This window comes from Salmo salar, chromosome 07 (genome assembly GCF_965601325.2).
Source record: "Salmo salar chromosome 07, fSalSal1, whole genome shotgun sequence".
In the NCBI taxonomy this organism is placed as follows: domain Eukaryota; kingdom Metazoa; phylum Chordata; class Actinopteri; order Salmoniformes; family Salmonidae; genus Salmo; species Salmo salar.
Window position 1 is genome coordinate 49998266 of NC_138297.1, and position 53780 is coordinate 50052045.

General features: G+C 42.1%; 4 protein-coding genes across 6 annotated transcripts; 3 read left to right on the top strand and 1 right to left on the bottom strand.

Annotated features, from left to right (window-relative positions):
• The first annotated feature begins 1420 nt into the window (after nucleotides 1-1420).
• Nucleotides 1421-7192, top strand: LOC106609458 (ubl carboxyl-terminal hydrolase 18). 3 transcript variants are annotated; one of them, XM_014208316.3, is made up of 13 exons: nucleotides 1421-1479; nucleotides 1868-1939; nucleotides 3217-3304; nucleotides 4009-4152; nucleotides 4626-4722; nucleotides 4854-4984; nucleotides 5098-5177; nucleotides 5302-5436; nucleotides 5602-5697; nucleotides 5792-5956; nucleotides 6134-6262; nucleotides 6371-6414; nucleotides 6534-7192. In XM_014208316.3, the coding sequence occupies exons 4-13, from the start codon at nucleotides 4086-4088 to the stop codon at nucleotides 6604-6606; spliced, it is 1017 nt and encodes a 338-aa protein (XP_014063791.1). In that variant the 5' UTR covers nucleotides 1421-1479; nucleotides 1868-1939; nucleotides 3217-3304; nucleotides 4009-4085; the 3' UTR covers nucleotides 6607-7192. The 3 variants fall into 3 exon arrangements, with proteins under 3 accessions (XP_014063791.1, XP_014063790.1, XP_014063794.1); XM_014208315.3 differs by lacking the exons at nucleotides 1421-1479; nucleotides 1868-1939 and adding an exon at nucleotides 2832-2946; XM_014208319.3 differs by lacking the exons at nucleotides 1421-1479; nucleotides 1868-1939; nucleotides 3217-3304 and adding an exon at nucleotides 3742-3840.
• Nucleotides 7193-26053: 18861 nt separating this feature from the next.
• Nucleotides 26054-37590, top strand: ccnd2 (G1/S-specific cyclin-D2). Its single transcript, NM_001140515.1, is given in 5 exon segments — nucleotides 26054-26505; nucleotides 27516-27731; nucleotides 29676-29835; nucleotides 31656-31804; nucleotides 34192-37590. Coding segments are annotated over 5 exon segments (891 nt in total). The 5' UTR covers nucleotides 26054-26313; the 3' UTR covers nucleotides 34366-37590.
• A 1515-nt stretch (nucleotides 37591-39105) lies between these two features.
• Nucleotides 39106-42865, top strand: LOC106609462 (fructose-2,6-bisphosphatase TIGAR B). The gene is made up of 6 exons (XM_014208326.3): nucleotides 39106-39232; nucleotides 39700-39737; nucleotides 39952-40073; nucleotides 40647-40724; nucleotides 40867-40977; nucleotides 41206-42865. The coding sequence occupies exons 1-6, from the start codon at nucleotides 39201-39203 to the stop codon at nucleotides 41638-41640; spliced, it is 816 nt and encodes a 271-aa protein (XP_014063801.1). The 5' UTR covers nucleotides 39106-39200; the 3' UTR covers nucleotides 41641-42865.
• Nucleotides 42866-44339: 1474 nt separating this feature from the next.
• On the bottom strand, nucleotides 44340-46101 carry LOC106609463 (fibroblast growth factor 23). Its single transcript, XM_014208327.3, has 3 exons — nucleotides 45659-46101; nucleotides 45452-45555; nucleotides 44340-45207 (listed from the first exon to the last, which is right to left on the bottom strand). The coding sequence occupies exons 1-3, from the start codon at nucleotides 45891-45893 to the stop codon at nucleotides 44767-44769; spliced, it is 780 nt and encodes a 259-aa protein (XP_014063802.1). The 5' UTR covers nucleotides 45894-46101; the 3' UTR covers nucleotides 44340-44766.
• Between the last annotated feature and the right edge of the window lie 7679 nt (nucleotides 46102-53780).

The following is a 53780-nucleotide window of genomic DNA, read 5'->3' on the forward strand; positions in this document are numbered from 1 at the left end:
TGGCTTATGCCCTATTGGGGCGCAGAACCGTGACAGATTATATGGAAATGAGAAGACTGTGAATAATTTTGGTTACATGTGTTGTCAACAACAATGATATTTGAATAAGACATGTGGTCACCCATATTCTCCAGTAGAAAATTGTGTGGTAGAATTATTGTAATCAAAAGGAGAGGCTTAGATTTCTTCAAAACAATCAAACTTTATTATGTAATCAGTGCAGTAATGGAGCTCGTTGGTAATCACCCCTGGAGGTGATCACTAAGAACTGAACAAGCTGGTTTCAGTCACAGCATTTTATAGCAAAGTCCATCCTCCTTCAGTCTACATGGCAAACAACAGATGTATGGAATGGGTCACAAGGTAAATATTTGTATGAAAGATACTTATAATTCACAGCAGACAGTATCTGCTGTAAAAACTGTCCTCATTGTGTAGAGACCAGGGTCTGGCCCCCCCAGCTCCATACTGGAGCCATCTCCCCCTGGTACTCCAGTACAGAAACATTAACTCATACTCTGGAATGCGGTGTCACCCAAAGACATCATAAATCTCCTGTCAGTGTTAAATCCCCCAGGCCCACTTTCAGTTCACACAGACACAGTAGAGTTATAAGAACCCTCTATTCTGTTGCATAAAACAACCATTTGATGCAATTACAGCATTATAACATAACCTTGCAATTTTGCTCTCACAATTGTCAGAAGCTTCAGTATTGTTTCTAATACAAGGTATCAGGTCCAGTGACCAAATTATTAGGTACAGATACCGAAACTACTCTCCGGGAAGTGGGATAACTACATAAAAATATATATACAGTACCAGTCAAAAGTTTGGACACACCTACTCATTCCAGGGATTTTATTTATTTTTTACTATTTTGTACATTGTAGAATAATAGTGAAGACATCAAAACTATGAAATAACACATGGAATCATATAGTAACCCAAAAAGTGTTAAACAAATCAAAATAATATTTGAGATTCTTCAAAGTAGCCAGCATTTGCCTTGATGATAGCTTTGCACACTTTATATAATGGCAAATTGCGAACCTCACACCATGAAGTAGTTGTGTACATTATAAGCTTTATACATTTATAGTACAGTACAGTACATTTACAGTATCTGCTGATGTGCATTAGTTGTATGTTTGTACGATTAGGGATTTCCTTCATTTTATGAATATAATCCATCTGTTTTCTTTGCATTAATCACAATTTTATAAACATTTTGTGAAGTATAATTTTGCTCATTAAAGTAGCGCTTTATTCATTCTCATGAACACACCAGAATGTAAGTGTAAAGTTATGCATCAAGAATGAAATGAAACCAAGTGATTGTAATTGTAATGATGGGTTGGCTGACAACGCCACATAAATAATGCACGAGCATTGATGTGGCCGGAAGCTGTACTTTGTTATGATTCTGAACGGTCAGATAGCTGGTAACAATGACAAGAAGCTGCCGTGTGGGGAATTGTAGGTGGCTCGTTTCAGCTAGTTTTATCTTGTGCTTGATACCATGTCTTGTTTAGAATTTTTTTGACTGATTTTATGTCAGTGCTAATGTAACAGGGTTGGTTATGTTTCCACTTGCCTCTAAAGAAAGGTGTATTTAATGTTCAAGCATTCTTATTGGTTGGTTCAACTCTGATGACAATAAGGCGTGTTGTGATTGACCCCGCTTGCAGATAGGGGGTACATTACTGATTTATACATGTGTGGGTATATGGTACCTGTTAGGGATTGAGGGGCTTTCTGGGATGTGCTTTGGCATATGATTGCTGTAAATAAGTGTGTTAGCTAGCATACACCGATGTAATGGTCACATAAGCCCACTGCTAACACAGTTGTCTTCATGCTACAGATTTTGCCATCGACAGCCATCAATATCGTTAAGCCCTGCACAACTAACGTGCAGTTTCCTATTTAACAACAGGTATTTACACATGTTATATTTTGTATTGTATTTTGTATTTTGTTCCCCAGTATGAAAATGTGATGCAAGGGATTTTGCCATCGACAGCCATCAATATCGTTAAGCCCTGCACAACTAACGTGCTGTTTCGTATTTAACAACAGCAACAGAAATAAATGATGCTCAACTGGGACCACTGGCTGAGGTGATTTATTAGGACAAAACACAACGCAAGGAGAGTACGATTTTCATCTGTAACACTAATATGGCAAAAATTCACTAGCTAGCTAATCAACAACTGTAACGATGTATTTGAGAGATAACAAGTGCTCATTATGCAAATGAATTTATGTTTTCAATAAATATTTGGAGACATAATAGAGTTAACATGTTGTCAACAATCTAAGATAACCCCACCAGTTTTGCCCCATAGTTGCGCACAAGTCGATTTTGTTGCTAAACATCCAACCCGTCTATGAGGACTGCTCCTTCTGAGGAGTACCAATATGGCGGACGGTGGCTTCAAAACCTCTCATTGGGCAATACAAATATCAGCAATTTAGGGTTTATATACATTATTGGTAAAAAAACAAGTGACTGGGTCCAAAAATCGGACGTGTCCTTGTATCCATTCGGGTCTGCTTTCTTTTTTTATTTTAAATGACCAGGTCTGTTCGGATCCGGGTCTGATTGTCCTCGTTCGGGTCTGGGACTAATGTTTTGGACCTGTGAAGTAGGGCGTCATTTGGGTATGGCAGAGTATGGCAGTCACCATATCCTACCTAGCTCACCACCAACAATTTAAAATTGGCAACTAAAATCATTCCAATCCCAATTAAAAGGCAAATCCAGTTTAGCGGTATTAGAGGGCTGGCTTTAGGAACATGCGGAGGGCTCAGAGCAGGGCGGGAAGGCTGTTTGCCCGGTTAGCTAGCTTTAGGACTATGGTTAGCTGGCTTTAGGACGATGGACAGAGAGAGCATTGACACAGTTCTCCAGAGAACAGTGCAGATCTGGAAGATAGCTAGGTAACTGTTTGACTTGACGTGTAACTAAACTAGACTGTTTGACCCCTGTGCTGAGCTAGTGCGTAGTAGCTAATTGCAGTATGACATATTTGTAGAAGGTTAAGTCCCCTATTGACTGAGGTGAATGAAGCTACTGCAGCCAAGGTGATAATGGCTGGAGTGCATTTAGGTTGTTTTTGCTGTTCTCCTAAATGCATTTGAGAGTTTTTGAATTGTGTAGAAATGCAGTAAATGAGCTTCAACCCGTCCTCCAACTTTGCCATACCCTAGGTTTAGGAAATGACGCCCCTGCCATGAAGACCTCAACCCCTGGGAGCTTCATCCTCATTCTCCGCTGAAGAAATGACAGTTTGATCAGGTTTGTCACTAGGGGATGCCATCCAACCAACTATGTGGGTTTCATACTGTACCGCTCTGAAGGAGGCCCCCATCAATAGTTCTATATCTTGTCCCATAATACGTCCCATATCTTCTCTTGCTGCGAAAGGTTGCCTCCATGCTGATTTAAAATTGTTGCGTACACAGCTGTCTAGCACTATGTGGGCAACCTTTTACATAACAGAAGTCCATTTTGTGTTAACTGTCGCTGTCAACTACTTTATAGTCTTGACATGGAATTTTACAGGAAAATGACACTCAATGCTGTTTTAAAATACTGTATATGGCGACCTCAACAAAGCCCAACAATAAGATAAGATAGAAATCGGTAGAAATGAATGGCACTTAGCCCAAAGTCCGGCAGATGGCGATATAATGGACTCAGTTTCGTTAGTTTCGTTTTTACCTAAAGTTTGACAGAAATAGAAAGTGAAAGTGATGCCGCACTAGTGTCAAGTCGCGTTTTTTCCATATATTTTTTTCGCAAGGCTGTGGGTAGTCAATGAGATCGATAAAGTAAGTGAAATAGTTGCTGAAAATAAATACATATTATGCTATATGCAGTGTTTTGGATTCACAAAAAATGCACCCCTAATGTTAGACGAGTTTCTCAAAGTTGAGTAAACTCAGCTATGTAAAAATGTATGATGACGATCCAGTTATTCATTTGTATTTCACTCACAGCGAGGTGCCCGGACCCCTTGGACTAATTAACTCAACAACAGTAGTCCAACAATAGACCAACTAAAACGATAGCCCTGATGGCACGAAGAATGTTCTCAAAGTGCTGCTGTAGTTGGAGTCTACCTATCGGGAGTAGGTCAGAAGGTACGGGCTTGGACTGAATGCATATGGTGGAAAGTAGATTCTGAAACAAGCTGATGGGCTGGTTATTTTTCCCTGATCAGGGACCTGTTTTACACATTTCCCTATAACTGAACCCTACTAAGCCGCTATAGGGTCCTGAGTTTTGCCTGTTCAGATCACATGGTCAGGAAGAAATTCTGACCATAATCAGCAGTAGCATCACTGCAATTTACACCACACACTTTGCATTGATCAATATGGACACAAGCACAGGAAGCTGTTGAGTGAATGGAATGGCATCAAACACATGGAAAACATATGTTTGATGTATTTGATACCATTCCACTGATTCTGCTCCAGCCATTACCATAAGCCGGTCCACCCCAAATTAAGGTGCCACTAACCTCCTGTGAGACATAACACATTATTATTACTTAGCTGTCTGGATAGAATTGAGGAATGCAGATATGTTATGATCATATTGATACCCGTAGGCCTAAGAGGTCTGATGAACTATGGCCTGTCATGCTGTGTGAACGCTCTGCTGCAGTCCTTCTCTGCCACCTGGGAACTGGTAGATCTGCTAAAAGGGTAAGCCAGGTGGCAGGTTAAAATGTGTCGCTATTAAGAATCAACATGTAACAAAGATATTAGTTAGCTTACTGCTAGTTATCAGGCTGCTTGTGGGAAAGCATTGAGTGCTGGGAATGCTATGTTCTTAGGTGGAACCCAGTTGACAAGGAGAGTGTCCCTCTGTATCTGAGGAAGGTGCTACTAGCCATGCAGAGTGACCAATCCCAGCCTGCTCCTCATCAAGACTTCCTGCGCTGCCTGGACAGAAATTACATCTGCTGTATGAGTAGTCTACGTGTCATTACTTGGAGAAAAAAGCAAAGACATTTATGAATTATAAAGAATATAATTTTCTGTCTGCAACTTTAACATTGACAAGAATGTTTTTCTCAGTCCATGTTCAACAGGATGCAGATGAGGTATTCCTCTCCATTCTAAACCTTATCCAACAACAGATGAGTGACAAGGCCTTGGTATGTACTACTTAAATTGACATAATATTAGATCATCTAAAAAATAACAACAGGGACACCCAACAAAAAGCATGTTGGAGATGATACGATAGGAAGTTTCTCTGTCTGTGTTCTCCATCCCCAGGCTCAGGAGATTCACTCTCTGTATAAGGTTACCGTGGAGACATACCTTCAGTGTCTAGAATGTACATACATCGAAACTGGGACCAGCTTTCTACTCAGCCTCCCCATGCACATAAGTGAGAGCCATGACTCCCTGGTGAGGGTTCCCTCAAACTTGGCTCGAGTTTTCTCTTATATTGGGATTCTATTCAAAGTCCTTAGCTCTGAATGTTACATTGCCCTTTTTGATAGCTGTCAAAGGGAGGATGTGGTTTGTTTAAAAATTTAGTCTCTGTGTCTTTCCTATTCTGTGGTCTTCCAGGAGGACTGTGTACGGTTCTTCTTCAAGCTTCAGGAGCTAAGGGATGGAGATAAGTGCTACTGTGAAAAGTGTGGAGAGAAGAAGCCATTCAAACAGGTCAGCTCTTTAGAACTGAAAGGATGTTCCATTGTAGAGACTGTTGTGATTTGCCTGTTCACTGAATTACTCCATCTTGTTCTTTCTTATGTAGGGCTTCAAACTCATCTCCCTGCCCCCTGTCTTGTGTCTTCACCTGAAGAGATTCCGTAATTCCCATGGTTACACCAGGAAACTACACTACAAAGTCACCTTCCCAGAAACCCTGAACATTTCTGAGATCTTGACAGCAGAGGCACTGTCAGAACGTTATGTACAGGTAGATAGGCATATGTTTACCATATTTGTTTGAGGTATGCTAATATACAACATTATGCTCATAAAAAAATTACACATGGGCCTACATAAACACATTTACATTTTATCACAACATAATTGGAGGGAAATTATACAGCTTTACTGACATATATCAAATTGTATTTGTTCATTTTTTCAGAGTGACAGCCAGTACAGTTTGTGTGCAGTCATAGTGCACTCCGGCGATGCCATGTTTGGACACTACACAGCATACGTTCGTCACAAGGACCAGAGCTGGTACTACGCTAATGATAGTTATGTACGGCAGGTAAGAGAAAATGAGTGGAAGAATGTTTACACCACTCAGCAAGTTTGTATTATGCATATACCTTTCTTTGGTATCATTAAAAGTAACATAACTTTTGCACAAACACAGGTTAGCTGGAAGGAAGTACAGAACACCTATGGAGGAAGTCAACGGTAAGGTTTTAACACACAATTACTTCTCTTTAGAATGGCGACATCTCTCAGTAATATACAGGATCAATTCTGTGGGGGAAATGGCATCAGTTGACAGGTGTCTTATCCTTTGTTAACAGAGAAGACACAGCGTATATGCTGCTCTACAGACGAACCCCAGAGGGAAAGCAACAGGAGTGGTCCTCAGGCTGACGGAGCTAAAGGGATAAAGAGTGGAGGCTGGAGACCAAACACAAGGTGCACTCACTGCAGGGTGAACTACCTATCGGAGGGGTTGTTGTCTTCATGTAGCATTGAGGATGTCATTTATCTTGATGATTTTCGCTTTAAAATGATGGGTAATGGGTCATTGTTTATGTGCAATTACATGGATTTGTTTAAGTATATTTGGTGGGGTGTGTATATGTTTTGAGGTTTTGTTTATGCTGGATACGTTGGACATTCATAGGGCATTACTGAGCTTAGCCAATAGGTGGAGGCAAACACCCTTCACCCTGTCATTAGTACAGTCATCTTGTAAGCTTCAGAGACCACACGTTCTGAAACCACTATAAGACGGGTGGTTTGAAGAGTGTGCTGAGTTGAGGTATTCTGGGGGAAAACCTGAAGAAGGCCATTGACTCATTGGTGATAATATTTGCCTGACATGGAAAATATGTGACTCACCTTGTTTCAGAACAATTGGTTTATGCAGTAGTTACCGGTACTCTGTTCTGTTTCGATATCACTACTGTCAACAGAGAAATAAACTGTAATTTTTCCAGGTAGCACCTGAAAATGTATTGCGTCTTTTTCCAGTTACTGAAGTGAGCCCTGCAAGACCTAAAACACCCACTGTATGTGCCACAGGCTCTCTCAATACTCGTACTTAAATGTGGTTTGGAATGACATGCATTGAAATGTTATGTTCTTCTATAGTCTTCTCTATTCTGTTATTTTCTGTTCTTCTATTTTCTTCTTTTTCTTCTATTGGTCATTTGCCTATCATCTTTCTCTCAGAAAAGGAGAATGAGGGGCAGATAGAATATCTCCAATCCACCTATTCCTTCTCAACATACTTTACAGTACATACTTTACAGTACATACTTTACAGTACATACTTTACAGCACATGTACAACTTCGTATAGCCCGTCTGTCTGGGGAATCTCATACATAGTTAATAAAAACTGTTCCCACTACCTTAGCCAAGACACTGAGGACCAGTTGAAATGGTGCCCGTGTGCTCACAGCCTGCCTCGCACTGACAGAATGGAAGATGTCTACACAGTGCCACTGGTAGTAGCCTACGTGGGCATCTCCAACCCACAGTCAGCGGACAGTAGCAGAGTAATGCATTCAGTATGTACAGTGCTGATGTACAGTGCTTTCTGGCGTGTCACTGTTCCTTTTAGATGTTGCATTTCTAGAGTTGACGCTTGAGTCTACTCTCGACACTACACAAATGTGACAGTTTTGTAACTAAGTCTTAAACCTCACTCTTGATTGGCAGATATATTTTTGGGCTGCCCCCTATAAATGCTGCTCTGTTTTTAATAAAATCCAATAAAATGTCATTTGTCACATGCTTCGTGAACAACAGGTGTAGACAAGCAGTGAAATTCTTACTTACTTTCCAACAACGCCAATAGAAAAATAATAACACGAGGAATGAACAGAAAAATAGGATGCAGGTGTGTTTGCATCTGGAGGTATTTGACTTTGATAGTTCAAATAACAGTTTTGAATTTCAGTAATGACATAGAACAATGCGTCCAAAATAATTCTGAGCTTGGAGTAAGATGACAGACATCTTTCTCTATTTCTCTCTCTTTCTCTTCTATTATAGTTGTAAATTAATTATTGATGCCCAGTTACAATGAGGCCAACACTAACCAGGTGTTATTGCATGAATGTTCCCCTTATAATCACAAGATGGCTGGCGTGTGCCACAATTTTCACTCGGGGAGAACACCTGCCGTGACACACCCCTCCATACCCCATCTGTGGCTCCAGTGTACGCTTAACTTACCTTAACATAGGCGACACATTAGCACCTATTCATACGTGTGGCATACGCTACATGTCTGCACCACCATTGTTGAGCCTCCCAGTCTGTCGTCTGTACCTTTGTACTGTCATTACCCACCTGGACAGTGGACACCTTATGGGAGGCACCTTATGAACCGTTCTTTTATTTGGAAGGTTTTCAGTCGGTCTGGATTGGTTACTGTATTGTGTTTACATGATTTACTCTTCTAGATCTTGGCAAGGTGACTTATCTCTGCCCATAACAGTGACAGTTCTTGACACGCCAAGAGCGAGGGAAGAGACTAAACCTGCATGTGGGCCAGCTGAACTCATTGCCTGACCACAGTGTCATCTATTTCTATGGGCACAAGCACTGTTCATGACACACACTGTTCACAGCCCTCTTGTTGGCAGAGAGAACATTTTGCAGGTTTTAAAACGTATTTCCTGCAGTTCTACACATTTTGTCATGGGGTGCAGAGAACATTTTGCAGTTTTAAAGCAGATTTTCTTGCAGATCTATATATTTTGCCATGTCTAATGTGTATTGATGTGATATTTGAGTGACTCGAACATCACTACAAAATCTATGGGCTAAACAACCTAGCTAAAAAACGTTAGCTGACATGGACTACTTGATCTGGACATTTCTGACAAGTTATAAATAGCTCTCTAAGGTCTGCAATGACTGACATAACAAGAGGAAAACTGATAAGGTACTACCCAATTTCGAAATTGCACCCTCTGCATTCGTTCTACTATTGCAACTTTCAAGAGTAAGTTGAAAGCTGGACTGAATTCCCCCAAAAACTGATCTAGGTGATGACATTCTACAGGCTTTGCAGTGTGGCAGCGCTCAAGTGCTAGTGTTGTCTTTGGACATGGTTTCCTAATGCTTTGGGTTCTTTGTTTATGTGTGTGTACCAGTTACTAGGAGAGTGTGGATGGTTTATGGTGGATTTCAGGAACTCAGGTCAGTGGTTTGCTTGAGAATGTGAGTGAATATTTGTGACATATCCCTACCCATCCCAGTATTCCGTCTGTCTTGCCAAAGATGCCAGTTTCAGAATTCAACATGGCTTCCTTCTGGCATTTCTTACTGCTTTCATCGACTTAGTGGCTGTGAAAGAGGGGTGCTACATCACTGGTGTCATCCGTCCAGTCTTCCTTCCTTCCTCTTGAGCAATATTTACTGCACAGTATATGCTGTTAGGCAGCGGATTCCATTCACAAAAATGCCCGTTGATTTTGAGGGCTTAGTAGTCTCATGCAACATTTTCTAATTATTCAGAGGACAATGACTTTCGTAGGATTGAGAGACAAACCACCCCTTTTGTGTTGCCTTTGCAGTCACCATCTCTTATCTAGAATCAGGACATTGCCAATGGTGTTAGTTAGAATAGTTTGATTTAGTGCTGAATTTTCACCTACTTCACCATGAAGAAAAGCCTATGTTCCTCCATATGTCCAATGACCACTACTTTAATCTCTGACGTCCACCCTGTCATAACTAGACCTACTCTTCTACTTTAATCCAAGTCAACCTGTCATCATGAAATCTCTAGCTCATCTACCGGCTGTCATGAAACGGGTTTTCAAAGAGGAAATGATTCTGCTTCGCTCTCCGTGTTGAGTGTGCAGACCCTGGTGTCCATGGTGAAGTGAGGATGTAAATAATAACAAACAAGAACTGAATGGGAATGTCTTTTGCATGACTTTGATGTTTCCATTCGTATCAATGTAGAATAATATAATGGAATGTAGCACTGAAACACTATCCACTTGTTGTCTCTTGAAAAATAAAGGTGCATGATTCTGACCTGCCACAATAAGTTTATCAAAAATTCTAGCTGTACCGTCTAGTGGTAAATGTAGACCGACGCCTAATTCTTGTGAGATGGTCTTCCATCTGCTGAGCAGTGAGACATCCATCTGTCAGTTCATTGTGGAGGTATCCCTGTGATGTGCTTTGATTGGTGGCCTGTGGCACTTCACCTTTGCTTCTAGGGTCATGACCCTTGACTCATATTGATATCAGCACTGACTGACTGTGAATGCAGGCATGTGTTCCTACGATACACGGGCTAAATGGTACTCCTGGTACTCCTTCTTACCAGTAACCCTTGTCTAAGATTCACTCATAAATTAAACTGTCTGGAAACAGTGGAATCTTTTCTCTGGTCATATATAGGCTGCCGTGCTTCAGCTTTCCCCTTCTGAGTTCATAAAATATATCCTCTCCAGAGGGAGTCTGGACCTCATGAAGTTTACCTCTCCCGTCGGTCAGCTTTGCTGCCTATGAGTCTAGTTGGCGTGAGGGTCGTAAAACTAAAACCACACGTCTGCATTTTCTAAGAGGATGTTGGATCATATGTCTGACCACCATAACTGAAGATTCAAGACTGAGGGAGAAGTGTGGTTCGGATTTGGTTCGCTTTGTGTTTGTAGACAGTTGGCAGTGTCTGCTGCTCACCCAGGAAATGAACTCAGACAGTCTAATCTTCTTCAGCACGTTGGCTAACAGCTAACATGATATGATGTCCCAGTCTCTATTCATTCTACCTCTATTACTATCCCTCTGTTAGCACCTTATCTTCGTTAGTTGTCAGACTGGGATTCTAGGCCAGATCAGTGATCGGTCTCACTCCGTGAGATAGGCCTTCTCAGGTTACAGTCCTCTCTGTTGACTTCACACAGGGCCCTTATAGCTGGCTCTGCCTGTGCATGCCATCGCAAAGCCTCTGTATTCTCTTGCTCCAACATGTACAGTGGCATTCATTGGTTCCCACGCTTACAATGGCTTTTTATTTTGGCTGGTATTGGAAATGATTGCAAATGTTTAGATTCCTCTCAAGTGTACTTTGAGAATGTGGGTTTCTTGTCCAAGGAGTTACTCATGTCTCATGTAGCCTATCAAATTTAACAACATTCATATGCTATCAGAAGAGCAGCATGCTGCCATATCATGTCAGGAAATTGGTGCATCGGTTTAGGAATTACATCACAAATTGCTGTTCTGCAGAGAAATGACTGTATTTATTCAGCGAGAGTCCACTTTATGCAGGCTATGACATACGAATTTAAATGAATTTATGCACCGATTATAACCCTTCTCTTAGCAGTGCTGAAAGCCCAGACTATGCTTATTTAATCTAGCATCCTCAGGTCTCTCTCACTGTGCTGTACTGTCAGCATGCAGGAACGTATGGAATTAGAACTCCAGGCTAAACGACTGCCTCATCATTCCAAGCTCTGGGCTGAAATGATAAGTCCACAGCACAGTGTTGTATCTGCTCCTGACACATTTGGGCTGTGTCCCAAAGCACCCTATTCTCTATTCCCGAAGGGCTCTGGTCAAAAGTAGTGCACTATATTGAGAATCGGGTGCCATTTGGGACGCTGCCTTAGATAGTGATCGTGTCGAGTGTGCTATGCGTGCAATCAGTTCTCTCATCAGCAGAAAAGTTAATGATTTGTGCAGGGGGACGTGTGGGGGGAGGCTCTTGTGACCCGTGACTCAAACTCTTGTGACTCAAACTGCGCAAACATACTTTTTTGCCTCTCTGCTTGTGCCCCTTTGCCATGTTTAAACATTGATCCAGACCGCATGTACTGTTCATTTGCTAAGGATTGTGGGCTAGGCTCCTTCGAGCCGAGGTATCAACTGTCAAAGCTCTTTTTCTCTTCTTCAGCCGTTCCTATTTCCGGACAAAGGCCCTCTAATGCAGGTAGCTGGTGTTGGCATTCCGGCTGCATTCCTACCATGGGGAAGTTGGTGGGATCTGGAGGAAAAATGCATAATAACAAAGGCAGACTCTCATTCACAGGGTTTAGAGTTCTGTGGGAAAATGTGGGCAGGACAGGAGGTGGATGGCAGAGGAATGTGAACCATGGCATAGCTCACCAGTTACTATGACGGTAACACACACAGCCTTTCAGAGTGATAGGGTGGAGGTCCATAGAGCGAGAGAGAAGGGCAGCTATATAATAGGGTGTGATCTTAGTCAAGAGGACAGAGCAGAGTTATTCTTTTAACATTTAGGCCTAGACTGTCGTTTTCGTAGTCGTGTAGACATTCAACAAACCATCAGTCTATCATGAGCCATGATTGACAGAGATTGGGCGAGGGTGCTTCTGATTATGAGGTAATTTCCTCATAACCCCAGACTAGACTGTCCTATGGGTCTTCTCAATGGTGTTCTCCTCTTAAAGATGAGGAGGATTTTGAACATAGCGTAGCATATGAATGATCAGTCTTCTGTTGAGCTAAGTTACATTGTCTGAAGCCCTACATCGTTCTATGGTAGCCAGGCTAGTTCTACCACACACAATCACACTTTTTGAGGAGTGAGACAAAGAGAGTTCAAGGTTTATTAAGGTTTGTTAAGGTTCTAATCTCACCTTACTCCCAACTACTATGACCCTCCTCTGAGCTGTATCTGAGCTGTGGTCTTTGAAGATTAAGAGAGGGATTTCCATCAAAGTGCTCCGCTCTGCTCTCAGCAGAAGAGGAGCCCAGATGCTCTTGAAAAAGCATTTTCAACTTTAGGGGAAGTGAAATGAGTTGGAATGTTGTCATTTGGCCACTGTCACGTACCTTAGAATGTTTCGGCCCCCCAAAGAAACGTTCCCTCAGTGAAAGTTCTGTGTCTACCATGAGAAACCTCCTACTTCTGAGGATGAGAAACATTGGGCTTAACCTGATGTCATCCAGGAAGATTGATCAACATCCTGAATGTAATCTGTTGATAAACACCCCAGTCATTTTCGAATGTAATCTTGTTTAGCACTTTCTCTTGTCTTAACCTGCCATCTGTTCATCTTGTTTTATGTATGTGTTGGTTGGTTCTTCTTACACACAGATATAATTAAGTGCATTCTTGTCTTGCAGTTTCTGAGACCTTCAAGGCACTGCTATATTTAAAGGAAAACTCCACCCAAAAACGATATTTTGGTGTTTGTTTCATTAGTCCATTCTTGACATAGTTTGTTTGTCAGCAATCACATTTTGCGTCATATGAAGCTGTGTTTTGCATCATACGATGCAAAATGCATCATACGCGGATGATTTCTTTATTTTGAAAGTTCCATATCTTGAAAATGCGATTGCTGACAAGCAAAAACTATGGACAGATGAAACAAATACCAAAACATAGTTTGGGGGTTGAATTTTCCTTTTAAGGTGTACCACCTGATGATGCCACGGAGTTTCCCTGTCATATAAGACTACATAACAGTCATTGGATGTCACTGCACTAGCAGTCTTTTTAAACTATTTCCGTTACACGCCTAAATAGTCCAAAACAAATATTTATTTCTCAGAGCGGGGTTATAGAAAGAGCCTATACTCCTGGTGGGGAGTGTGTGTGGAGTGTGTGGTTGGAGAGTTCTGGATGAATTACATGGGGAAATGAAAGGAGGCCTGCTAGTAACCCACAGGTCCATTCTGGGAGAGGAGACAGCCTCTGATGTGGCTTTATAACATTTCCTAAAAAGCGCAAAGCCCTCTGGGATGATGCCAAAACCAGTCATCAATGAAGTGGTGTGTGTGTGTGCCTCATTGTGCTGTATTGTTCATCCTTCCTTTGATATCCGAGGACACAGTTGGCTATCTGTGGCTTTCCACACAAAAACATGTCCTCCAGAGGCCTAGGCCAGGGGAGCACACCCCATCAGTCAGTTGTTTTCTCTCCTGTACACCGTGTTGTGTCTTCAGGGGTGTGGTTCATTCAGGTGTGCTGTTCCTCTCTACAGAGGTCCTGCCTTGGAGGCGTTTTGTGCTGTCTAACAGCTATGACATCAGTCATTAACACCCATGTGGTCGGCCACACCCATCTGTAGCCCGGGTTGTTATCTGAGACTGCTGGTGCACTAACATCTACTGTCGGCGTGTTTCTAATTCAATTCTTACACAACCTTTGATTTTGCACCGCAAAGTGACGCAAGCACCTATTAATATTGAAGAAATATTAATTCTGTATTAGGAGTCTGTGTTTCTGCAGTTTGTACAGTCAGATCCTCCTTGTTTTAAGTCTTCAGCTCCTTTGCTGTGCCTGTGTGAGGCACATTCATTTGGCTTGAGACCCAGCCCTCTCTAGTCCAAAAACCCGCTCATCTGCAGTCTGTTATGGCGGACCGGGGGATGACATCATGCTCGTCTCGGAGAGAGCAGTTGCTGGTAATTGGCGCGCTCTACTCCACCAGCGATGCGGGCCAAACGGAACACACACGGCGGAGCCAGGCAATGCAAGTCAGATGCACTGCTGGGTTTTTCCAGAGTGGCTGACTTGACTGGGGCCACAGAGAGAGCCAGATACAAGAGGCCTCCGAGAGGGGGCTGCTCCAACTGTAAATGTCAGAAATGAATGAAGGGGCCTCAACCCAAAATTGAATCTGATATAATGCGCCCCAGGCTAGCCCAGACGTTTGATCTGATTCACAATGCAGCGCTGTCGTCGACGTCAAAGAGGATAGAGCTGTGCCTATTCTGGATGTTATGACATGGCAGAAAGTATTTTCATGTGTTCTTGGATGCTTTTGTAGAATCAGAGCTAGGCCTACGTCATTGAGTGCACGGCTACCCACACAGTTTTCCATTGAAGTTGCATTGGAGCTCTGTTCCTCTGTAGATCTCTCTGGTCAATAGTCCTATCCCCGTTTCAAAGCGGCTGCAAACGTCTTAACGACGTGCAGGGAGCATGTTTTTGTATCTTTGGTCTTTATAATGCAAAGGACCACGAGGCATTCATACACCGCTTATTCTGAAACCCTTAGCGCATGTTTGGTGATGGTAGGAAGATTACACGTCTGGAAATAAGATTAGGCATTTGTTCACGGTTTAGATGTGTGTCTTGGGGACGCAAATTACATCAGTGGGACAATAACATGCAAAAAACAGATAATCCCATTAGTTTTGTAACCAGCAATTTGTTGTGGCAACGTGAGGAGAGGCTATTTGGCTACAGTGAATATGTGAATAAAAGCATGCTTTTGCCCTCCCTTTGGTCAGCCATCCACCTCTGTCTTGCAAAGAATCCTATTTGTTTGTACAGAGAGCTGTGCAGTCATGCCACCATGTTTCCTGCTATGTGGTTGTCGAAGGCAACACCAGAGGCGAGGCATGTTGATTCTGTGATATTGTTGTTTGTAGAAATGTTGTATAAGCTTCCTCCTCATCTTTGTTGTTATCTGTAGATGTTGTGAGAACATGTTTGCTGCAGTTGGCATGTCTGGGAAAACCCATAGAGTATGACAAACAAGTGAGTGCAGAACTGAGCGTGTTGGCCCGTGCCCGTCTCACCCACCTTCTCATCCTCCTGTTTGAGAGCGCTGGTGCCCCATATATTTATAGGAGGCAGTCTGGGGGGTGAATGGAGGGCAGGGGAGAGGCTCAGCGTGCCTCGTAGGTGGTGAGAAGAGATCATCACAGTTCCTGTCAAGAACAAAGTGCAACTCGGCGTCTGTGGGTAAAGAGCAGAGCATGCAAAACTGTCAGAGGAAGATGCCTCACTTACTATCGAAAGGAGATGTGTACTGTAGAGTGGTTGTTGCAATAGCCAGGCCTTGAATTTGTTAATGCATCATATAAATGGGTATCTTAGGCAAGATAGTGATGGAATTTATCACACGTTTCTTTGTCTTTGCAGTCACCACCTATTTAATTAATTTCCATTAAAGTGAAGAAATATTTGAATCACACTTAATGTAAGATAAAAAATGTATTTTTTTATATAAGCTATTCCTAATTTATTCTCTGTGGACTGTGTTGGGAAATGCATGCTAGTTTTAGTTTGGCTGGTGTACGCCGTTACTGTGATGACCTAGCCTCCTGACTTCCTGTGACAAGTCATCTTGGGACACGAAGTGCAGCTTGTGAAGGGTGACCCAACTAGCTCCAGTCAAAGCCTATCTCATGACACTGCCTATTGGCTTGACTGTGAGAAAAGACGTTTCCAATACTGCTGAAGCGTCTTTCTTTTTCTTCTACAGTAACTCAATGCTGAGGCATATTTTCCAGCACATCCTCTCCCAACTGGTGAGCTAGCTGTCGAGGCAGCAGCAGTGCCCGAGAGAGGAAATGAGTGTAGCTTAAGGGAATGTGTTATCTCTCCTCTTTCTCCCAGTAGATCCCTCATGCTCCATACTGTACCCCACACATGGTAGAACCTTATCAGTTAGATGTGAAGAAATACATTTGGTGGCTCTGGCCGAATGACATGTTTTCTTTCTGTCCGACCTCTTGATGTGAATTGTTCCTGACGTGTAATGTCAGCCAATGTCTATTCTAAGGTCATGTATATTGAAATGTGTTTGCCAAATGTCATGTTGGTACTTGTGGTTAGCCGGCACACAGTGGAAAGTGCCTGTATCATGTTCCCCTTGCATGTACCACTCTCTTGAGGAAGCAGACACAGCTGGGTAGACATACCTCTGTTGTTCTTCTTCCCTTTTTTTAGTGAAGACATCAAAACTATGAAATAACACATATGGAATCATGTAGTAACCAAAAAAGTGCTAAACAATTCAAAATATATTTTATATTTGAGATTCTTCAAAGTAGCCATCCTTTGCCTTGCACCTGGAATGCATTTAAATTAACAGGTGTGCCTTGTTAAAAGGTAATTTGTGGAATTTCTTTCTTTCTTAATCCGTTTGAACCAATCAGTTGTGTTGTGACAAGGTAGGAGTGGTATACAGAAGATAGCTCTATTTGGTAAAAGACCAAGTCCATATTATGGCAAGAACAGCTCAAATAAGCAAAGAGAAACGACAGTCCATCATTACTTTAAGACAGGAAGGTCAGTCAATGCAGAAAATTTCAAGAAAGTTTCTTCAAGTGCAGTCACAAAAACCATCAAGCGCTATGATGAAACTGGTTCTCATGAGGACCGCCACAGGAAAGGAAGACCCAGAGTTACCTCTGCTGCAGAGAATCAGTTCATTAGTGTTACCAGCCTCAAAAATTGCAGCCCAAATAAATGCTTGACAGATTTCAAGTGACAGACACATCTCAACATCAAGTGTTCAGAGGAGACTGCGTGAATCAGGCCTTCATGGTCGAATTGCTGCAAAGAAACCACTACTAAAGGACACCAATAATAAGAAGAGACTTTCTTCAGCCAAGAAACATGAGAAATGGACATTAGATGAGTCCAAATTTGAGATTTTTGGTTCCAACTGCCGTGTCTTTGTGAGTCACAGAGTGGGTGAACGGATGATATCTGCATGTGTGGGTAATGTGGAGGAGGTGTGATGGTGTGGAGGTGCTTTGCTGGTGACACTGTGATTTATTTAGAATTCAAGGCACACTTAACCAGCATGGCTATCACAGCATTCTGCAGAGATACTCCATCCCATCTGGTTTGCGCTTAGTGGGACTATTATTTGTTTTTCAACAAGACAATGACACCTCCAGGCTGTGTAAGGGCTATTTGACCAAGAAGGAGTGTGATGGAATGCTGCATCAGATAACCTGGCCTCCACAATCACCCGACCTCAACCCAATTGAAATGGTTTGTGATGAAGGAAAAGCAACCAACAAGTGCTCAGCATATGTGGGAACTCCTTCAAGACTCGAATCTCAAATATATTTTGATTTGTTTAACACTTTTTTTGGTTACTACATGATTCCATATGTGTTATTTTATAGTTTTGATGTCTTCACTATTATTCTACAATGTAAAAAATAGAGAAAATAAGAAAAACCCTTGAATGAGTAGATGTGTCCAAACTTTTGACTGATACTGTATATTGAAATGCCTTTGTCAAATGTCATGTTGGTTATTGTGGTTACCCGGCACACAGTGGAAGGGCCTGTATGATGTTCCCCTTGCATTTCCTATGTAGTCATACCTCTGTTGTTCTTCTTCCCTTTTCAACAGATTTGCAAGCAGGTCACAGTGTAGACTAATAGCCTGTTTGTTTTGGGCAACTGGGAATCTCCACAGGACCCCCTATTCACACTAGTGTGTACTCACTGGGCACAGACATCATTTCAACATCTAGTTTTGATTGAGTTGTCAACTAACGTGAATTTAACTTGAAATCAACAAAAATGTTAGGTTAAATGTTGGGTGAAGAAAATCCTAAATTCCTTTTTGTTGATAACGTTTTTCAATTCCAAACAGTTTTCCATGTTGATTCAATGTCATCACATTGCAGTTGTTGTTTTCTTTATGATGTGGAAACAACGTTAATTCAACCAGTTTTTATCCCAGTGGGTATACCCTGGGCCTGCAAACACACACTCAGTTTACACTCCCAGGAGTAGTGATCTCAGAAGGAATGACTACCATGACAGCAAAGGACATGTAGAAAAGAGCCACACCTTCAATGCTCTGTCATGTCTGCAAACATCTCGGTTTGGATAGTCACTCCTCCCACAATGTGCATTGCAGAGATTCCTGAAAGATCTTTGGTCTCTTTACCAAGACAATTCGATTAGTTTGACCAGGGCTAACCATAAAGAGAGCCTCCCTTTGCCTTAATCTTCTCTGTGACAGTGGGAATCCTTACTAAGGGCCTGAGCCCCAGCACAGCCATCACTCCAACCATAACATATGCCTCACTACTTCCTGTTATGGATGCTGACATAAGGCTTGGAAACACAGACACCCAAGGTTGTTCAATTCCAAAAACAGCCAGGACACTTTCTCTGTATTTGGCATCAATGAGAGTTCCAATGGGGATATTGTTCTGTAACCCAACCTTGCTTTTTTCTTATCAAGACATTACCAGATTATATAATTACAGTATGTGCATCACTGTGTGTAAATTGATGACGGCAGGTGGATAAAGCAAGATTTTTGATTATGATTTGTTTACATGACTTTAGTCTGACATAGAATAGTGGAACAATGCAGCTTCCAGGAGAAGAAAGTTTGTTTTTTAAAGATTGGATATGTCACATTCATCATTCCTGGAAATGAAAAGGCTACAACAATCTGAGTGCACTGTATGTCTGATGGATTTGATAGATGGGCACCATACAACAGTGCACTATGTAGGTCAGTGTGATGGCCTGATGGGCCGTTTTCCCAGTCCGGAAGACCACGGAGGATCCAGAGCGATGGGGGCCAAAGCTGGATGAGTGATCCCCAGGGATGTGGCCTTGGTCCTGGGAAATGGTGGCCCAGGATGAGCCTGGAGCATCGCAGTGAAGACTCGGAAGCACTGTGAACTTCGCTCTCTCCTCTCACACGTTTAAGGGGAAAAAGCCTATATTCTTCTTCCCAGAATTTAGGTGGGAAGAATCGATGACTTCCTCTCGTTTGACCTCAGGGTGGAGGAAGGGATGTCTCTTCAGAGGGGTATCTGGTATTAAAATGCCCAATGGAGCGAACTGAACAGTCCTTGTGGGAATGTTTTAGTCTTGATTGTATATCACTTGTTTCTCAAAATGTTTAAATAAGGCTTGTGTGTGTGACATGTTGTGTGTATAATATACCTGCTACTCTCTGAGTGGTCCCTTCATAATAACTGTCATAACCCTGCTCTCTGATTGGCCCGGCCTTAATTATGACATTATGATATCATCATAACACTTCTTTCTGATTGATCCCTTCATAATGACGTCATAACACTGCTCTCTGATTGGTCCCTTATTATGACATCATCATAACTCTGCTCTCTGATTAGTCCATCATAAGAGCATTGTCATTACGAAAGGACAAATCAGAGAGCAGGGTTATGTCAATGTCATTATGATGCACTAATCAGAGCGCAGAGTTATGATGATGTAATAATGAGGGACCAATTTTACATTATACACATTGTCTTACCATGGCATTGTTGAATACTCATTTCTGATTGGCTTGAAGGGCATTTGAGAGCGTGCATTATTTCAATACATATTTCAATACAACTCACGGTATCAGCACGATAGAATTCAATGGCTATAGTTCATTCTTATATGTTTTATGTTTGTGCTGCTTTTGAAAGCAAAAGTCGAATTGAAAATATTATTGGCATTGTTGAAGCAAGCTAGGACTGATGGTTTGATTAGCTAAACTAGCAAGTTTTTTTGTTTGGTTACCAAGGAAACTACTGTAGCTATCTAGTAAACTTGCTAGCTACTTCAGTAGATGTTGAACACATTTCTACCTGCAAATGGACCCATTTCTAGCGGCAAATGTGTTAAAATATAGCCATGGTATAAAAGCGATAATCAACTTCAAACAATGAAACTCCGTGGAGGGTCAGTTCCACGTCGCGCTAGAACACACCATCCACTTCGTTCATTGTTTCCATAACATGCATAGCCTCTCGTTGATTAACCCTTACATAACCCTGCTCACTGATTGTTCGTTCATAATGACATCATCATAACCCTGCTCTCTGATTGGTCTCATCATAATGCCATCACCATCATCAGCCTGCTCTGATACACCTCCCATTTCTTGGGTGTCTCTAGCTTTGTATGTGACAACACCAGTATCAGGTCTTATTAGGTTATTAGGTTCTTCATCTCCAGGTTTGTATTTCAACTGGTTTTCAATGTGGAGAAAGAAAGTGCTTATTGCCCTCTTGCTAAATAAAGATCCAGCCTGTCGAACGGAATTTAGGCTCCCAGCTAAAAAAGGGCTGGCCCAAAGTAATGTGTCATGTGAAAAAATACATTGGAAAACAGTGACCATAATTCTGAACGGACAGGCAGGGAATTATGGGAGAACAATTAAACAGATTTTCAGTGTAATTTGGAGGAGGAGGAACAGGGAAGAAGAAGAAAAAGGACATGACTTATCACAACACCACATTATTGAGCAATCAACACTGGCTCCATACCATTCATGTTTGAGTCTCATATTTCTCCAATTGAGTTTTGAGATGAGATGATTTCAGTGTGCAGTTGGCAGTATGTGAAATTCTTTGGCTTGGTCCAAAGGAATGCCCTGGTGGGTACAGAGCTGATGGCACCACGCTCTGATCCCAGGCAGACCACTGCAACACTGGTCCCACCCTGGTCAGGTCAGCCTCCTCTGCCTCTCTGGTCCTCCACTCTATAAGAGAAATCACAGGATCAAAGCCAGGCCATGCCCTGGGGGACGGGGGGTAGCAGGGGGAATGGTCACTGCCGGTCACACCAACCTCACCACTCTAATTCATATCATGGCATTTCCTGCAGTTAAGGCGATAAGGCTGGTATGCCTGGTGCTTATCTCAGATCTTCTCTAGGCTGTTTGGAATGTAAGATTATGCAATCTTGTTGAGATTTTTTTTTAATTACCGTCGTAATGTGAGAGTGTTGGTTTGTTTGCTTTGTTAAACGCCGGTCTGTGCTGCTGGACTGGTTTGTGGTGAGCGGTTGGGACTGTAGATGGCCACAGCCATCTCTGGGCGATAGGCCCCCACCCTATGGTCCCTGAGTGTGCTAACCAAGCCTGTGCTGCAAGATTGTACTTGACCCAGCCATGATTCCTAGAATGGCTTTTCACTTTGAGAGAAATATGTTGAGAAATCAGTCAGAAAGACTTACTGTACATCACAGGCTTTTTTTCTCCTTGAATTGCTTGAAGCTCAGCAGTGTCCCCAGCCATTGCTGTGTTTGAGGATAACGCTCTGTGCTTGCTCCAGACCTGGGTTCAAATACTATATGACATTTTTCAAATTCGTTGAGCGTTTGCTTTAGCTTGGCTGGAGTGCCAGGTGAGCGGGGTTTGCACTTTTGGGGACTTTTCTATTGGTCCAGTAAACCAGGCAAGCTCAATCAAGCACAGATAAAGTTTTTGAAATATTCTAATTATTTCAACCCTGGTCTGGCTTGCACAACCCTTTTATCGGGATGGAATCCAAGTCCCACTTTGGGCTGCACAATGACTTCCATCGTCCTGTTGAATGGCTGAGTCTGGCGACAGGGAAGCTCTCTCATCCTGCGTCCTCCCTCAATCTAATCAAGCAATGAGACCAATAAGGTGAATTAAGATGTGAGCTGAGATTGCTATCCTCTCACAGAGGTCTCTTTGTGCCTGGTATAGGAATAAGAGGCCCATGGTTAGCATACATCACACACAGGAAAGGAGCAGGGCCCCCAGAGCAGACCCCGGAGTCTACCCTCCCCTGCTAGCGATTTATAGGGAGTCGGATCACCTTGCTATAGCAGTTTTCAAAGCACTTTCTTCAGCCATGTGAGCTAGGGCCCATTTCCTCCTTTCTCTCTGTAGGGAAATGTAAGTGTGCTGGGGAGGAAATGTTGCAAAGACGGAGGGAAGTCACAAAGACAAAGAAAGCAATGTTATTTGTAGACAAGTGGGGCCAGCGTCTTAAAATAAACTTATATGAAAATGTTTTACTGGAATCTGCTCGCTACTGATTAACACACCATATTTTCAACAGGCTACAGAAAAACAGCATTCATCAGTTTGTACAGAACTGTATGTATGACCAGCTAGTCGGTCTATCTGCCCCCTGGGCCTGTCTTCCTGTTGGACATCCTGTCCCTGATGAATCCGCCTTTAAAGAGGAAGCTGGTGGTCGCAAGGACACACCCCCTCAGCCCAGCACAACCAAATACAGCATCCTCCCCACTCAGAAAGCACCAGCCGACGCTGCTGCTGACAGGAGCTCCCTCACCGGAATCTTATTTGTTTGTGTTCTCCCTTCCCCTGATCTTTGACCGCACAGACCCGGTCCACTTGTGACAGGCAGCCCACTGCCTATTGGCTCCCACTCAGACCACTTCCCTTCTTCACCGCCTTGAGATGTCTGTGATGTGAGGAGAGGCAAACGGAGGGAGAGGAAGGGAACTGACTCAGTGAAGGCTGCTGAGGGGAGGACGGCTCATAATAATGACAGGAATGGAGCAAATGGAATGGCATCAAACACATGGAAACTGTGTTTGATGTAGCTGATACCGTTCCACTGATTGAGCTCCAGCCATTACCATAAGCCCGTCCTCCCCAATTAGGGTGCAACCAACCTCCTGTGAACTGACTGTAGAGCTGACAGACGGAGCAGCATGGGGGGCCTCAGCCTCAGCCTGGGTAGTTACATAACGCAGAGTCCCTCTACCAAGAATGGCGTTCACAGGAGCTACATCACTCGCTCATAGCCTACACACACATCACACTCATGTACGCATACTGTATACTGTACGTACAGGTTAACATACAGAGACACAGACCCCGTCTCAGGCTCATCACAGTGCGCTCCTCAGGCATCAGAGGATGAGTTTTGTTCTCTGTTCAGAGGAGAGGATGTGATCTCACCCAGTAAAAATCCGACCTATTTCGCTAGCTGCTCGTGACTTAATCCAAGCTCCCCCTTTGTGCTAGGCGCTCCCCCCCCTTTCCTCCCTTCCTCCTCTCCCCTCCTTCTCTTGCGCCCTCTCTCTTTGCCTCACTCCTGAGTGTATGGAAGGAACAGAGTAGGCCAATGTTCTCGGAGAGATGCTGGTTACGAGTGAGAGACACAAGCTGATGGACGTCAGAGACAGAGATAGAGGGAGAGAGATATAGAGGGAGAGAGAGATAAAGGGAGAGTTGTATATAGGAGGGGCTGAGAGAAGGGGGGACAGAACCATTGACTCAGGTCTGTGTTCAAGACCAAAGACTAAACCCAGAAGTGCTTACTGTCTCAACATTGTCTTCTCAAATGTTGCCATTGGGTTTTGAATAAGGGCTTTCAGTTTCCCTGAGAATCTCTCAATGCAGAATGTGGGAAACACCCCTCTTTTTCTTGTTCTGAATGTATAGTTTTATCCATTAATTTCTCTCTAGCTCGTCTGAGGGTAAATTTAACTGTTTATGCATGTCTGCATAGACTACATCTGTGTGTCTGTCTATGTTTTCTATGTACATATTTAATAATCTTCCCTCAGTCTTCAACAGGACTCAAATTGAAAGGAATGACTTGGGCTGCAGTCAGGCCAACCCACATGCCTTTTGCTCTCTATGGTTTTTATTCTGTGCCAGGTCAGCTTTTCCGCATTTCACTGGCTTCTTCATAGGTTCACTTTGCTCTGTAGAAGAACCATCGGAGTGATGCGAGTCTCTTATGTAAAATGCTTACTACCCTACACATACATAACTCTACCGAGTGTGTTAACCCCATTACCACACACAAACCTTGAAGCTGTGCATGTCATGTCCCTTACCCGATATCTGTAATGCAATTATCTCACCGCATTGGCTTCCAGTACCACTCCGCAGCTCTGAGAGAGTTTCTCACCACTGACTGTTCACACACAGGCATTCCAGCTTGGAATGCTCGTCTCTGCTGCAAATAAACCAAAATAGACATTGTGCCTCTTCATGTCCCATCGTGGTGCCCTGAGTTTTCCCTGACGGGTCAGACTGTCAGGAACAAAACTGGGGTCCCTGGCTATGTGGGCACGCTATAATCAGGTTTGGCAGTTAACTGACACTTCATTGCAGTATTTATTTACCTGTTTCGCGGTGCATTACTCACTCGATCACACATCATTCTTAACATAATGACGTTGACCTTCAGGCCAATTTCAGGGATCAGCTAATATCTTTCTCTCCCCCAGTGTGTGTGTCTGTGTGTGTCTGTGTCTCTTTCTTTGACCCTGGTGTCATCCTGTGATCTGCTCTGATCTGGGGGCCTGTATGTCTCGGAGCCCCTGCTCTAATGGGTTCAGTGGGCTGGTATGCAGCAGGAATCTTTGGATCAAGGTGATTTCACGCTCCTCCACATTTTCCCAGGGCTCTGCCCAGTCTCTGTTACCTCTGTGCGACTTGGACTGTGTGATAGTGGCTGACACGTGTTATCATTAGACACATGCACACACAGCAGCACTGACTAAAGGGAGCTTTATCTGTCTGACACCTCCGTTTCCCCCAAGGTTTGGATTATGGCTGCCTGGTATGAGCATGGCAGCCAGAGTCCCAGCTGAGACTCCTGCACACCATAGCTGAGTTTGTCAACTTGCCTATATTAATTGCATATCTGTCTGACCTGAAAGTGGAATGCAAATTGAATGCTTTCAGCCTGTCCCCTTTGAAGTAAAACTAATCTGACTAACCTTGACATTCCCATAGAGACAATTCCCACTCTCTTTCTAGGCATTCCGTTCTCACAAAAACTCAGCAGATGCTGCAGCAGTTTGTTTCTCTCAATGAAACTCCATATTTCATTGTTATTTTTGGTAATGATTGTGAAAGAGGACATTTGTGTAATCATCCCAGTAAGATGTTGCTTTCTCAGCTCAATGATGTTTAGTTTCTGTTTCAACAGTATAGGATATTGTTCTGTAAACATTGAAATAGTTGAACTAAAGAAAAGCTTGCAGTTTAGTTTGATAGATTCCAAGCTCTTGATAATTAACCAATTAAGTGCCAATTAAGAATAGCCTAGTTATAATCTTATAATAACACGGTTATTTCATATTCGTTAGCCGTAGTAGAAGCAGTAGCCTGGTGATATATGACAAACTAAGATGTAAGAGATACAGAAACCTCACAATGCTAGTGCGATCGATTAGGTTTTTGCCTGACATTTCTATAGCCTAATTTTCGATTTCACTGCATCAGCGCATGTGTGAGACAGGAGTTGGGGTGGGGAGAAGGACAAGTTAGACGAGTGAGGTGGCATTCATCCGGTTCCTGCTTCTAGCAGCACAGCAAGAGACAGAGAAAAAGCTTGTTGTACAATTTATCACTATAGCCTAGCCAACTGTTGTGCAGAATGAGATATGCTTGCATCATAGCCTATAGCATACCCTGTGTTTATTCAGACTTCAATAAGCGGCAAGTAGCCTAAAGCCCAGGGCTGAGAGGAAACAGAGGCTATCGAGTGGCAGGACTACGCTGGAATAAACGCTGCAGTCTCACCCATGCTTCCTCCCGAATAGCCTACTTATCCATCTGTTTTATACTGTCCCCACTACTGTTTTGACGTTATTATTTTTTTTCTGCAAAGGCAAGAACCGAACCATGGAACTTATTTGCTTCGAGGACAAAGTCGTGCTAGCCAAAATTGACCCCAACATTCTCTATGACGACAGAGTATTGCAAAGTCTGCTAACCATTGAAGACAGGTTTCTACCGCAATGTTCGTATTTTAAATGTGTCCAGAAGGACATTCAGCCACATATGAGGCGAATGGTTGCAGGATGGATGCACGAGGTTTGTGAGGGTTTTTAGCCTACATGTGCATTGGTCAGGTATATTGCTGTTTTGAAGGCATGTGTGCATTGGTCTGGTATATTGTTTGAAGGCATGTCATTTACTTCTCTCGTTCTAATAAGTGTGCTCTGTATAATACGATTTGATTTCTCTAATCCAAATCAACCTACAGGGGTGTGTGCATTTTTGTGTAAGAATTGTGCATGTTGCTCATAGGCGCATGTTCTAATAACTCACTAATAAGGTTGTGCATTTATTCAGATGGTTTATTACAGTTTCATAGCATGGTTGTTTTGAGAGCTGACATGCATGCATGGCATGTAGCCGAATTTTTACAATTTAATTCACGGAGAAATGACCCATGCAAGGCATGTGGTGCCTCGGAAGTTCCAGCAAGCTAGCTAAAGTCATCACCATGCATTTAAGTTCGCTGAATGTCAACAGCTTGGATTGTATTGGTCATGGAATCAGTCAAATGAAAGAAGACATTCTAAGCTTCATTTTCATGTTGAATTTATCCAATTTGTCCGTTCTGAATAATTATGACAATTTTTTGAAATATTATTTCCAGTTGCTGCCTCAAAACAACAAGCACGCAAAGGGTACTTTCGTTTTTGCCATTATGAACTTTAATCTAAGACAAATTACTCTCACAATTTTCGGGAATGGTTTAGGAATGGCTTATGAACATTACGCATACAATTTCCCTGCTGTAGCTAATTTATTTATATTTGTAATTCTTTTTGGAAAATATGACGGACATGGCGAAATGAGCAGCGTGGGTGTTTGGGGACGATTTCCGCTGCAGGCTATGATGACTGAGATCTTTGATATACTTTAATATTGAAGCTTTTAATGCGGATCCACTGACGGAATATAGATCACATTTGGTTTTCCCATCATGCACATTTTGAAATGGGATATTTTCTTGTTTCTGCAGACATTCATGTAAATATTGATAGAATAATTAAAAATAGTAGGTCTAATATAATAATATTCTCTCCCACCAGGTTTGTGAAGAGGAGAAGAGTGAGGAAGACGTTTTCCCCTTGGCTATTAATTATTTGGACAGATTTTTAGCGGTGGAGCCCACTAGAAAGTGTTATTTGCAACTTCTAGGAGCTGTATGCATGTTCCTTGCAACAAAGTTAAAGGAGAGTCGTCCATTAACTGCAGAAAAGCTGTGCATGTACACAGACAATTCCATCACACCAAGGGAGCTGCTGGTAAGAAACTATTGTTTTCTCTTAATGCATGGAAAAGTATGCAATTACTTAAAGCATCATACATTCAAATATAGCTCAATAATTGTACAATATTATAATTGTTTCTTCTGCCATATTTAGTTAAATATATCAGTGTACAGCTCTGGAGACTTGATTCATTCCTTGGCCATACAGTGGGCCTATGCATGCATGAGAGTGCCTGATCAGGTCTGAACTAAAGTGGCCTGTGTTGCCACCTAGTGGCAGTTATTCAGTTTGTCTCGTTTTATAATATCTAACTGTGTTTTCTTGACCACTCTCTGTTGTTAATTGAATGATTGATCTCTCTCAAGGGTCGGTTATTCACAGGTTATCCCACAGGGGACCCCCCCCCCCCCCCAGTTAAACAGCCCACCCTCTTAGCAACCATTTAAAGTCTGTCACTCCCTAGTATCAGATAAGACATTCCTCCCTACCATTACATCAATATTTCTGCAGTAAATGAGATGTCCCACCCATGTTGCTCAAGGGGCTAAATATGAATCACCATAGGAGAGCTATAGGACTGTGTCCTCTTCTCCTCTGCTGTCCAGCTACTGGGGTTGCATCATCACACAACCCTTGTGCTAGAGGTTTCCTTGGAAAAAGTGAATGGAAACTTATAGTTAGAGGCAGGTCCCAGATGTGTTTGTGCTCTTGCCAATTCCTAAGGTCACAGTAATGCCAACTCATGCTCGATGGCACAAACAGACCTGGGACCAGGCTAAGAAGAGACATGGTGAAATTGAGATTATTTGTCAATGAGCCACTGCTGGTGCATCAGCTGGGAGAGAGAGGGGAAATCAGGGGGTTTCTAGCAAGGGCAGCTGTCCAGGAAGTGAGCACAGCAGCAACAACAGACCTCCTCCGTGCACATCTTCAGTCAACATTCTCCACGGGCTTACAATAGGTTAATCGTTTGCATGTGTGGCACTGTGCTGGTAGGAAACACATATAGATGAATGAAGTCTTGCTGTATGGCTGGCACTTGTCCTGGACTGCCCCTATAATCTGAGAGAGCTGCTCAGAGAAGGGCCTGTCCCTGTCCTCGCTAACAGAGGGGTTTCAGTAAACATGGGCATTCCCTGCCACAGCCTCCGTCTTGGGTTGACACATCATCTCAAAAGATGAAACCAGTCGGGGGGGGGGATCAGCTGAATTTGTCACATCAGCTGTTTTGTTCCATTCCTTTTCCCCTTGGGGTGAGGTTGCTTTTAACACGAAAGCACCCCGCAGCGCACTAACCAACGCGGACGGTGCAGACCAAAGACGCTAGCTAAGGCGTGTGACAGGAAGGAAGCAACTGTGGCTGCGATGCTGCTGTCTCTTTAGTTGGAACCAGTGGCGAGGCTCGACACGTCACACAAAGAGCAGTGAGAGAACCATGCAGACAAATATTCAGAAAGAGAGACAGAGAGGGAAGCGAGAGAGAGATAGAGCAAAGAGAGAGTCAAGGAAAATGTTTCTCTGGTGTTGAATGATCTCTCCTCTGAATTGAGACAGACTTGTTGGTATGCATGGTATTTCATGGCAAACAGAAGAGTAACAGGATCAATAATCCTCAAACATCCCCTCAATACCCTATAGTGCAACAGAATAAAACCATGAATAAAAGTCCCATAATGGTAGACTGCCCATTACCGCTTATCACTTATTAACCATCATTTCACATTATTTTGTGTATATTACACTTGTTTTATTTGAGGACTATTATTTAATTCCATGTCATCATCTCATCTCTATAGAGTGCTGCCTTTGCTGTCTTGACAAAATCACTATTTTAGTAGTCCTTCAATGTAAATAAGGCATACTTTTATGACTGCTGAATACCAACAATCTATTTTCAGGTAGAGATTCCTCGCTAAGCAACAGCTGCTCTCCATTCTTCTCATGCTTTGTTTTCTTCCTTCCGTCTCTGTCCTCTAGGAGTGGGAGTTGGTGGTTCTAGGGAAGTTGAAGTGGAACATGGCGGCAGTAATCCCAAACGACTTTGTGGATCACATCCTACACAGACTGCCCCTGCCCAAAGAGAAGCTTTCTGTGGTCCGCAAGCACACACAGACATTCATCGCCCTGTGTGCCACAGGTAATAACAGGAAATTCCTGATAGGATAGTGTTGCTAATTCTCGTTTACAATCTATCTGACATCGTGACTCATTGATTGCACTCATATGACCCTATACTCAGCAGTCTAAGGGGAGGGACCACAAACACACATCCATCCAATGGCTGCTCTCCATGTTTCTCTTCCCATCACTGGAACACTGCTCGTACCCTAATTGGGTCATCTTTACATTAGAACGGCTGCTAAAAGCAGATGCAAGCTGTATCGAGAGCACTTTGAGCATATAAGGCATTAATAGTATAGTTAAAGGAGGCTGGGAGAATCCTCTCAGTGCGTGTAGTGTTTAGGTTAGCCTCCCCCTGTGATGACAGTGGGTGGATGAGTCTCCTCGCCTGCTGTTTGGCTCCCCTTCCACCTCCTCCTCTGTGGACTAGGATGACTCGGGTGCAGCAGCTGGGTTGCTCGCTCTCTCTCTCTCTCTCTCGCTCTCTCTTTCTGCGTATTGTTTGTTGACAGAGGGCCTTCCAGGTTTGATAAGTCAGAACTGGCAGCCGGCGGTCTTCCTCTTAGGGTGAAGCCCAATGGGTTTGTTTCCTTTCCTATATCCTACTGTATGCCCTACCTCCTATGTCCTTGTTCTGATTGAATGGACTGCATTGATAAGACAGTCACAAAAGCTGACCTCTCTTCTATATATTGCATCTTTCACGTCAGACAATTTTAGAGGGAGGAAATACAGCTTAGGAAAAAAGTCCATTTTGGTGTATTGAGATTTACTGCCATGTGTCTCTTTGATCCGATCTGGCCCATAAATCCTTGTTTACTACATTATGTTATTCAAGCCATAGGCTCATTCAATGAGGTTCATGGCCTGTGGCTGTTAAGTGCCATTTTAGTGTTGCATTTTTGGGGGGGGGCGTGTTTCAGTGGTCTCCCCACTATTCATAAGCAGCCCGTTTATATCACAAGCGCAAAACAGCCACAATAAAAAAAAAAAGTCAGCTGTGGTTTAGCAGTAATGTAAATGTTTGGGGTTTTATGTGCTGCACTGAATGTTGCTCTCATGACAGGGGAGCTCTCTGGCCTCTGCACAGCTGGCCTCTTGAGGAGGAGACGAGAGTGGTTGGACTACTCTCTGGGGTTGATCCAAAGCTATCAGTCACATCCTCTTTCTATAAAGAGCGAGAAGGCCACAGCACAGAGACCAGGGTCTGTGCTTGGCTGGACTGTGCTTGGGCTAGAGCTGGAGCTGAAGCTAAACCCAGTCCACGTTAGGGCCATTTCCTTTCCTCCAGGCCTGCTTCCTCCCTCCCCCGCCAGCCGGCAGGGCTATTGTCGCTGAGGGCTCTGGGCCTGGTTGATGGAGAACAAGAGGAAGAAGTTCCTGGAACTCATTGCTCACTGAGTAGGAGGATTCCTGCTCTGTTTTCCTAATCACAGCTGAGGCAGAGTGAGGGAAAACACACAGGCTCCACCACAGCCATGTTGGACATGTGTTAGACTGTAGGAAAGTTGGGTTAAGCTCTTTAAGAACTTATATTAAGAGATTATGAAGATGTTTGAACATCTTTAAATGCTCGGCTACTTCATTTGGACTACATCTTGACTTGATAGTGCATCTTGTGGGAATGTGTTAGTCTGTGGGAAAGTACAGTTCAACTCAGTTTGTAATTTAAATTGTAGATTTTTTTTCCCCCTCTTTTAAACGCTTCCTCACTTCCTTTGGACTACTCCTTGACGTGAATGTGCAACTCTGATTCTGGTTTGTCACCCCTTGACTGCTGTGAACTCACTGATGTCCGACAGGTGACTGACGGATCATGTTGTCTCTTGTCCTCAGATTTCAGCTTCGCCATGAACCCCCCCTCCATGATCGCTACGGGCAGCGTGGGGGCGGCCGTCTGCGGCCTGCAGCTGGACCAATCAGACCAGGCCCTGAGTCGAGACCGTCTGACTGACCTGCTGGCCAAGATCACCAACACAGAGGTGGTAAGTAGCGTTTATAGCCTGATCCCAGGTCTGTTTTTGCTGTTTGGCCAATTCCTTGTTATGTCAATGAATGACAAGGAGTTAGCGAGACAGCACAAACAGATCTGATATCAGGCTAGGTAAGTGCTACACGGCCAACATTTTAGGAGCATGGCGGGGAACGTTTGAAGAGGTGGTAATATCAGTGTTGGCGAGCGTATAGCGCAAAATACTTACTGTGTTCCAACATTGGGCACGGACACCCTCTTCGCCTGCCGGTTAGACTTAGCTATTCACCAACGTTTCTGGGCTTGGAGCACGGAGATCTTCCTGGTAAACAAGAGCGATGCTACAGTATTCCTGCAGTAGTCGCACATTGAAGCTATTTACTTTTCATGGAGTCAGAGCCTGTGGGTCTTGGCTCGGGACCTAGACTGTAGCTATAAAGAGCGGAGGCGAGGGAATGTCTTCTTAGAACACAGGGCCCACATTCTTGTGGTAGGACACAGGCAGGCAGTTCCTTTGCATGGCTCCCACTTTAGCTCTTCTCTTATGCCTAACAGGCTCCATCTTTCCAGGGGAAATGGCAGACGAGAAACAAACACAGATTTCCTAACACTGAGAGTTTTTAGGTGCCTTTTGGCAAACTCCAAGCGTGCTCTCATGTGCCTTTTACTGAGGAGTGGCTTCCGTCGGGCCACTCTACCATAAAGGCCTGATTGGTGGAGTGCTGCAGAGATGGTTGTCCTTCTGGAAGGTTCTCCCATCTCCACAGTGGAACTCTAGAGCTCTGTCAGAGTAACTCCTCCGATTGCTCAGTTTGGCCGGGCAGCCAGCTCTAGGAAGAGTCTTGGTGGTTCCAAACTTCTTCAATTTAAGAATGATGGAGGCCACTGTGTTCTTGGGGACTTTCAATGCTGCAAAATTGTTTTGGTAACCTTCCCCAGATCTGTGCCTCGACACAATCCTGTCTCGGAGCTCTACAGACAATTCCTTCGATCTCATGGCTTAGTTTTTGCTCTGACATGCACTGTTAACTGTGGGACCTTATATAGACAGCTGTGTGCCTTTCCAAATCATGTCCAATCAATTAAATCCACCACAGGTGGAATCCAATCAAGTTGTAGAAACATCTCAAGGATGATCAAATAGAAACAGGATGCACCTGAGCTCAATTTCGAGTCTCATAGCAAAGGGTCTGAATGAATACTTATGTAAATAAGGTATTTCAGGTTTTTATACATTTGCTAACATTTCTAAAAACCTGTTTTTTTTCTTCGTCATTATGGGGTATTGTGTGTAGAATGCTGAGGATTTTTATTTATTTCATCGATTTTAGAATAAGGCTGTAACGTAACAAAATGTGGAAAAAGTCAAAGGGTCTGAATACTTTCCGAAGGCACCGTATATGTATATATACTGTAGATGCAAAAATCTATAATTTTACATCACAGAATAAACCGCTGTTTGTAGTCTAAGATATTTCTTTATCACTGTAAGTCTGCTCCCTTGGCTTACACAATGGAACCTGAGTCCAGTTCAGCAGCGCACAGGGACTCAGGAACCACAGTCAGTCTAAGACTAGGAACAACCCAGCAGCTCTCGATAGACCTGTGGTTATTATGTGGCCATGGCAACACTGGCGCTCAGACTGCGGCCCATTAAGTTTTAATTATCCGTACATTTCAAAGGAATGTTGGCCTCTGCGAGCTGTGTACACTCTTTAAGGCCCGTGCTTTTGGCTCCGTAGAGTCAGACCTCCCACGAGAGGACATCAGAGAAATTACTTTTCAGATTCACCCACTGTCTCCTGAGTGATGAGAAAGGTTTCTTTGGTCTCAGGGCTGTTGTGATCCTCTCAACAACCCAATGGGCCTTGGTCAAAAATGTTGCACTATAAAGGGAATATGTAACCATTTGGAAGTCCAGCCCATTCTCCACTTTAGGACTATTAGGAATGTTCTACCCACACCTCACGTGTGTTTAGGAGGATTCAAAGGCCCAATAGTCGCCACTCTCTGCCTGGTGTCTGTGTGCGCTGGTACCCATTGTTCTAGTGACTGACTGGTCATGAAACAGGCACGACCACTTATCACAAGACTCATAATACCCTCCCGGTCTGGCCTGCCATGCATGTGACCAAAGCTGTTCCAATAACAGTCAGATGTCGAATGTGAAACTGCGTGACAGCGTTAAGTGTTCGTCCACAGGTGTCTGGGGTCAATCAAGAGTGTGTGTGTGTGTGTGTGTGTGTGTGTGTGTGTGTGTGTGTGTGTGTGTGTGTGTGTGTGTGTGTGTGTGTGTGTGTGTGTGTGTGTGTGTGTGTGTGTGTGTGTGTGTGTGTGTGTGTACAGCACCTAAAGTAGACGTGTTAGTGTATTGATGTCTCTTCTCTGTGTCTGTTGCAGGACTGTCTGAAGGCGTGTCAGGAGCAGATAGAGAGGGTGTTGGCCAGTAGCCTGCAGCAGAGGCAGGAGGCCCTAGGCAGGCCGGGCAGCAAGGCCATGGAGCAGCAAGACCAGTCCAGAACCCCAACAGACGTATCCAGCACCCCAACAGACGTACGCGACGTCAACCTATGAGCTTCCCACCACCACCACCATCTACAAGAGTGACGTCCACCAGCGAGCTCCCACCAATCACGTCACTCTGTCAATCTATGGGATCCAACAACATTCGCAATGTCAAGCAATGAGCTGCCAGCACATACGCCAAGTCAACCAGTGAACTCCCACCACTAAATGCCTCACCAACCTACGGTTTCCCACCCTTGTTAAGTCAACCTGTGAGGTACCACAAAGTTTGGGATGGCAATCTATGAGGTGTCAACGGCATCATGCTGGAATTATCAACTGATAAGAACTTTTACAAACAATATAGAGAATAGGTCCAAAAAAATGATTAGCTGGTCACATATTGACATATGTGCCATATTAAATTCAACAAGCTCTTTTAGACACAAAATGTATTTGGAAACTTTGAAAGAGCCTTAGGTTTGCAGAAAGGAAACCTGAATAGATTTGCATACTTGAATTATGAAATATAGAAATATTAGTTTTTTACTTGATAAAAATACCAAATATAGTTTTTCACTCGAAAAAAGCTAGCAAATACATTTAGTTATTATTCATATTATTGTATTATAATTAATGTTATTCTAAATATTGTTATCATTATTTCAATATAATTTAGTTTTATGATTATTTTAATAATAATTGTTAATCATTATTAAGCATTTATCAATTTCACAGTGAGTGGGTGTTTCCCTCAGTTTCAAATACAGGAAGCCCCTGTAGTACTGTGTGCATTACATTACATTAAGTGCTGGTTTGGTTCTGCACAGTGTTCATACACCTTTATTTAGGAGAAGCTAATGTACAGGACGAGGAGAGCCGCATCTCCTGCCTGCTAAACTGTGCATCTGTAGCACTGCTTCCTATTTATGCTCTTATATGCTGGCCAGGAGAGGGCTGGGCCCACTCACACAGAACACAGAGAGAGAGTGAGAGAGGGGGTAGAGAGACACGCGTGTGGAGTCCTGAGGGTGTGTATATACTGCCCCCTAAGGGTGAGAGTGAGGACAGAACAACTATCAGCTGTTAAGGTCTTGATTTCATTGCCAAGTTATTAATACCAAGCCAATATTTACTTTTAGAAATGAACAAGGCTATTTTTGTTGTTATATGTTATTGGATTGTGTGCTCTGAGAAACTCCTGCACGTTATTAGAAAATGATTGAGGATCATATATACCTTTTATACCAGGGACCACTGTTTTAAGTCTGTCAGTAAAGTTGGCATGAAAGCATGTTTTTGTTCTGGGTCAGCCAAAGCCAATACTAGGGAAAAGGAGACAGCATGTTGGAGGGATGGTCTTAGTCTGGAGATGAAAATGAAACTACAGTTGTTTGTTAGTGTCAGATGGATTGTTAAAAAAGTTTTGTAGAGTTGTAGTGTTTGGAACATTTAGAGCAGTGCAAGTTTGGCAAAGGTGGAGTAGCCTATTGGAGAGTGAGAGGAGATGGCAAAAAGGGAGGTTTTGAGAGTGGAACAAGAGATGGCACGATTGGTGCCATGAAATGAAGGACTGCAGACAGTTGAAATGAGGGGGAAATGGATGAAGACATGGTAGGAAGCTCCCGATTGGCACACCGGAACAAGCCTGTTCTTAATTGGAAGGGCTGCAGACGGTTGTCATTCTGATAGGTCAAGAGTTGATCACGAGGGAGCAGTTTGGTGTGCTGGAACCTTTCTTGTAAGGGCCTTACATTCAACTAGATACTTAAGTCATGGTCAACGACTTGGATCAACCTAAATAATGCACTTTTAAAAACATGTTCCTTAAAAGCTGAAGGGGATGGTTATCAAACGGGGTAGGTAGGTTTTCAATGTTTTCTTTTTTTATTATGATTTTTTTTTCCTTTAAGTTATTTGATATTCTCTGGGCTGGATTCCCACTTAGGGTTATGCACAAGGACTAGAAAGCATTTCCTGACCAGTGAGTAGGAGTAGGGTTTACCAACGTGGAACCAAATCATTTGCAATGCAAACCTAGGAAAGCTTTAAAAATCACATCTAGACTTGATTCTTTGATTACATCCATTTAACTTGAATTTTATTTTTGCCTGCTTCATATCCAAATCAACATAATGGTCCTAAGAAAGGGTAACACATCATAATGTTTTTTTTCTGGTTCATAGTTTTTTTGAATTTTGTTTTGCTCCACAGTTCAGCTTGTTTTTCAGAAAAAATAATAATAACATACGGTCTTTAAACCTATAGGCAGAAAACTTTGCTCTTTACTTTTGGCATCCACGTTCAACAATGCAGGAAGTACTTAAAACATATTTGCTTTTTCGCAATTAAACGCAATCTGCTAGAAACTGAGAAAAGATATGGGTAAGCATTTAAAGTTTTGTTGATGTTAATTACTTAAATTAATTTCCAAGTGATGAAAGCCAAAATGGATCTGTTTATCTTTGATATCTTTTTCTTGCTGCTATTAAGCTTTTTGTTTTTCAATCTTAGAATTGTGATATTCACTTGAGTGTGCTGCTAAATTATGAATTTTAAAGTATCTTATTGTTTCCTTGCCTTTTCCTTGTTGTATGTAAACTGGAGAGAGTGGTAAAGTGGGACATGTCTTCGACTGGAAGTCTGCAGTTTTCTCAAATAGCATGTTTACTCTTCTTTCCATTTATCTGGTTGTTTCCTTGCTGCATTCTACCATTGAAATGTTTTTGTACCTCAGGTTCATTGGACAATACCTCACAACTCAGTAGTTTTTCAGGGAGTTAGTGGAATCAAATCTGACTCTGATGCATTTTGATAGGTTATAGATTTTTTCCTGGTTGAGAGGCAGGAGATTCACGTGGCACCTACTCTCTTTACACAACAGAAATTCCTTATCTGTCAGATTACACTGATCTGTTGTTTGCCAAGTAGAGGACCATATACCAGATATTTCATATCATACCTGGTGCCAAATAAAAGACGGCTATATGAAATGTATTTGGAAGATTAAAAAAATATATATATTTGTATCTTATTTTTTCTACTTATGAATTACAACTTAATTGGCACATTTAGGATCAGTGTATTGGATTAAGTGGAATGCATTTTGTGAGGTACCCATTTAGTGAGTTTTTTTAATGATCAAAAAAGAATGTTTAGGTGTAATCTTTCAGTGTGGAAAACTGTGGGTTTCTAGTTCGTTTTGACCCCCACCACTGCCAACCACATGTACCTTAGAAGTGTCTGATCCACAACTTCTGTTAAATAAAATAAATAAATTTGACCCACAAAAAAGAGTGAAGCATCTTTACTGGCTAGTAATGTACCTGTCTCCTGTTCTGTGCTGGTTAAGGGAAGGTTGACCTCATCCCCAGGCTCAAATTGCTGGTGCATAGAGAGCCAGCTGGTGGATGAGATTAAGGGAAGGTGAAATGTGTAGAGTGATTGGGTTGGTGGTAAGTTATGAAGGTAAGTTAAAGCTTGAGGGTGCTAAATGGCTTCTCATTTCATTGATGATATGCTGCACCAAAAGGCTATTGTGTGTCTGCAGCTATATTCTTATCTGACACCTAGTGTCTGTGGGTTCAAACATTTTATGGGGTGAGATCCTTACGCCAGAACCACAGACTCCTTCAAACGTTCTTCTCTTTGTGATTTTGACATTGAGAGTTGCAAAAACGTATACCTCTTGGCTGTAAGTCAGTGCTATGACTAATAAACCACCAAGTCTGTACCCCTTTCCTGCAGACAAATTACCTAGTGGCCTCATGAGTGGAATCGTATTCATATTTTACATAATTTCAACTCTATCTGATAGAGATTTTTTTTTCTTTTTTTAAGGTCATAACCATGTGTGTGAGGTGTATACTTTTGTTTCAAAGTAGATTTGTTTAAGACTACCAAGAAACACTGCGTGACACTGATACTGCCCACTGCAGTGAAAGGTTAACACTTCTTCCTCTGTTTGTATGTTTGACATTAAGAGTTGCAGAAATCCACACTGAAGTGTAAGAGTAGAGGATTGAACCTTCAACTCTCAGGTGCAAGGTATGGTTTTAACCTCAGAGCCACAGACTTCTTCACACTTTTTATACTCTTTGTAATTTTGACATCGAGAGTTGCAGAAACGTACACGAACGCACACACAAGATGATATTTGAACCTACAAATTCTTGGCTGCATGGTATGGTTTAAATTGCAGAGTCACATACCTCTTCACACTTCTTACAATTCTCTTTGCATATTTGACATATAGAGTTTTGGAAATGAACACTAAAGCACCAGTTGTTTGGGTATTATATCTTCTCACTAACAATTACAGTACTGAATCATCAGGGGTGACATACTAGTAATGAGTAAGTACTATATAGCAGCTTTCATTTAGATTATAAAATATACAGAGTGGTAAACAACCTATGTTGTTGAAGAAAATATATACAACTCAAATTGAATGGTTTTGTACCTTTTCAGTTGCAAGCATCCTTAAACTCCCTCCCTTCAATTAATAGGCTACATTTATCAGGTACCATTACACACCAATGGCTGGTAGACAGGCAATCCAATTCGGATAATTTTACCATTAATTCAGGGTCCCCATACAAAACTGGTATCTTCACATCACGAAAGACATTTAGTGTTCATTTAATGATTATTCTAGACAACAATGTTCTAAGAACTGTTCAGTTGTTCAAATCATTGTGTTTGATCGGGGAACAATCTTAATAAGAGTAACATTTGTATTTCTTGTTAACGAGAACGTTTATTATTCATTTTTCACCTTCTGCAATGCCATTGGTCTGTTAGAGTAGACCTTGTCACGTCACGTCCACGTGTCATAGAACTAGGAAGAAACCCGTAAACATTGAGCAAGAAAGGTGGCAGAACGTCTTTTGGAATAGCCTAAAATGCTTACATTTAGCTTGACCGTTGTTAGACAGTAAGTAAATACCACCACCTTTCTGTTTTGTATGCTGTTTAGATGCTGTATGTATAATATATTTTATAAAATGTACGTAGGCTTCTGCATACGTGACAACCCTATTGAACCACTTCAAGCGAAGCTGTCCGTTGCCGACAATATTAGCTAGCAAGCGTGTTTCCTATTCAAATCAAATGTATCATCTAACATTATTATTCTGTGCCAAAGCGGCTGCCTAGCTAAGTCCATAGGTTTCTTATTCTGCCACCATATCGAAGCAGTGTCACCCTGAGTGTCCTCTCTCCATAGACCGCATATAAAGCCTCTCTCACATGCAGCCTCCTTGAAAGACATGCAAGCGATCAAAGCTACTAACGTTAACGTTTAAGATATTTGTGCACCTCTAGAATTTCCCTGACACTGTGTATCCTTAGAAAAATGCTGTGTATGTAATTTTCTAAATGATTATCTTCTCACTTTCACAGTGGGGAGACACAATACAACAAGGAGAAGTTGCTACAAGGTATGTTGTCATTTGTAAACATTCCAACCTTGACCAGTAATGACCTTCACTCGGGAATCCTGTGTGATTTAAAACCAAAGGCTGTAAGAACTAGCTATAAACCATGTTCACTTGAGGGGGAATGTTAAAAGAAAGATCACTCACACAAACACTGACTAATCCCTTATCCAACTGGTTTTCTAAGTGTGTATACCTGTTGGTCTTGTGCTGTCAGGTCAGGGGGTGGACACTTCCCTGTCAGAGCCAGGGCTCCAGCAGGCAGAGGCTGCGGGACTGTACCTCAGAGAGCTCAGGTTCTCCAATGTGTTTGTCAGTAACCTGCAGCGCGCCAGACAGGTGAGTTTTCCTGAGATGCCACTGGTGTCACATGTGATGTCGACTTAGGTTACGGTTAGGTGACCACTAATCTCATCCACCCAGCTGGCTCTATGTAGCAATTGAGCCTGGGAACAAGGTTAGGTGACCAACAGAAAGATTAACAATCCATAGCAGATGTAGGATGTAACCTCTGTTTAGTTTAGATTCCCAGTGTGCGACATTTAATTGTGGGCCCTGGCTACACTGTCACTGCCGTTCAATAGCAGAAAATGGCAGGAGATGTTGGCAACTGATGTCAAAGTAAAATGATTCCCTACTACAACACCTTTTCAGTGAGAAACACTCAGATAAGACAAAGTCACTTCAATAATTCCTGGAACAAAACTTCTCCATTGTATATGTTACTGTGAAGGAGGGAAGAGAGCAGAGGATATGTTAAACCACAGATATAGACTACAGGATATGAGAAATGTCAGCGGGTAGAACTAGAAGTAATGTTAGTTTCTCGTGATGGCCTAGTAGCTGATTTGGTTGTGAGTGCGGAGATTAAGACAATGCTGTCATTGTTCACACATCCTTATCCTTTGTCAGACTGCAGAAATCATTATGAGGAACAATGTTCACTCCTCGGGCGTTGAAATGGTCTTTGACCCCTTACTCAGAGAGAGGGTAAGTCTTTCATATGCCTCCTATTGCATGTATGTAGTATACAATTGATCCAGCCCAGTCTACCTCGACAGGGACCCTAGAGTTTGACATTCAAATAAAATGCATAGAAAATTATCATCAAAGTGGTTCATCAATCATACAGGGTTTTGGGATCGCAGAAGGACGGCCCAAGGAGGATCTGAAGAACATGGCTAACGCAGCCGGCCAGTCGTGTCGAGACTATACTCCTCCTGGAGGGGAGACCTTGGAACAGGTTAGTCTGTGATCTGAACATTTTATCAGCTTTCCCTTTGGTCCTGCTGTTGGCTAGCTGCCAACAGCTCAGAGCTGGATTCCATGGCCAACAGTGCTATGCAGGGGTTCAACTCGGAACTTCAAGGCAGAAGTTCAACACATCATTAATAGATTTTTTTTCTTCTAAGGAGATGAGTATTATTTTAGTCCTTGAATAATTTTAAGGTGTGTCTATGTCTCCCTCCAGGTAAGGCTGCGATGCAAGAAGTTTCTGAAGTCGCTTTACCAGCGCATGGTTGATGACCATGGCTGCTCAGGACAGAGTTCTGCCGCTGTAGGGACAGAGGCTGGGGCCAGTGCAGCCGAGTCTGGCACAGATGGGCCCCTGGCTGGTTTGCCTGACGACGGGATGGAGGGTGTCCCTCTCCATGCCCTGGTGGTGAGCCACGGGGCCTACATCCGCGTGGCTGTGAGACATTTTGTGGAGGACCTGCAGTGCTCTCTGCCCCAGGGCCTGAAGATGTCCAAGGTGTTGTCAGCCTGCCCCAACACAGGCATCAGCCGCTTTGTCCTCACCGTGTCTCCCAGTGAGTCTGGCCTGACGCTCTCTGCTGTCCGCTGTGTTTTCACCAACAGGAAGGACCACTTGACCTCCCGTAACATATGTTACATCACACATTAAAGATAGACAAGGCAACACAAAAGGTTTAGTCACTACTCTGTTCTGTTTAAATATTATTTACTGTAGCTAACAAACCACTAAAAGTAAAGAATATCTGGGACAGTGACCTGTCTACTATTTCATATGAGTTGGGGGGAGATTTTAGTAAGGTCATTGAAGAACCCTAATCACCAATTTATTATTTTTTAATTTTATACACAGTAAATAAATGAAGCATTTTTGCACACAGTTTATATCTTCGCCTGTTTTAAAACCTTTTAAGTAACCTCCACGTTGTGTGACATATGTAACCATGGTGACCTAGGCTCTTATGCATATGTATTGGAAGTGCCCCAAAGTGGATAGATTTTGAAGACCGGTATCTTCTACCTTATCTGATGTTCTTGGAGTCACTATACCAGTCCTTAATGATGACTCATCACACACACTGTCACTCCAACAATGATGTGTAATGCTGACAGGTTTAACAACAGCAGAAAAGATGCTGGCACTGCGATGGCAATAACACAAAGAAATGTACTACCTCAGTTGTTCTTTTGATTGTGTATTTATTTGGCTAGAGATCGGGGTGGGTTGGCTTGAGAGGTCGGATGGTGTAACTTGAATCAGTCTGAAGTTGGGTCCATATCTCTGTTGTGATTTCATGTATCTATTTTACATAATGTTTTGCTCCATTGTCATTGAGGTTTGTCTGTTTTCCCGGTCTATTGAAAAATGTAATCAGAAATGTATCACAAGAATGGAATGACTACCCAACCACAGACAATGACACTGAGAAGTAGAGGACACAAAGTATTATGGGAATACAGGGTAAATGATTTGCTTTTTAGCTGTCAATGTACCCTTTTCACAGTAGAACATTTCTCAGTGCAAATTCTGCAGAACTATTGGCAAGATGTATGTATATCCTGTATGAGTGGATTTCCCGGTCTTCCAATAATTATCCATGGAATTTTCTATAGAAACTAAACACTTCCTGTGTCATAGTCCAATGAAATGAGGACTTGTTTGGAATGTTTAGTGTGGATAATGTAGTGGTTTGTTTCCACTACTAAGTCGATCATGTCGAAGATTTAATTGTATTGTTTTTGTCATATTATACCAAAGGCAGAAAAGTGTGAGGAATGTCAGTGAGTATCTTTTAAAGCCTTTACAATTCAAAATGGAGTTATCTCTTATTGTGGTCCATGTCCATTACAAGATAATAAATTATACACTATCAAAAGTTGGTGTCTTTTCTGTGAGACTGGTGTGCTATGCATGAACTCATGAGCAATACTGCAAGCAACCTGTCACTGCTACATAGTTACAATAATATCAGACAGTTGTATCAAAACTGTTTAAACATAGTTCACCTATACTCAGACATGGCCGTCCCACTGGAATACTATTTTTGCAAGATGGCTAGGAGCGGGGGATATTTATTTTTACAAACTAGCTAAAGGTTACACATTGACAGTTTTTTGTCTTTATTGTTACACATTGTCATTTTCATATGCACGCAGTACAGCGTTACAGTATTATTTGGTATTGTATTGATTAATCACAACCAAAAAAAAGGCTTCAGTATTGGTGTTTAACATGTTCAATGGCCATGTATCTCAAGTGTTCATAAATGGTCACAAGCTTCCTCTGATCTTGCACAAATGTAATTGTCACTAAAGGTTGCATAAGAGGCAAAAGAGTGTGCAAGTCTTGACATTTCTTTATGCAAAGCAGGATTTGAACCCGTGGATGTTTGCAGGTTGGGAAATATCCGGTTTAATCACCTGAGGGGCCACTTCCGAGTTGTGGACTTTCTCATGTTTAAAACCTGATAGAAATCACCTTCTTTCAGTGCTCAGGCTGAGCGTGACAGGTCAAAGAGCTGGGGCAATTGAAAATTATGCGACAGCTACTGACCTGTGTCTAGATTGTTCCAGAGACAACCATGAGTAATGTTCCAAAGGCACCAGTGGCAGCATAAACATCTGTACTAAATCTGATCCTTCAACATGAATGGGTGTGTTTGCTTAAATCTTATTCAACTTGAGTGTTATTACAGTTCTGCCTTTGAAGGAATATTGCAATATTTGAATAAACTGCCTCAGAAATATTGAAAAATATCTACAGTATATCAATTAAAAAAAACGTGCCTTCACCCATGACAGCCACTGAGATTGTTAAGGCTCCTCTCAGATGTGACAGCCAGGTCAATGTGGTTTAACCTCAAAGTGAAAAAGGACAAAGGTTAGTGGTCACCGTAATGTGTTCCTTTGACTAAAATACCTCCAACATGTTACTTAGTGAGAGTGAAACTAAAATAGAACGTGGAAATGTTTATTTTTAGACAATGATGGTTTGGCAGAAACTAAGGGATGCCAATTTTCTCCATAATGAGATGCGGAAGCGTGAGACACGCAACCTTAATGACTGGAAGCTCGAAGTGAATGAGTCAATCAATGGTCAACCTGCTTACGCACTTAATGTGACACATAGAGCTTCCTCACACTTTTAGCCTGTACTTATATGATTGCATCATACATAGAATTCTAGGATTTAGTGCTTGTGAGTATACAGTTCTTCATCCTGAAGTTCTAAAATATTGATCTAAAATAGAATATAAATTAATTAATTGGAAAGTCATATTTTCTTCATCAACATAATACATTTTTTCAAGATAAATGTTACTAGCCCTCACACACATAGCCTCCTCATAACAGGTTTTCAAAATGACTCTTTAACAGTTAAGCATCCATATAAATAGTATACTATAAATAACAATAAATGAATGGATTTAAATAAATAAATGCTTTCAACTTTCTTCGAACTGGCTTTGTTGCTTGCTTTTCGTGGCCAGCATCTATAACATGTCGTTTCTATTCGTTCTGATATCCTGTAGGGTGGACCATTCATTTCCGTTTAAAATTAAACGCCTCACTTGAAGAACATGCATTATAACATGCAGGTCTACTGGCATATTCAACATTTTAGTAGGGCCAATTTTAGATGGAATATGTTTAAGTTTCATATCAATAGTATTTTCTTGCAGTCTTCTTGCATTATATAACATTTAATAAAGTGACTTCAGCTCAACTCCTTTTTTCTCCAAAAAAGACGCACAATTATTTCGAGTGTCCTGTCCTCTTATCCCATCATTCCATTCATGATACGGGGGCTGGGAGGGGGATTTAGAGAATGCACGTTCCACGGGTCGTCGGAGGGAGACTGGGGGGTCTCCCGGGAGATGTTGCGTCCCTCGGGGAGTTCAGCCTCCTGGTCCATCTCCAAGGTGTCATCCAGTTGCGGCATTGCCCGGGAGTCCTCCTCCGTTTGACCCAGCATGTTGTACGGATCAGAAGGGTCAACCACCCGGTTTCTCTTCTCCCGGTGCAAGAGGCGCTCCAGCGGCACGGTGTTCTTCTCCGACAGGAAGAGGGAGGTTTGCAGTATATTCTGACCCACAGTGTACACTTGCTTTATCCCTTCCAAGTTGAGCAGAATACCAGTTCTGTAAGAGTAGTACACGTTGCGGTGGTTTTCCAATAGCTTGTGGTTAAAAAGACAGTCTTCCTTGAGGCAAACAGTCTGCAAACAGATAAATTGATGAATTCACTTAAACAGACCATTTAGGAACGTACATCAATTAACTTCATTTTCAAAGTGTTATTTGAAAGAACACTTCAACCAATGTAAAAATATGATATTATATTGGCTGTGTGTTTGGATAAAAGTGGTCTGAAATCCGTGCGTAAAAGCGCATTTTTGGTAGGCATATGACAGAAAACATGTATTTCAGTTCAATGGACAATGAAAATGGGCATTTACTTACAGAGCTGAAAGGGTTTCCCAGGGCATCCATGCACAGGTAGCGGTTACTTTTGACTCCAAGTATCGCCACGCGCTCTCTTGTTTCCGCCTTCAATAAAATCACACCTGTTGACAAAATTAATTGTGTTAGCCTGAAGCAGATTAAAGACAATTACTTAAAACTACATTTCAATCAAATCCAAACGCCCAACATGTAAAAAGAACTTACTGTATGAGCTTCGAAGTGTAGTTTTGCTCACGTGGCCATTTAAACTGATCTCAAGGTAGAAATTGTTCACATCTGAAGACGTCTGCAGGTGTACGTATCTTCTCGGATTCCCCCAGTTGGATCCCAGGAGAGGTGATGGGTTTGGAAGAGCGTCTACTAGTCGAAATCCCTGAAGAACAGCCAGTAAGAGCACAAGGACGACGTCCCTCATCCCAGATGTCTTGGTTATTTCCATCTTTTACCCCCAAAACACAGACAATGTATCCCACAGATTTCGGATGGAGCTTTGAGTTCTGCAGCAAGCTGTTTGCAAACTTCAGCTGATCTGATGGTCCAACGTTTGAGGACGGCTCTATTTAAAGGGACCCAAGTGCCACTCCTGCTCACATCCTTTAGCCTACGCAGCATTCGCAGATGTGGGTCTTTCTCTCGGAGGAAGGAAGGGGGTGCACCTCCACCTGAATGTTTGTCTAAAGGTATTGGTCACCAAATAACGTAGTAGTCTCATTGAGCAATGTCTGTACAAAAGTGACGTCTTATATTTTTCCCAAACATCAGCACTTTCATAATCATGATCCTTGCACTAATCTTTAAATCGCATATGTCATCACAGTGTGTGCAATATAACCCTCTGTCCAGTAAGCATATTATAATAGACCTAGATATTTTTTATAGATATAGAAACATATTCATAATTTCACATTGAAAAACTGACTATAGATAAGTCTATAGATAATCTATACAACCAATTCCTAAGGTTTCCTCTCCCTAATCTATACAACCTATTCCCAACACATTTCCAATGTTTTGAAAACTGAATCTTATGATAGTAATGGAATATTATGGTACAATCTGTTTGAATTAAATGATAAGACAACATCTTAGATTTAGATAAATATTTGACCATTTAAAAACACAGATCTAATGTAGTGCTGTATTTCTATCTAGTATTTTCTATTTCATTAGAAAAACATGAATCCATGCTTGAATATGACTAATTAAGCTCCAAATTAACATTACACTGTGTGCATAGTTGATGATGACTGGGGGAGCTAGACTTACCCCAGTCTATAGTCCAATAAAACACCTTGTGTAGAATCAACAGTGCCGCTTCTCATTTAGCTTACTTCCTACACGCATTGTACAACCATTGTCCTGTCTTCCTTTTGATTCCTACACATCTGTAATGGAATCACTTCACCATGCAGTCCTAGTTTGTGCACCAGGTGATCTTGCCCGAACAGATGTCTATTACAGGAACAGATTGCTGCTGCTCCCTCCTCCTGTTCATTCACTACCATTTGCAACTTCCTTTTCTGCAAATCTGGAATCAGGTGATGTTCAACATAAGGCTTGGGTTCTGATACGCCATCCCATCTGGTTTGTTCTTAGTGGGACTATCATTTGTTTTTTCAACAGGACAATGACCCAAAACACACCTCCAGGCTGTGTAAGGGCTATTTGACCAAAGAGAGTGATGGAGTGCTACATCAGACCTCAACCCAATTGAGATGGTTTGGGATGAGTTGGACAGCGGAGTGAAGGAAAAGCAGCCAACTAGTGCTCAGTATATGTGGGAACTCCTTCAAGACTGTTGGAAAAGCATTCCTCAAGAAGCTTGTTGAGAGAATGCCAAGAGTGTGCAAAGCTGTCATCAAGGCAAAGGGTGGCTACTTTGAAGAATCTCAAATATAAAACATATTTTGATTTGTTTAACACTTTTTTGATTACCGCATGATTCCATATCTGCTATTTCATAATTTTGATGTCTTCACTATTATTCCAAAATGTAGAAAATAGTAAAAATAAAGGAAACCCTTGAATGAGTAGGTGTGTCCAAAATTTTGACTGGTACTGTATGTCCATTGGAGGCAAGTCATTGTATTTCTGGGGACACTTGATCTCGAGGACCATATATCCATGGCAGTCGTCCAGGAAATCCCATCAGGTGAATCGGCTAGGAAGGGTAGGGCGTTGTAAACAGCAAGGCCTGAGGGTTTCAGGTGAAAGTTGATGTGCTGGTCTGTCATCTATCGACAGCATTCCTTTCTTGTAGTTTCCTCATGCTCAATGTCCCATTTCACTACGGGCACATGGGAAATGCTAACAGTGTCATACTACATGAAAGCTGACTCACTGTTGTAGTGAATGACGTTGCGCATATTATTGACCTTGTACAACAGTCACCCTGTTGAAGGGTAGGGAGTAGGGACTTTCCTTGGGGGAATAACTTTCAACTTTTGTGACTTGGGCCAACCAGTGTGGGACTGGTGGGCAATGTTCCCTCTAAGCTGTGCACATGCATGGCCTCACAGCTCCCCGGGACTGCCGCACAGAAGAAATATCAGCCTGCGCAGAGAAGCACAAGATTGAACTTCAATACATTTTCAATACATTTTCAGAGCAGAGCAGCTGATATTTGTTATGCAAATAGACCATTGCCATATATGGATCTGTGCTGTTCACCTTGAACTGGATTGTGTTTCCATCATGAGTGGTCTAGATGCACTTGTTTTAAGATCAAAACATGTAGCCATGTGTGCACATTTGTTCATATTGTTTGCTAGTAATTTAGTTATAAGCCCAGTTAAAGCTCATTTCTAGTCATCAATGGGGACGTGGTTGCTTCCTTCAAAAGCACAAAACCTATGCATTTCTAGCCATCTTTGAAAAGTGAGTCAGGTAAAGCGCTTTTTTTCTGTCTTAAAGGGGCAGTGTTATTTTGAGACAGGCTTGTATAAGCTAAGTAGCCAATAGGTAGAGGGTAGCATAATTTGTCTGATTCTCTATAATAATGATATGGGAATAAATCTGCATTTTATTTTGTAAAGTGGTTTCTTACATCAAACACGTTTTCAATCACCTCCTTGTCTGAAGGACAAGTGGATTAACAGGTTAATGTCAAGCCCTGCATGTTTTTTTTCAAAAGTATCATGGAATGTAGGCCTACATTGAACACCACACATTGGCTGCTACTGTAGGCTTAATGATAGAACAGCTATTCCATGTTAAAATGTTATGGGATGCATTTTCTCCATAGTTTTTAATGGTAGGCCACTCTGGTAGGCCTACATTTTGATAAAATAGCCACAGTAAACTACTTGACCACTGTTAAAACTGTAACCTAAAGTGGCCACAGCCTCAGTGTTCACAGTAGACATGTGCCAGAAGTTGCACAGAATTTTCACAATTTTCAAGTTCGCGTTCAACAGACCTGAAATTTGCTCGGTGCCCAAATTCTTTTGAGGGAACATTGCCATTAGGTGTAGTTCATATTCTGACTCAGAGGCCTTGTTTGTATCACCCTCACTCCTGACTAAAACCACTGCTGAGGGCAGAATCTGATGTAGCTGAGCAAGAGTTTCCTGCTGTTCTTCATTGGAGAGGCCAGGTGGATTTTGCCGTTTCCTGCATTTGCAGGTGACCTTCTATCCATGTCTAGGTTTTCTGCTGCATGGCTTGTTTCATTTCACTTCTGATAACCTTTCCACATACAATTAACAACAGCGCATGAGAGCTCTCTATTGGCAGTGGCTTGTGTGCACCCCTCAACAGCAAACAAAACAGCAGCTATGTACCTGCAACACAAGTGCAGTGGGTTGCCACTGCATAGCCATTCTTCGTGTCTAGACACAGCCAAGTTTTGTATGGCAGTTCACTGACTCTGGCCTGGATCCAACGTGGCTGCCACAAATGTGACTGGGCTTTCTTCAGATAAGTCATTGCCTGATGCTCTTTAGATGACCACACAAAGTAATTGTATTCATCAAGTGATTTGTACTCATGTAACGCTTCACCGGTGCAGGGACCAGAGGTATTAATTAGGTAATTATATATGAACATACAGTACCAGTCAAAACTTTGACACACCTACTCGTTCAAGGGTTTTTCTTTATTTTACTATTTTCTACATTGTAGAATAATAGTGAAGACATCAAAACTATGAAATAACACATATGGAATCATGTAGTAACCAAAAAAGTGTTAAACAAATCAAAAAATATTTTCGATTTTAGATTCTTCAAAGTATCCACCCTTTACCTTGATAATAGCTTTGAACACTCTTGGCATTCTCTCAACCAGCATCATGAGGTCAGCTTAACCATTGATAGATTACATTGAATGAACAAGGGGGGACATATCGCAATTGAAAATCGATTCATGTTTTGATGGAGTATTTGGCTGTTTTGGGCTGCCAGAGCCAGTCTACCGCTGAAAATAACATAAGGTTATTGGACTTTAAGGAGTAATGGTAACGTTAGGCTTCTTAAAGGACAGATCGAAATGTACTAGGGGGGAGGGGCTGGTCCAACCCAAGGTGTCATAAAAAAATGCAAATGCAAAGTTACAAATATTTCCACATGACCCTCCCCTTATACTTAAAAAAAATGGAACACCCTCCCCCCTCATAGAATTACCTCAAAATAATGTTTATGACCACAAATAACAATAACTGTAGCGACTCAGTGTTAATAAACGTGGATATCAACGCCCATACCATAACCCCACCACCACAACACTGACATCAGAAAACCGTTCGCCCACACGACTCCATCCTCATGCTCAATGTCCCATTTCACTACGGGCACATGGGAAATGCTAACAGTGTCATACTACATGAAAGCTGACTCACTGTTGTAGTGAATGACGTTGCGCATATTATTGACCTTGTACAACAGTCACCCTGTTGAAGGGTAGGGAGTAGGGACTTTCCTTGGGGGAATATCTTTCAACTTTTGTGACTTGGGCCAACCAGTGTGGGACTGGTGGGCAATGTTCCCTCTAAGCTGTGCACATGCATGGCCTCACAGCTCCCCGGGACTGCCGCACAGAAGAAATATCAGCCTGTGCAGAGAAGCACGAGAATGAACTTCAATACATTTTCAATACATTTTCAGAGCAGAGCAGCTGATATTTGTTATGCAAATAGACCATTGCCATATATGGATCTGTGCTGTTCACCTTGAACTGGATTGTGTTTCCATCATGAGTGGTCTAGATGCGCTTGTTTTAAGATCAAAACATGTAGCCATGTGGACAAATTTGTTCATATTGTTTTCTAGTAATTTAAAGCTCATTTCTAGTCATCAATGGGGACGTGGTTGCTTCCTACAAAGGACGCGGTTGTTAGGCCGGTTGGACATACTGTCGAATTCTTTATAATTACGTTAGAGGCGGCTTATGGTAGAGAAATTACAATAAAATTCTGGCAACAGCTCTGGTGGACATTCCTGCAGTCAGCATGCCAATTGCACGATCCCTCAAAACTTGAGACATCTGTGGCATTGTGTTGTGTGACAAAACTGCACATTGTATTGCCCCCAGCACAAGGTGCACCTGTGTAATGATCGTGCTGTTTAAACCGCTTCTTGATATGCCACAGGTGGATTGATATGTCAGGTGGATGGATTATCTTGGCAAAAGAGAAATGCTCACTAACAGGGATGTAAAGAAATTGGTGCACAAAATTTGAGAGAAATAAGCTTTTTATGCGCATGGAAAATGTCTGGGATCTTTTATTTCACCTCATGAAACATTTTATATGTTGCATTTATATTTTTGTTCAGTGTGCATAGATACAGACACATTACAGAGATAGAGATGCAAAATGCTCAACCTCCGGATGAGTATGAGGGGGGAGTTTAAGTACAATTCTTACAAGCTTGTTTGGCTGGTAGCTTGTTCTTTAGATGTTTGGGGCTGCTGGTGAACCATGATGTGCAGATATAATCAAAGTGACACTTGACTAGCACACTTGCCAGAGTCTTTAGGGTGTCTATAGCCTGGTTTCCATCCAGTTGGTAACAGATTTTCATGTGAATATTCTAAATTACTTCAATAGTTTCCTGTAGGAGAATTTGACGCCGGACCACATGACAGAGGAGATTTTAATTTACCAAACATTTGATGAATATAATGGACATCCATATGCAATCAGATCCAACCTGGCGTAGCCAGCGCCATCAATAAATGAGGGATGTTGGCCATATGAGCCACATTTACGTGTCCTTAAAAACAGCCTATAACAAATGACAAAAACACAGAGATTAGAGCACTAAATATATCAGGGCATCGCATGCAAAGTCCTATAAGCAAGTAAGTTAGACATTGAAGTAGTCAATGATAGAGAATATGGTGAATTGACGTCTAATTTATTTTTGTTTGATTGTAGCCGGCCTCAAATTCTATTACTGCATGGTCGGAACTAGAAGCACAAGCATTTCGCTACACTCGCATTAACATCTGCTAACCATGTGTATGTGACCAATAGAATTTGATTTGATTTAGCCAACTTTATGCCAACTGGTGTGATTGCTAACCTTTCAAACAGTCACACACAGTTTCAAGTTTTAATGTAAAATACACAAGTACAAGGAAATACCTTTCTTGCCAGCTCTAAACATAAGCAAAATAACACATGAAAATCTTATATTGCTGAATATGGGATTTATTGTAATTTATATCATTACAAAGTCCCTACGTTGTAAATTACTGTCAATATCAACTCAATTCAGACGATTCAGAAACAACACAGAGTACGCCTCTTTCTCCACCCAGAACTGCATTTGCTTGCTATTGTGACATCATGGGGATTTCAGGTATACAGTGTTTCATCTTTAACTACTAAAATATTTATCTAAAATATAATAAAATAAATACACAAAAAAACAAAAAACAACAACATTTTTTTCAAGATAAATGTCACCAATACTTCTCACAACTAGCCTAATGTAGCAGCCACAAAAGAAATGCCTGAGCTGAGTCTCCACATCTGGTTTTCTGGGGAAACGGAAGCTATATCCCATCAAAGGCTAACAGTTAAGCATCCATATAAATACTAGAAATAACAATAAATGAATAGATTTAAATAAATAAATACTTTCTTTCAACTTTATTGGGATTGGCTTTGTTGCTTGCTTTTGCTGGCCAGCACCTATCACCAACCTATCCTTTCTATGTGTTCTGATACCCTGTAGGGTGTAGGCCTGCCATTCATTCACGTTTTAAATGAAATGTCTCACTGCAATTAAATGGCCAAGAACATGTAGGCGTACTGGCATATCCAACATTGTAGTAGGCCTAATTTTATATGGAATATGTTTAAGTTTCATCATCACAATCTGTCCTTGTACTCTTAGATTTAAGTGCTGCGTTTGACACTGTTGACCATGATGTCCTTCTGGACAGACTGGAGAGGTGGGTTGACCTCTCCGGTCCAGTTCTAAATTGGTTTAGGACCTATTTAACCGGTCAAGAGTTCTCTGTCACCATTGGTGAACAGAACTCAGAGAAAATACATATCATGTGGTTCCACAGTGTTCGATTTTGGGTCTGGTACTGTTCTGTTTATATATGTTACCCCTTGGCAGCGTTATCAGAAAGCACAGGAATGATTGTCACTGCTACGCAGACAATACACAACTTTACATTTCTGTGTCACCAGAGTATTTTAGCTCCACGGATAAATTATTCCACTTTATTATTGATTTAAATACTTGGTTGGCTCACAACTTCCTCCAGCTAAATCAAGACAAGAATGCGGTACTTATTGTTTGAGCCAAAGCCCAGAGATATAATCTAGCCACACATTTTAATTCACGGGCAATAAAGATAAAACACCAGGTAAAAAAATATATAGGTGTTATTTCAGATTCTGAACTAAATTTCAAATCAAACATTAGGAATGTGACCAAAATAGCTTTTTACCATGTGAGAAACATTGCCAAGGTGCAGCGGTTTCTCGCTCAGGATGATACTGAGAGACTCATCCATGCTTTTATTACAAGCAGGCTCGACTACTGTAATGCTCTCCTGACTGGTCTACTCAAGAAAGCCATTGGTCAACTGCAAAACAAAAGGAATGCTGCAGCACGGGTACTGACCAAGAATAGACGGAGAGCACACATTGCACTAGTTTTAAGATCTCTGCACTGGCTGCCTGTGAGTTTAAGAATTCATTTTAAGATTATTCTATTGGTTTTTAAATCTATCCACGATTGTGCACCTCAATACATGTTAGACATGCTTTTATGTTAGGTCCCTCAGGTCCAATGGCACTGGCCTTTTAACTATCCCAAAGCCAAGGACCAAGAAGCATGGAGAGGCATGCCAGACAACCTGA

What these genes read in the sequence shown, in the direction of transcription:
- LOC106609458 (XM_014208316.3), top strand. Translation starts at nt 4,086, where the DNA reads ATGGCACGAAGAATGTTCTCAAAGTGCTGCTGTAGTTGGAGTCTACCT. An exon ending in CTGGTAGATCTGCTAAAAGG is followed by an intron (nt 4,723 to 4,853) that starts GTAAGCCAGGTG and finishes CTATGTTCTTAG; the next exon opens with GTGGAACCCAGTTGACAAGG. An exon ending in TGTCAGAACGTTATGTACAG is followed by an intron (nt 5,957 to 6,133) that starts GTAGATAGGCAT and finishes TCATTTTTTCAG; the next exon opens with AGTGACAGCCAGTACAGTTT.
- LOC106609462 (XM_014208326.3), top strand. Translation starts at nt 39,201, where the DNA reads ATGCTTACATTTAGCTTGACCGTTGTTAGACA. An exon ending in ACCCCTTACTCAGAGAGAGG is followed by an intron (nt 40,725 to 40,866) that starts GTAAGTCTTTCA and finishes TCAATCATACAG; the next exon opens with GGTTTTGGGATCGCAGAAGG. An exon ending in GAGGGGAGACCTTGGAACAG is followed by an intron (nt 40,978 to 41,205) that starts GTTAGTCTGTGA and finishes GTCTCCCTCCAG; the next exon opens with GTAAGGCTGCGATGCAAGAA.
- LOC106609463 (XM_014208327.3), bottom strand. Translation starts at nt 45,893, where the DNA reads ATGGAAATAACCAAGACATCTGGGATGAGGGACGTCGTCCTTGTGCTC. An exon ending in TACACTTCGAAGCTCATACA is followed by an intron (nt 45,556 to 45,658) that starts GTAAGTTCTTTT and finishes TTTTGTCAACAG; the next exon opens with GTGTGATTTTATTGAAGGCG. An exon ending in TGGGAAACCCTTTCAGCTCT is followed by an intron (nt 45,208 to 45,451) that starts GTAAGTAAATGC and finishes ATCTGTTTGCAG; the next exon opens with ACTGTTTGCCTCAAGGAAGA.